The following is a 70,460-nucleotide window of genomic DNA, read 5'->3' as shown; positions in this document are numbered from 1 at the left end:
GGTCACGGGGGGGACAGCCTAGCTGTTATCTTGGGTGTGGTGGAGGAGAGGGGCCCAGCCGGCCTAGGGCCCCGGCTGTGGTATGCAAAGGGTTAAATACATCAAGTGTATCCACGTGGAATCATCATTCAAAACAAGAGACCTGCTGTGACGCTGCTCCTCCACTGAAAGGGTAGTGGATGCACTGAGCAGTCGCCCAGAAGAGGAGGGGGCGGTTACTGGGGTAAAGCAATTTAAATACGCCGGGGAATTCTAACCATGAAAAAAAAACGAGGTCTCTTTAGAGGTTTTGGGGAACCCGGTAAATTGTAACTGTAAGCGCTTCATTTTTTCAAGGCCACCTGATTTGGCGGACGCTGGCGGACCTGCAGTGCGCGGCGTGTGTGCTGGGGACGGGCAGTCTGGCCGGATACTTGTTCATTTACAGGAAAAAGAGCCTATTGCATGAGGAGGAGGGCAGGTGGGTAACAAGGAAGGGTCAACGCCGGTCCCCAAGGGCCACCAACAGGTCAGGTTTTCAGGATATCCCTGCTTCAGCACAGGTGTTGCAGTCTTCCACTGAGCCACTGATTGAGCCACCTGTGGTGAAGCAGGGATGTCCTGAAAACCTGACCTGTTGGTGGCCCTTGAGGACTGGAGTTGGCCACCCCTGGCTTATTGTAGCTCTATAACTGTATTTCACGCCTCATTAGGCCTCGGCCATGTTTAGTGCTTGCTTGCGGAAGCGCGCTCCCGCTCTGCACTGAGCCCCTACAGCCGCAATGAGAGCGGCTTTAGTAGGGGCTCACCTACGCTTCAGCAAGCGCGCGGAAGCGCAGGTCTTAGGGGAATTTTAAATTCCCCTGCTTGCCAGCGCGACAGGCCCAATGAGGGCGAACCGGCTCCGTGACGTCATTGGCCCGCCCCCGGCCAGTGACGCGCCCGCCCCCTGACAGCGCGTGCGGCAAGCAACCGCAAGGCCAGGGAAAGCACCCGCTTTCCCTGCGCCTCATCACGCCAGCAGGGAGCCTGGCCGAGGCCTTATACAGCTCGACAGTCGGATAATTTTACATTTCAAGTTTGTTTCGTTGCGACGGCCACGGGGTTCCACGTTTGGCCACATTATTACTCGCCACTCTGCATGGAGGCTACACATGCTGCATCTTCCCCATGCTGAGAAGGGTTCAAACTTCAGCGCCATTCAAATTAACCCTCGGCGTGCCCCATGACTTAGTGACTACTGTGTTCCCATGGGGTAACCCTCTTCTGTTTCCTACAAAATGGCCACCGCAGTCATGTGACCGAGCGGTGCTGGAGGGGCTGTGGCACTAAGGCACCACGACTCCTCTGGCACTCAAGGGGTTAATTGAGGTATATACTCTTCTCCGGCCCAGGGAAGATGTTTGCCCCAGCACATTAATTTCAGCTCTGGGGACCCCATGATTCTAGAGAGACTTACCAGGGAAGGTCCCCCCGTGTGGCTGAACGTGGTATGTAGTTACACAGGGTTAGGGTTACCAGGGAAGGTCCCCCCCGTGTGGCTGAACGTGGTATGTAGTTACACAGGGTTAGGGTTACCAGGGAAGGTCCCCCCCATGTGGCTGAACGTGGTATGTAGTTACACAGGGTTAGGGTTACCAGAGAAGGTCCCCCCCGTGGGGCTGAACGTGGTATGTAGTTACACAGGGTTAGGGTTACCAGGGAAGTTCCCCCCCGTGGGGCTGAACGTGGTATGTAGTTACACAGGGTTAGGGTTACCAGGGAAGGTCCCCCCCGTGGGGCTGAACGTGGTATGTAGTTACACAGGGTTAGGGTTACCAGGGAAGGTCCCCCCGTGGGGCTGAACGTGGTATGTAGTTACACAGGGTTAGGGTTACCAGGTAAGGTCCCCCCCGTGGGGCTGAACGTGGTATGTAGTTACACAGGGTTAGGGTTACCAGGTAAGGTCCCCCCCGTGGGGCTGAACGTGGTATGTAGTTACACAGGGTTAGGGTTACCAGGAAAAGTCCCCCCCGTGGGGCTGAACGTGGTATGTAGTTACACAAGGTTAGGGTTACCAGGGAAGGTCCCCCCCGTGGGGCTGAACGTGGTATGTAGTTACACAGGGTTAGGGTTACCAGGGAAGGTCCCCCCCGTGGGGCTGAACGTGGTATGTAGTTACACAGGGTTAGGGTTACCAGGGAAGGTCCCCCCCGTGGGGCTGGACGTGGTATGTAGTTACACAGGGTTAGGGTTACCAGGGAAGGTCCCCCCCGTGGGGCTGGACGTGGTATGTAGTTACACAGGGTTAGGGTTACCAGGGAAGGTCCCCCCCCTGTGGCTGAACGTGGTATGTAGTTACACAGGGTTAGGGTTACCAGGGAAGGTCCCCCCCGTGGGGCTGAACGTGGTATGTAGTTACACAAGGTTAGGGTTACCAGGGAAGGTCCCCCCCGTGGGGCTGAACGTGGTATGTAGTTACACAGGGTTAGGGTTACCAGGGAAGGTCCCCCCCGTGGGGCTGAACGTGGTATATAGTTACACAGGGTTAGGGTTACCAGGTAAGGTCCCCCCCGTGGGGCTGAACGTGGTATGTAGTTACACAGGGTTAGGGTTACCAGGTAAGGTCCCCCCCCGTGGGGCTGAACGTGGTATGTAGTTACACAGGGTTAGGGTTACCAGGTAAGTCCCCCCCGTGGGGCTGAACGTGGTATGTAGTTACACAGGGTTAGGGTTACCAGGTAAGGTCCCCCCCGTGGGGCTGAACGTGGTATGTAGTTACACAGGGTTAGGGTTACCAGGGAAGGTCCCCTCCGTGGGGCTGAACGTGGTATGTAGTTACACAGAGTTTGGGTTACCAGGTAAGGTCCCCCCCGTGGGGCTGAACGTGGTATGTAGTTACACAGGGTTAGGGTTACCAGGTAAGGTCCCCCCCGTGGGGCTGAACGTGGTATGTAGTTACACAGGGTTAGGGTTACCAGGGAAGGTCCCCCCCGTGTGGCTGAACGTGGTATGTAGTTACACAGGGTTAGGGTTACCAGGGAAGGTCCCCCCCGTGGGGCTGAACGTGGTATGTAGTTACACAGGGTTAGGGTTACCAGGGAAGGTCCCCCCCGTGGGGCTGAACGTGGTATGTAGTTACACAGGGTTAGGGTTACCAGGGAAGGTCCCCCCCGTGTGGCTGAACGTGGTATGTAGTTACACAAGGTTAGGGTTACCAGGGAAGGTCCCCCCCGTGGGGCTGAACGTGGTATGTAGTTACACAGGGTTAGAGTTACCAGGTAAGGTCCCCCCCGTGGGGCTGAACGTGGTATGTAGTTACACAGGGTTAGTGTTACCAGGGAAGGTCCCTCCCGTGGGGCTGGACGTGGTATGTAGTTACACAGGGTTAGGGTTACCAGGGAAGGTCCCCCCGTGTGGCTGAACGTGGTATGTAGTTACACAGGGTTAGGGTTACCAGGTAAGGTCCCCCCCGTGGGACTGAACGTGGTATGTAGTTACACAGGGTTAGGGTTACCAGGGAAGGTCCCCCCGTGTGGCTGAACGTGCTATGTAGTTACACAGGGTTAGGGTTACCAGGGAAGGTCCCCCCCGTGGGGCTGAACGTGGTATGTAGTTACACAGGGTTAGGGTTACCAGGGAAGGTCCCCCCCGTGGGGCTGAACGTGGTATGTAGTTACACAGGGTTAGGGTTACCAGGTAAGGTCCCCCCCGTGGGGCTGGACGTGGTATGTAGTTACACAGGGTTAGGGTTACCAGGGAAGGTCCCCCCCGTGGGGCTGAACGTGGTATGTAGTTACACAGGGTTAGGGTTACCAGGGAAGGTCCCCCCCGTGGGGCTGAACGTGGTATGTAGTTACACAGGGTTAGGGTTACCAGGGAAGGTCCCCCCCGTGGGGCTGAACGTGGTATGTAGTTACACAGGGTTAGGGTTACCAGGTAAGGTCCCCCCCGTGGGGCTGGACGTGGTATGTAGTTACACAGGGTTAGGGTTACCAGGTAAGGTCCCCCCCCTGTGGCTGAACGTGGTATGTAGTTACACAGGGTTAGGGTTACCAGGGAAGGTCCCCCCCGTGGGGCTGAACGTGGTATGTAGTTACACAAGGTTAGGGTTAGGGTTACCAGGGAAGGTCCCCCCCGTGGGGCTGAACGTGGTATGTAGTTACACAGGGTTAGGGTTACCAGGGAAGGTCCCCCCCGTGGGGCTGAACGTGGTATGTAGTTACACAGGGTTAGGGTTACCAGGGAAGGTCCCCTCCGTGGGGCTGAACGTGGTATGTAGTTACACAGGGTTAGGGTTACCAGGTAAGGTCCCCCCCGTGTGGCTGAACGTGGTATGTAGTTACACAGGGTTAGGGTTACCAGGGAAGGTCCCCCCGTGGGGCTGAACGTGGTATGTAGTTACACAGGGTTAGGGTTACCAGGTAAGGTCCCCCCCGTGGGGCTGAACGTGGTATGTAGTTACACAGGGTTAGGGTTACCAGGTAAGGTCCCCCCCCGTGGGGCTGAACGTGGTATGTAGTTACACAGGGTTAGGGTTACCAGGGAAGGTCCCCTCCGTGGGGCTGAACGTGGTATGTAGTTACACAGGGTTAGGGTTACCAGGTAAGGTCCCCCCCGTGGGGCTGAACGTGGTATGTAGTTACACAGGGTTAGGGTTACCAGGGAAGGTCCCCCCCGAGGGGCTGAACGTGGTATGTAGTTACACAGGGTTTGGGTTACCAGGTAAGGTCCCCCCCGTGGGGCTGAACGTGGTATGTAGTTACACAGGGTTAGGGTTACCAGGTAAGGTCCCCCCCGTGGGACTGAACGTGGTATGTAGTTACACAGGGTTAGGGTTACCAGGGAAGGTCCCCCCGTGGGGCTGAACGTGGTATGTAGTTACACAGGGTTAGGGTTACCAGGGAAGGTCCCCCCCGTGGGGCTGAACGTGGTATGTAGTTACACAGGGTTAGGGTTACCAGGGAAGGTCCCCCCCGTGGGGCTGAACGTGGTATGTAGTTACACAGGGTTAGGGTTACCAGGGAAGGTCCCCCCCCGTGGGGCTGAACGTGGTATGTAGTTACACAGGGTTAGGGTTACCAGGGAAGGTCCCCCCCCGTGGGGCTGAACGTGGTATGTAGTTACACAGGGTTAGGGTTACCAGGGAAGGTCCCTCCCGTGGGGCTGAACGTGGTATGTAGTTACACAGGGTTAGGGTTACCAGGGAAGGTCCCCCCCGTGGGGCTGAACGTGGTATGTAGTTACACAGGGTTAGGGTTACCAGGGAAGGTCCCCCCGTGGGGCTGAACGTGGTATGTAGTTACACAGGGTTAGGGTTACCAGGTAAGGTCCCCCCCGTGGGGCTGAACGTGGTATGTAGTTACACAGGGTTAGGGTTACCAGGTAAGGTCCCCCCCGTGGGGCTGAACGTGGTATGTAGTTACACAGGGTTAGGGTTACCAGGGAAAGTCCCCCCCGTGGGGCTGAACGTGGTATGTAGTTACACAAGGTTAGGGTTACCAGGGAAGGTCCCCCCCGTGGGGCTGAACGTGGTATGTAGTTACACAGGGTTAGGGTTACCAGGGAAGGTCCCCCCCGTGGGGCTGAACGTGGTATGTAGTTACACAGGGTTAGGGTTACCAGGGAAGGTCCCCCCCGTGGGGCTGGACGTGGTATGTAGTTACACAGGGTTAGGGTTACCAGGGAAGGTCCCCCCCGTGGGGCTGGACGTGGTATGTAGTTACACAGGGTTAGGGTTACCAGGGAAGGTCCCCCCCCTGTGGCTGAACGTGGTATGTAGTTACACAGGGTTAGGGTTACCAGGGAAGGTCCCCCCCGTGGGGCTGAACGTGGTATGTAGTTACACAAGGTTAGGGTTACCAGGGAAGGTCCCCCCCGTGGGGCTGAACGTGGTATGTAGTTACACAGGGTTAGGGTTACCAGGGAAGGTCCCCCCCGTGGGGCTGAACGTGGTATATAGTTACACAGGGTTAGGGTTACCAGGTAAGGTCCCCCCCGTGGGGCTGAACGTGGTATGTAGTTACACAGGGTTAGGGTTACCAGGTAAGGTCCCCCCCCGTGGGGCTGAACGTGGTATGTAGTTACACAGGGTTAGGGTTACCAGGTAAGTCCCCCCCGTGGGGCTGAACGTGGTATGTAGTTACACAGGGTTAGGGTTACCAGGTAAGGTCCCCCCCGTGGGGCTGAACGTGGTATGTAGTTACACAGAGTTTGGGTTACCAGGTAAGGTCCCCCCCGTGGGGCTGAACGTGGTATGTAGTTACACAGGGTTAGGGTTACCAGGTAAGGTCCCCCCCGTGGGGCTGAACGTGGTATGTAGTTACACAGGGTTAGGGTTACCAGGGAAGGTCCCCCCCGTGTGGCTGAACGTGGTATGTAGTTACACAGGGTTAGGGTTACCAGGGAAGGTCCCCCCCGTGGGGCTGAACGTGGTATGTAGTTACACAGGGTTAGGGTTACCAGGGAAGGTCCCCCCCGTGGGGCTGAACGTGGTATGTAGTTACACAGGGTTAGGGTTACCAGGGAAGGTCCCCCCCGTGTGGCTGAACGTGGTATGTAGTTACACAAGGTTAGGGTTACCAGGGAAGGTCCCCCCCGTGGGGCTGAACGTGGTATGTAGTTACACAGGGTTAGAGTTACCAGGTAAGGTCCCCCCCGTGGGGCTGAACGTGGTATGTAGTTACACAGGGTTAGTGTTACCAGGGAAGGTCCCTCCCGTGGGGCTGGACGTGGTATGTAGTTACACAGGGTTAGGGTTACCAGGGAAGGTCCCCCCGTGTGGCTGAACGTGGTATGTAGTTACACAGGGTTAGGGTTACCAGGTAAGGTCCCCCCCGTGGGACTGAACGTGGTATGTAGTTACACAGGGTTAGGGTTACCAGGGAAGGTCCCCCCGTGTGGCTGAACGTGCTATGTAGTTACACAGGGTTAGGGTTACCAGGGAAGGTCCCCCCCGTGGGGCTGAACGTGGTATGTAGTTACACAGGGTTAGGGTTACCAGGGAAGGTCCCCCCCGTGGGGCTGAACGTGGTATGTAGTTACACAGGGTTAGGGTTACCAGGTAAGGTCCCCCCCGTGGGGCTGGACGTGGTATGTAGTTACACAGGGTTAGGGTTACCAGGGAAGGTCCCCCCCGTGGGGCTGAACGTGGTATGTAGTTACACAGGGTTAGGGTTACCAGGGAAGGTCCCCCCCGTGGGGCTGAACGTGGTATGTAGTTACACAGGGTTAGGGTTACCAGGGAAGGTCCCCCCCGTGGGGCTGAACGTGGTATGTAGTTACACAGGGTTAGGGTTACCAGGTAAGGTCCCCCCCGTGGGGCTGGACGTGGTATGTAGTTACACAGGGTTAGGGTTACCAGGTAAGGTCCCCCCCCTGTGGCTGAACGTGGTATGTAGTTACACAGGGTTAGGGTTACCAGGGAAGGTCCCCCCCGTGGGGCTGAACGTGGTATGTAGTTACACAAGGTTAGGGTTAGGGTTACCAGGGAAGGTCCCCCCCGTGGGGCTGAACGTGGTATGTAGTTACACAGGGTTAGGGTTACCAGGGAAGGTCCCCCCCGTGGGGCTGAACGTGGTATGTAGTTACACAGGGTTAGGGTTACCAGGGAAGGTCCCCTCCGTGGGGCTGAACGTGGTATGTAGTTACACAGGGTTAGGGTTACCAGGTAAGGTCCCCCCCGTGTGGCTGAACGTGGTATGTAGTTACACAGGGTTAGGGTTACCAGGGAAGGTCCCCCCGTGGGGCTGAACGTGGTATGTAGTTACACAGGGTTAGGGTTACCAGGTAAGGTCCCCCCCGTGGGGCTGAACGTGGTATGTAGTTACACAGGGTTAGGGTTACCAGGTAAGGTCCCCCCCCGTGGGGCTGAACGTGGTATGTAGTTACACAGGGTTAGGGTTACCAGGGAAGGTCCCCTCCGTGGGGCTGAACGTGGTATGTAGTTACACAGGGTTAGGGTTACCAGGTAAGGTCCCCCCCGTGGGGCTGAACGTGGTATGTAGTTACACAGGGTTAGGGTTACCAGGGAAGGTCCCCCCCGAGGGGCTGAACGTGGTATGTAGTTACACAGGGTTAGGGTTACCAGGTAAGGTCCCCCCCGTGGGGCTGAACGTGGTATGTAGTTACACAGGGTTAGGGTTACCAGGGAAGGTCCCCTCCGTGGGGCTGAACGTGGTATGTAGTTACACAGAGTTTGGGTTACCAGGTAAGGTCCCCCCCGTGGGGCTGAACGTGGTATGTAGTTACACAGGGTTAGGGTTACCAGGTAAGGTCCCCCCCGTGGGGCTGAACGTGGTATGTAGTTACACAGGGTTAGGGTTACCAGGGAAGGTCCCCCCCGTGTGGCTGAACGTGGTATGTAGTTACACAGGGTTAGGGTTACCAGGGAAGGTCCCCCCCGTGGGGCTGAACGTGGTATGTAGTTACACAGGGTTTGGGTTACCAGGTAAGGTCCCCCCCGTGGGGCTGAACGTGGTATGTAGTTACACAGGGTTAGGGTTACCAGGTAAGGTCCCCCCCGTGGGACTGAACGTGGTATGTAGTTACACAGGGTTAGGGTTACCAGGGAAGGTCCCCCCGTGGGGCTGAACGTGGTATGTAGTTACACAGGGTTAGGGTTACCAGGGAAGGTCCCCCCCGTGGGGCTGAACGTGGTATGTAGTTACACAGGGTTAGGGTTACCAGGGAAGGTCCCCCCCGTGGGGCTGAACGTGGTATGTAGTTACACAGGGTTAGGGTTACCAGGGAAGGTCCCCCCCCGTGGGGCTGAACGTGGTATGTAGTTACACAGGGTTAGGGTTACCAGGGAAGGTCCCCCCCGTGGGGCTGAACGTGGTATGTAGTTACACAGGGTTAGGGTTACCAGGGAAGGTCCCTCCCGTGGGGCTGAACGTGGTATGTAGTTACACAGGGTTAGGGTTACCAGGGAAGGTCCCCCCCGTGGGGCTGAACGTGGTATGTAGTTACACAGGGTTAGGGTTACCAGGGAAGGTCCCCCCCGTGTGGCTGAACGTGGTATGTAGTTACACAGGGTTAGGGTTACCAGGTAAGGTCCCCCCCGTGTGGCTGAACGTGGTATGTAGTTACACAGGGTTAGGGTTACCAGGGAAGGTCCCCCCCCGTGTGGCTGAACGTGGTATGTAGTTACACAGGGTTAGGGTTACCAGGTAAGGTCCCCCCCGTGGGGCTGAACGTGGTATGTAGTTACACAGGGTTAGGGTTACCAGGTAAGTCCCCCCCGTGGGGCTGAACGTGGTATGTAGTTACACAGGGTTAGGGTTACCAGGGAAGGTCCCCCCCGTGGGGCTGAACGTGGTATGTAGTTACACAGGGTTAGGGTAACCAGGGAAGGTCCCCCCCGTGTGGCTGAACGTGGTATGTAGTTACACAGGGTTAGGGTTACCAGGTAAGGTCCCCCCCGTGGGGCTGAACGTGGTATGTAGTTACACAGGGTTAGGGTTACCAGGTAAGGTCCCCCCCGTGGGGCTGAACGTGCTATGTAGTTACACAGGGTTAGGGTTACCAGGGAAGGTCCCCCCCGTGGGGCTGAACGTGGTATGTAGTTACACAGGGTTAGGGTTACCAGGGAAGGTCCCCCCCGTGGGGCTGAACGTGGTATGCAGTTACACAGGGTTAGGGTTACCAGGGAAACTGCGGAAGTACAAATCATGGAGCTGCCGCCCAGCAGAGGTGGTCGCGGCTAAAACAGGAGGGGAATTTTACAATGATTGGGATAGCCCAGTGAGGTCAAACTCAGTCCTCGGGTGACACCAACGGGTTAGGTTTGTAAGGATAACCCTGCTTCAGCACAGGTGGATTGTACATAACTGCCGGCCTGGGTGATTCCTTGAAGAGGCCGTTGCGTCGCTGTGACAACACACTCTGGGGTGAGGTCCGGAGACTCTGCAGCTCCCTCCCCCGGGCGGACGCTGGATGTCGGCGCCGACAGGAGCGACAGTATTATAGGCGGTCAGGGAGCTACAGCACCGACCCACCTGGGAAGCCCTGATCGCTCAATCAGTGGCTCAGTCATTTTCATTGAACCACCTGTGCTGAAGCGGGGACATCCTTAATAACGGACCTGTCTGTGGCCTCTAGGACCGAGTTTGGGCACCACTGAGACACAAGGATATCCTTAAAATAGAATAAACCAAAGGCCCTAAAAGGGTGCGAGCTCTCCCAGTGGGCCGGAGGCTGGGCAGGCCCGGAAGTCACAGTTATGGGAACATCAGATTGTACCTTTTTGGTCTAAATCTAGGGGTCATCTTCTCCTGTTCCTGCCATTGGGGGGGGGGGGGGGGGGTAGGGAAGACCAAGGATCTTGAATTTCCATGGAACTGTTGGTTTCCACGGAAGTCTCCGTACCGAACGGAACGGCTAATTCCCGCTTTCTCTTCGCAGGGAGCTCTGCGGATTGGGGATAATTGCCGTATGGATGCTTCTTTGTCGCAAATCCGAAAAGTACGTCTTGTATCCCGCTCTCCCCTGGGTCTCTCGCTCCAAAATCCCTTTAACAACAAATGCTGCTTCCTGAATGAAGATAAGGCGGCCGTCTCTTTACCGTCTGCGGGATCTACACCAGGGGGGGCTCGAGACCTCCGAACAGGTCAGGTTTCAGGATATCCCTGCTTCAGCACAGGGGGTGCAGTCTTTTACTGAGCCACCTGTGCTGAAGCTGGGATAGCCTTAAAACCTGACCGGTGGGGCGGGGGGTGAGGACGGGCGTTTGCCGGCCCTGATCTACACCGACTTTGTTTTCATCTCCTGCAATGGTTTTTGGCGTGGGTTGTTTTAATCTGCGGTACTGACCCTGCCTTTAAAGTGGGTTTTTAATCAGTTTCTTGTGACCTTGGGCATGTCCCTTTACCTCGCTGTGCCCCAAGTACAAGAAATGAGCCCTGTACAGTGTAAGAAACGCCATTCTACCCAGAGTCCTTGATGCTAAACAGGACATGATCAAGCGGAATGGGACATTTGTTCCCGGCTATCGTGCCGTGACCAAGTCTCCGCTGACCGACCCTCCGCCGCCGGACACTGAGCCGCCAAGGTAAGTTAATTTAAGGGTTAATTTAGCGGTTAGGGTAGGGTGTTAAAGATAGGGGTTTAGGGTAAGGGGTTTTAGGGCAGGGGTTACGCGTTAGGATTAGGGTTGTTTACGGTACGGTTAGGGACTTACATTGGTGGCACAGTGGCCTGTGGCGTGATGTCTCTGCGGCGAGGTTGGTGGCGAGAGCGCGATCATGTGCCGCTCCCAGCATCAATGTAACTATTAAAGTTCTGGTTCCGTAGCCTGACACCCACATCCCACCCCTCGCATGTATCTGAATATAATACCCGGTTTATTTGCCCTGCAGACAGGCGGTCGGGGCAATCAGACTACCCCTCGCATGTATCTGAATATAATACCTGGTTTATTTGCCCTGCAGACAGGCGGTCGGGGCAATCAGACTATCCGTCGCATGTATCTGAATATAATACCCGGTTTATTTGCCCTGCAGACAGGCGGTCGGGGCAATCAGACTATCCGTCGCTGTTTTCATTTCAATTTTTCCATTTTTAACCTGGCTCTATATTTATATCAACAAGGAAATGAGGTCGGCGTGGCCCCAGCACTGCAAAACGGTCCTATAACCAGGAGGTAAGCGGCTACCTCGTCATAATGCACCAACATATACCGCAGCGCAGTACAATGAGAGGTAACACTGAAACATTGCCCAGGCTGGTGCATTGAGTGAGAGGGGGCTTTTTAATGCCACGGGGACTTTCAATTGGGCATCTTAACACAGCAATCCCCCCTAACTAACCCCGTTTATCTTTTACAGGAACTGCGGGGAGCCCGGAGCGGGACCTCGCTCTTTTTATGCTGTGGGACCTCCCAGCTCCCGAGAACTTGAAGTTGCCAGTATTGCTTCCTTGTGTTAACAGGGGATTTAATTAGCCATGCTATAGGAAGCTGCAACCAATGCCTCCTATTGGGCAGAGATGTGGTGGCCATTTTGTTTCCCCTGGAGGGAGATTTAAACCCGGTTATTCACTGGGAAGTATCTCAAGACCCAAGTGTAACTGGAGCTGAAAATAGTGCGATTCAGCACCGAAGAACCCCCCTAGGTTACTTCCCCTGTAGATCTCGCGCCCACGGCTTTCTGTAGCTTGTACAGCTATGGCGTCCATAGTTACAGAGATGGCAACCGACGTCGCACGCGCCAAATTCAACGTGCAGAAATTCAATGCGCATGTCCATAGAGCGCTCGTGGACGAGACACACGGCGTGATGTCCGGGTCACATGCGCGGTTCACCCAATGAGGGCAAATCGCTCACGTGACATCAGAGGCACGCCCCCAAACATTGAATGGGAGCTGCTTTTGGTCGTGTCTCCTCCTCCAGGCCCCACAGGCCATGGATCATGCGTCAAATTCCCATGATGTCACAATGTGTTTGGCAATACTGCGACCTCACAGCGGAAAGCCTGTTCTATAGCTCAAAGTTCTCAGATCTGATCAAAAATGGTCCGAGTACAAAGATGATTTGTATGGCGGGGGGGGGGGGGGGGGGGGCGCGGGAGGCGTCGGGCGTCTTCACAGGATGTAATTTCTCTTCAGAAGGACTTGGAGAGACTGGAAACGTGGGCAGGTAAATGGCAAATGAGGTTTAATACAGATAAATGTAAGGTTATGCATTTGGGATGCAAGAATAAAAAGGCGACTTACAAATTAAATGGAGATATATTGGGGGAATCCTTGATGGAGAAGGATTTAGGAGTGCTTGTAGACAGCAGGCTTAGCAATAGTGCCCAATGTCATGCAGTAGCTGCAAAGGCAAACAAGATCGTACCTTGTATTAAGTGGGCAATGGATGGAAGGGAAGTAAACATAATTATGCCCCTTTACAAAGCACTAGTAAGACCACACCTTGAATATGGAGTACAATTTTGGGCACCAATCCTAAGAAAAGACATTATGGAACTAGAGAGAGTGCAGAGAAGAGCCACCAAATTAATAAAGGGGATGGACAATCTAACTTATGAGGAGAGGCTAGCTAAATTAGACTTATTTACATTAGAAAAGAGGCGTCTAAGAGGGGATATGATAACTATATACAAATATATTCAGGGACAATACAAGGAGCTTTCAAAAGAACTATTCATCCCACGGGCAGTACAAAGGACTCGGGGCCATCCCTTAAGGTTGGAGGAAAGGAAATTTCACCAGCAACAAAGGAAAGGGTTCTTTACAGTAAGGGCAGTTAAAATGTGGAATTCATTACCCATGGAGACTAATGGCAGATACAATAGATTTGTTCAAAAAAAGGTTGGACATCTTTTTAGAAAGGAAAGGGATACAGGGATATACCAAAAAAGTAATGGGAAGGATGGTGACCCAGGAAGTAATCTGATTGCCAATTCTTGGAGTCAGGAAGGAATTTATTTTTTCCCTTATGAGATATCATTGGGTGTGTCACTGGGGTTTTTTGTTTGCCTTCCCCTGGATCAATAAGTAAGTATAGATATAGGATAAAGTATCTGTCATCTAAATTTAGCATAGGTTTAACTTGATTAGACGTGTGTCTTTTTTCAACCTCATCTACTATAACTATGAATACAACAGGACAGGGATGGCCAACACCAGTTCTCAAGGGCCACAAACAGGTAAGGTTTTAAGGATAGCCCTGCTGATTGAGCCATCTGTGCTGAAGTAGGGATATCCTTACAACCTGACCTGTTGGTGGCCCTTGAGGACTGGTGTTGGCCAGTCCTGTAATAGGAGTTTCCGCCCGATAGTCACCAGTTTGGTAAATAAGTCCCATCGAGTTTTCGCTCTTTCTAATAACATTTGCCGCTTCAACTTTTTTGTCTTTTTGTAAAGATAATAAATATAAAATATAGAAACGATATTGTGTTACATTTTGTGTATATGCTGCAGTGTAGGTTGTGCCCTGTATAGATGTTGCAGAGCTCAGTCGCCAGGTTAACGCAGAATAACGTACGATAATGCGTTCTCTGTAAACCGCGTTTCCCAGCGCTGCGCCAGGGAATGGCACCGCGCTACATCTGTAAACGTTCAGTACACCTCCCAACAAAACCCCCGGCAAAAGGAAATCTCCAAATGCATCGTGGCTGCTTCAGTTATTTTATTTGGCATACAGTGAACAAGACCCATTTACCGGCTCGGAGAATAATACAAAATATATACAATATAATGATGTATCAGGATTCGTTAAAAATATAAAACTTTTCACGACAACATACATTACGCGTAAAGTGCAGTAAGGACAAAGTACGTAAAAGTGCAGATTTCCAGCGTGAAACACATACCACACCTCCCATTCATGAACATCTGCAATGTCCGTGAAGCGCATTGTACATCTGTAATGAGTATATTACATGCAGGGCCCCCGACAACTCGCCCGGGGGCACAGTTTATGACTTGGGCCCTGGGGTGTTAAGCGGGGAGGATGGGGCATCTGTGTGGACTCCCACCCCCCGATTACATGATGTAAGTCGTGTCCTTCATGGAACTGGTGTAATTCTTTATAATAAGGTTCATTATATAGTTCCTAGAGAAAGCTTAAAGATACAGACACATATCACGTGGACCTGCCACACTAAGCAGGCGGAGGGTTGCATATAGACAGTATGGAGGACATGTAACTACTAAAGCAGCCTTCCCGTCCTAGATTTGATTAAGATCACCTGCATTACTGTTAGCTTTGGGGGACCCCTTGTTCTAGATATTTTCTGGTGTAGTCACGGTTACCTCCATGGGAAACAAGATTGCCGGCAAATCACCGGCTAATAGGAAGCCATGCTGTCAGCTTGCAGCTTCCTATTGGACGATAATTTAAATGCCCGGCAGAAGCAGCACGACCTTCACCGAGGAGTATCTGTACAAAACTAATGGCTAAGGGTATGGGAGACCTACACAGGGAATATAGCATGTATGTTACTATATAAGTAACAGTATATATATATATATCACCGTCACTGTATATGTTACTATATAAATAATAGTATATATACTGCTTTAAGGATATGGGAGACCTACACAGGGAATATACTATGTATGTTACTATATAAGTAACAGTATATATACTGCTTTAAGGGTATGGTTCCCGGTAACAGTACTAAATGGAAGTATATTAAGGCTCTGAGATGCACACACACGTGCAATAACAATATGACAGAGAGAGATATCAGTGTGCATACAGGAAGTGCAACGTGGGACACACATATTAGGAATACAAGTATGTGCACTGAGCTTATGGAAGAGACGCAGACGGGATATGGAAAGAGGTGTTTTAAGGAGAAGGGAGACCTGCGCACACCTTGCATAGCTATACACACCAGTGTATATATTATAGTTATAATAAGGATATTGGAGACATACACAGATAGAGGGTGCTAGCATAATAAGCACATGGTAGGAGGAGTCAGTGTACAGTAACTGTATTTGGAATATCAGTGCCCAGCGAGAACACTTTCACGGATTTCCAGTTAATTTGCCTCTATATCTATATACCAGTGCACACAGGGTTAAACGCTGAGAACGCCTCAAGATCCTGCTACATTGTCCTGAATACGGTGTGGAATAGTGGCTGATGGGCGGATCGGCCTCTGTTTACAGTATGGATTTCTACGGGTGAATGTGTCCATAAAACATGTTTGAATGTCTGCTTCGTACGCCCAGTCATTTCCTTTTAACGTTCAGACTACGTATCTCAAAAATGCCATGAGGCGGCCGACGTTTCGCCCAATGGGAACTTCGTAACCTAGTCTATAGAATCCGGGGAAGGTATTTGGGAGTCGAACAGACAGTAGGTGGAAAGGTAACACTGAGCAGATTGCAGCTTTAACTCTGGAAGTGGTGGAAGGATTGCAGGAAGTGCCACGGGCCACGGGCCTTCTGGGCATCGTGACCATGGCATGTGATCACATGGTTGTGACCCAGCTCCCAATGAAGGGGAAGTCCCTCTCTTCCTAGCAAATCACGTTCACCACGGGACCTCCCCCAGAAAGGAGCAACGGCAGTGATGGTGTCCACTGTCATAAGAGCACTCAAGTGGTTATACACTACTGGGCCATATTTACTAAGAGGTGGCATAACACACCTTATGGACCAGAAGGGGTGTTATAGAGTATCACCGCTAAGGTAGGAAGCATCCACAAAGACGTCTTTGCTATTACATTGATACTATGGGGTCTACTAAACTAACAGCCATTGCTGATCAGTAATAAGAATTCAAACCAATAGCCACGAGGAGGATCTATTTCCTGGCGATGTAGGGGTACAGGTTTTTCAACTTTTTCTTGCTTAAGGAACCCTAGAATTAGATTGTGAAATTCTGGGGAATCCCGATCCTCCCCCCCTCAGTCTCCCCCCCTCTCTCTTACACTCTCCCACTTGCAAGACACATTTAAATATCTTATTTTTTTTTTAAGGGACACCGCCCAATCACTTCAGCTTTCACTATTAAATAAATCCTAGTTATTAACGCCATGGACCAGTGCAGAAGTCTGTGTGTGTGTGCGTGCTTGCCGGGGCCGTGCTTTTGATAGCAGCGCTGCTGTACGGTAGAGAGCTCCGGCACGCGCAGGGAAAACCCCTGCAGTTAACACCGCAGAGAGAGCGCGCACCTCTCTTACCTTGCGGCCTGCGGTGCTGCGCCGGCCCTTAGCTCTCTCCTCCTGTCAGACGGAAGCTGAATGCGAGTTCCGGCACTGACAGGAGGGAGAGGAAGGATCGGTGGCTGTTGCTGAGCTCCTTAGCCGCCGGGTCGCTGCTGTGTAGGGACATGCCGCGCCCTCTTCTCCCCCTGGCGGCTGCGGAATCCGAGGGGAAAATCACTGCATGATTATTTTGGGCATACAGGAGCTACTGGGGGAGAAGTTACATGGTGCAATATTAGGGTGGGAAGATTACTTTTGTAATGATGGCGTTTTTTCGTTGCATCGGTTAGGATAAGGCCTGAAAAGAAATAACCGTCTATTCCCAAAGAGATCATTGTTACAGTTCTATTCATAGGTATAATGCCAGCACAATTAGAACAAGAATATGTTCACATCACAAGGCACAAAGTGTTATCGGAATAAGTCCCGACCCACCGTATAACGCGGGAGAGAATGAACAGGAGGCGAGACGTGGGAATACGCTTAAACGGGCGATCCTTCTTAGCTCACAGAACAGTTTGTAAACAATGTAACCGACGTCCGTAAACACATGTAATCAAGCGAACGTTCAGCAAGATTGTGCCGACCTGATGATATCAGCCGGCAGGGGCCAAACTCGCCAAGACCAACAAAATGACCAGAAGGTCCCCAAACTGTTAGAGTAGACTCGGGGCTCTGGTGGAATCCCCCATGGTAGTCTGTGTGAGTGTCTGTGTGATTGTCTGTGTGTGAGTACAGCAGCAAGATTATGTACATGTATACCTGGGTCAGTTCGGTATGCATCACTAAATATGTGTGTAGCTATGAATATACCCATGTATGTGTATATATGCAGCTGAAAATGCACGAATGTATGTGTGAGTGTGTATGTACGTATGTATGAGTATGTATGTACGTATGTATGTGTGTTTGTATGTACGTGTGTACGTATGTATGAGTATGTATGTATGTACGTATGTGTGTGTATGTGCGTATGTGTGAGTGTGTATGTACGTATGTATGTGCGTATGTATGTATGCACGTATGTGTGTGTGTGTGTATGTATGTACGTGTATACGTACGTATGTATGAGTATGTATGTATGTATGTGTGCATGCTGAACGTTTTTGTGTCAGTTATGGCCCTATAATGGACCTCTACAATCGGTTTCCCACGTGTGCCCATGATACCCGAGTCCAACATTGTTGGAAATTCTTCTGAAATTACCAGAATGTTTTTTTAAAATTATTATTATTGATTTGCGCCCTGAATATCAATCAGGTGTTTCCCGCGACCTCAGACCCTGACAGGCCGGGGGAGGGATATGGGCAAGGTCCGGTTATACATACAAAGTGAGACTAAGTGCCGACGCGTTGTATCGCACTGTGATTCTGCATTAATGGACATCTGCATCACGTCGGATTGCAGTGCGACCCTGCATCGCCGCCTAATCAATTCCGGCGACAGCTAATTATGTAAAAAGGGGCATTAATCACACAAATGTAACCACTTAAAACATGTCACTGCCCGTGCTACGTCTTGGTACTATGAGAGATTGCAACATCTAAGTGTCTTCTGTCTTTACAAGTAGCAGCAGAACACAGTATCACAACATTATCTCAACCCGCGTGAACTTTGTGACTTTGTGTCCCGGTCATTCCCGATAATAGAGAACTCTCGTCTTCACCCGGCCCCGCCCGTTTAAGACCATTCTGTCTTTGTACATGTAAACTGTGGCAAAGGCATTTGTGCCCGGCGGTGACTCGATCACTCCTTCCATAGTTACATGGTGGATCCCGTGTGCGTCTCTGCAGTAACCCCCGCTGTGGTCGTGCCCTGCAATGTAACACACAACACAACTGTGCGATTGGATGAGGTCAAGCATCTCTTTATAGTTCCACGCAAGGCAGTTACTGCGCTTGGCTTCCGGGTGGACAGGAACGTGACCTGCCGTGAGACAAAACCAGATCCAAACATCACATTTACTGCCGTAGGAGTGGCAGGCAGCTCGGTTACCAAATGGGGGCCTATAATCTATTTATGGTTAATTTGGGGATCCGGTGCAGCGGTGTGTTCCATGTGGGCGAGTCACACACTTGTCTGAATGGTTTACACAATATAATACTAAACATAATTTCACAAATGTGTGTTGCGTCAACATCTTCAGTGCTACAAGGTAATGCAAACGTCCAAAAGCTGTGCGTGTCCTGTGCGTCCAGACTACATACGTGTCTCCTGTGCGTCCAGACTACATACGTGTGTGTCCTGTGCGTCCAGACTACATACGTGTCTCCTGTGTGCCCAGACTACGAGTCTCATGTGCGTTCACACTACACATACGTGTGTCTCCTGTGCGTCCAGACTACATACGTGTCTCCTGTGTCCCCAGACTATGAGTCTCATGTGCGTTCACACTACACATACATGTGTCTCCTGTGTCCCCAGACTACGAGTCTCATGTGCGTTCACACTACACAAACGTGTGTCTCCTGTGCGTCCAGACTACATACGTGTCTCCTGTGTGCCCAGACTACGAGTCTCATGTGCGTTCACACTACACATACGTGTGTCTCCTGTGCGTCCAGAATACATACATGTGTCTCCTGTTTGCCCAGACTACATACGTGTCACGTGTCTCCTGTGCGTCGAGACTACATGCGTGTGTCTCCTGTGCATCAAGACTACATACATGTGTTCTGTGTATCCAGACTTCATATGTGTGTGTGTCCTGTGCGTCGACTACATACGTGTCTCCTGTGCGTCCAGACTACATACATACATGTGTCCTATGCGTCCAGACTACATACGTGTGACGCATCATTTGTTGATGAAAAGGATGTTTGACGCGTCCCGCATGTGGAAGACCTCATTGATATCATGTAATTGATTACTGTAATATGTATAGTCGCCGTACTGAAAGTGTAAAAAGAATATGTTGTTTTCCTGTACAATGCAGCGACCCTGCGGGGTTAAGCACATTTGATTTTTTTTGTGTATTTTGGGGTTTTCCCCAAGTCGCACGCCGCGGGCGATTCTCACGCTCTCGCATTTTTTTGGAGATGGAAACATTATTTGTTTAGTACAGGGGGGGTCAAACCTTGGCCTCAAGGGCCATCAACAGGTCAGATATTTGGGATATCCCTGCTTCAACACAGGTGTTGCAGTCTTCGACTGAGCCACCTGTGCTGAAGCAGGGAGATCCCAAATATCTGACCTGTTGGTGGCCCCTCCTGGGTTAGTCCAAGCTCTTTGCACCGCTTAGAACATAGGCCCCTAATTATTTGTAAAGATTTTTTTTTTTTACTTTTAAGGTCTCCATCGTAATGATAATGTGAGGGGGGGGTGAGACCTGGGAGGGAGGGGGGGGTGAGACCTGGGAGGGGGGAGTGAGACCTGGGAGGGGGGAGTGAGACCTGGGAGGGGGGGTGAGACTTGGGAGGGGGGGGTGAAACTTGGGAGGGGGGGGTGAGACCTGGGAGGGGGGGTGAGACCTGGGAGGGGGGGGTGAGACCTGGGAGGGGGGGGTGAGACCTGGGAGGGGGGGGTGAGACTTGGGAGGGGGGGGTGAGACTTGGGACGGGGGGTGAGACTTGGGAGGGGGGGTGAGACCTGGGAGGGGGGGTGAGACCTGGGAGGGGGGGTGAGACCTGGGAGGGGGGGGGTGAGACCTGGGAGGGGGGGTGAGACCTGGGAGGGGGGGTGAGACCTGGGAGGAGGGTGAGACCTGAGAGGGGGTTGATTCCTCTGTGCTCCCTTCGGTCTGTAACTGTGTGTTCCACCAGAGCTTGCACTCTCTCCCTTCGCCCTAATATTATTGGATCTGGACAGGGTGGTAAAGAGAACCAATGACTGACGCATTCCACCATGCAATTTGTAATTATTTTCTACAGAAAAAAAATAAGCCAAATCTTGGCTTTTGTCGTGGTTAAATTAGTTAAAGGAACTCACTTTGATTGTTACATTTTTGTGCAAAAGGTTTTAGTTTTTTTGCCGGCTATGTGAGATTGCACCTGTAATCCGAGCAGGGCCTGTATTTGCTACACAGAATTGGGGTGATCTTCCAGCATCACGATGGACTGTGGATGAGACCGATTAAAAGAACGTGGCAGCACCGTACTTACCAGCCACGACCACTTTTTCATTGTGTTCATCTGAAAATGTAAGGACGCCATTGAGCCAGGACAGCTGATCTCTGCTAAACCCTCCGTTAAACTCCTGTAAGTGCGGCTCACTATAATCTGTGGCGAGGAAGAGAAAACCGGCGCTGTAAAAAGATGTGGCGTGTAAGTAAAACGTTTATTCCGTATCGGTGGGGGTGCTGTAAGGTGCGCAGACCTGCGTTCTAGGGGCCCTTGTGGCGTTCAGGAAACGCCATGCAAGTTTTGCGCATTTTAAAAGGGGGAGATCGTGTTCGCGGCTCCGTAGAAGCCCCCCTACATTTCTGCTTGCGGTGTTGGGCACGCGATTGCTAGCCCGAGCGATCACGTGCGCACGCTCCGACCGCAGATCTCGTGGCCATAAATGGCGCTAAGGAGAGGCAGGGGTGCTCAACTCCAGTCCTCAAGGCCCCCCAACAGGTCAGGTTTTAAGGATATCCCTGCTTCAGCACAGGTGGTGCAGTTGAAGACTGAGCCAACTATGCTGAAGTTGGGACATCCTTAAAACCTGACCGGTTGGAGGGGCTAGAGAACTGAGCTAAGGCATTACAGCAGCCAGGAGACTGGGCTGACTGGGTGGGGCGTGTGGTTCTCACCTGCCCTCCGTTACCATGTTTAGGAAAACGCGAGTCGGTTTCTTGTGCATACCTCTACTGTCGCCCGACTTGTTCTGGAACCTGCTGTCCAGGAACTGCGCGGATTCTTGGCCTTTATGACTAGACGACTCCCTGCCAATGACACTCAGATCGTACGCATCGACCACGACGATGCGGAAGTTAGAGAACGGGCTGAAGTGGTATGCATAATATTCCAACGGGTCGGTGTTTCCTGCACAGAAAGGCTTGGCTCCATCTAGTCTTTCGTCCTCCATCCACTTTGTGTTCAGCTTCGATTTGGTTAAATAATCCCGGTCAAAGTTGTAGAACTCATGGTTCCCCCAGATGTGGTGGAAGGGGGCCTTCATGTCCTCCATCTCTTTTAGGACTACCTGGAGTGATTCATTCGATGTACGTAGTTTTCGGTTGGCGCCATCAATGATATCTCCAAGTTGAAGAATAAACGTAGGCAGAGTACTCTCCCCGTTCCACTCTTTGATGGCACTTCGGAGATGGACACGGCTTTGCCGGTAATATCTCATTGTTAGCCAGCCACTGAGCCCATCAGCTCGATCAGCGAACTGAACATCTGCTATAACCCCAAATGTAAAGTATGGCTGCACATCTCGGGCGGGGGCTTCCCTTTCTTCACTTGTGCTCTCCATCCTACAAAAAAGATTGCGGTGAAATCCAAGTCGCCCCGTCATATTGTATCTAATTCACCAGTCAGCAAGGTTTCTGGACATACTATTAAACATACGGGAGACAGGGGTTTGGAAGATTGTTAGTGTGACTTTTGGAAGGTCTGATTCTCTTTGTTTGTTTGGTTTTTGTTCTGTAAACATTTTGTCGCCATGTTGCATTATAGGGCGTCTCCAGTTTTTTCCCCAGCGTCAAGATTTTTCAATTGATTGTTATTTGTAAATACAGAGCCTAAAAGTACAATGGGGGGGCTCCTATTTAATGAAATCACCGGATATCAAAGAGCATTATGAGAAAAGCTCACGGTCAGACGGCGTCTGTGATAAGTCCCTTTCAGTTCTGCGGGAGGTCGGGCGGGACTAACGACCAAGAAACGGGTTCTAAAGATTCTTACATTTAACGCAACTGTGCGCTCGATCCACAACGTCCAGCCACGTCTATCCTACGTATTAGGACTGTGACTCACTCACGCAGCGCGGGGTCATCCCGTGCAGCGCGGGGTCATCTCACGCAGCCGGGAAACCCTGACAAAGTCCTAAATCCGGATCCATTTGTCATAATAACCCCAGCCCTTCATGTCACAGACCCGGGCTCCGTCACGTACCACACCCCACTTGTCATAACCTCACCCCCACACAACACAATTCCGCATTGTGGGTCCCCAACTCCAGGAGGTGTCTCACGCAAACCTCATGCATGTATGGGCCCCTTCTCCTGCTCCAGAATGGGGGACCCTTGATGGCTCTGAGATTCTCCATGTAATCCCATCCACCTACCCAATCAGTCTTACCCAGGCAGGCAGGAACTAGATTTTGGGCACAGAACATACAAAATCAGTAACATACATTTGTTACCATGATTTAAAGACCACAGGGGGCTGCAGCACCCCTCGTTCCAGCCCCCATGGTCTTACCTGTCTCACAAAGGTTTGAATCCCAAATTAAGATGATGTTTAAAAGGAAACAAACTCTCCCTGCGGCTCTAGAGCTTCGACACGGAAACACCGGTATTGTGTTTCACAACCGCCAAAGTCTGTTCTAACTTCCCGCTGCCAGTTACCCGCCCGCTGCCAGTTACCCGCCCGCTGCCAGATACCCGCCCGCTGCCAGATACCCGCCCGCTGCCAGTTACCCGCCCGCTGCCAGTTACCCGCCCGCTGCCAGTTACCCGCCCGCTGCCAGATACCCGCCCGCTGCCAGTTACCCGCCCGCTGCCAGATACCTGCCCGCTGCCAGTTACCCGCCCGCTGCCAGTTACCCGCCCGCTGCCAGATACCCGCCCGCTGCCAGTTACCCGCCCGCTGCCAGTTACCCGCCCGCTGCCAGTTACCCGCCCGCTGCCAGATACCCGCCCGCTACCAGTTACCCGCCCGCTGCCAGTTACCCGCCCGCTGCCAGATACCCGCCCGCTGCCAGTTACCCGCCCGCTGCCAGTTACCCGCCCGCTGCCAGTTACACGCTGCCAGTTACCCGCCCGCTGCCAGATACCCGCCCGCTGCCAGTTACCCGCCCGCTGCCAGTTACCCGCCCGCTGCCAGATACCCGCTCGCTGCCAGTTACCCGCTGCCAGTTACCCGCCCGCTGCCAGTTACCCGCCCGCTGCCAGTTACCCGCTGCCAGATACCCGCTCGCTGCCAGTTACCCGCTGCCAGTTACCCGCTCGCTGCCAGTTACCCGCTGCCAGTTACCCGCTGCCAGTTACCCGCTGCCAGTTACCCGCCCGCTGCCAGTTACCCGCTGCCAGTTACCCGCCCGCTGCCAGTTACCCGCTGCCAGTTACCCGCCCGCTGCCAGTTACCCGCCCGCTGCCAGTTACCCGCCCGCTGCCAGTTACCCGCCCGCTGCCAGTTACCCGCCCGCTGCCAGATACCCGCCCGCTGCCAGTTACCCGCCCGCTGCCAGTTACCCGCCCGCTGCCAGTTACCCGCCCGCTGCCAGATACCCGCCCGCTGCCAGATACCCGCCCGCTGCCAGTTACCCGCCCGCTGCAGTTACACGCCCGCTGCCAGTTACCCGCCCGCTGCCAGATACCCGCCCGCTGCCAGTTACCCGCCCGCTGCCAGTTACCCGCCCGCTGCCAGTTACCCGGCCGCTGCCAGTTACCCGGCCGCTGCCAGTTACCCGGCCGCTGCCAGATACCCGCCCGCTGCCAGTTACCCGCCCGCTGCCAGTTACCCGCTGCCAGTTACCCGCTGCCAGTTACCCGCTGCCAGTTACCCGCCCGCTGCCAGTTACCCGCCCGCTGCCAGATACCCGCCCGCTGCCAGTTACCCGCCCGCTGCCAGTTACCCGCCCGCTGCCAGTTACCCGCCCGCTGCCAGATACCCGCCCGCTGCCAGTTACCCGCCCGCTGCCAGTTACCCGCTGCCAGTTACCCGCTGCCAGTTACCCGCCCGCTGCCAGTTACCCGCCCGCTGCCAGATACCCGCCCGCTGCCAGATACCCGCCCGCTGCCAGTTACCCGCCCGCTGCCAGTTACCCGCCCGCTGCCAGTTACCCGCCCGCTGCCAGTTACCCGCCCGCTGCCAGTTACCCGCCCGCTGCCAGTTACCCGCCCGCTGCCAGTTACCCGCTGCCAGTTACCCGCTGCCAGTTACCCGCCCGCTGCCAGTTACCCGCCCGCTGCCAGTTACCCGCCCGCTGCCAGTTACCCGCCCGCTGCCAGTTACCCGCTGCCAGATACCCGCCCGCTGCCAGTTACCCGCTGCCAGTTACCCGCTGCCAGTTACCCGCCCGCTGCCAGTTACCCGCCCGCTGCCAGTTACCCGCTGCCAGTTACCCGCTGCCAGTTACCCGCCCGCTGCCAGTTACCCGCCCGCTGCCAGTTACCCGCCCGCTGCCAGTTACCCGCCCGCTGCCAGTTACCCGCTCCCAGTTACCCGCCCGCTCCCAGTTACCCGCTCCCAGATACCCGCCCGCTGCAGTTACACGCCCGCTGCCAGTTACCCGCCCGCTGCAGTTACCCGCCCGCTACCAGTTACCCGCCCGCTGCCAGTTACCCGCCCGCTGCCAGTTACCCGCCCGCTGCCAGTTACCCGCCCGCTGCCAGATACCCGCCCGCTGCCAGTTACCCGCCCGCTGCCAGATACCCGCCCGCTGCCAGTTACCCGCCCGCTACCAGTTACCCGCCCGCTGCCAGATACCCGCCCGCTGCCAGATACCCGCCCGCTGCAGTTACACGCCCGCTGCCAGTTACCCGCCCGCTGCCAGATACCCGCCCGCTGCCAGTTACCCGCCCGCTGCCAGTTACCCTCCCGCTGCCAGTTACCCGCCCGCTGCCAGTTACCCGCCCGCTGCCAGTTACCCGCTGCCAGATACCCGCCCGCTGCCAGTTACCCGCCCGCTGCCAGTTACCCTCCCGCTGCCAGTTACCCGCCCGCTGCCAGTTACCCGCCCGCTGCCAGTTACCCACTCGCAGTTACCCGCCCGCTCCCAGTTACCCGCCCGCTGCCAGTTACCCGCCCGCTGCCAGATACCCGCCCGCTGCCAGATACCCGCCCGCTGCAGTTACCCGCCCGCTGCCAGTTACCCGCCCGCTGCAGTTACCCGCCCGCTGCCAGTTACCCGCTGCCAGTTACCCGCCCGCTGCCAGTTACCCGCCCGCTGCCAGTTACCCGCCCGCTGCCAGTTACCCGCCCGCTGCCAGTTACCCGCCCGCTGCCAGTTACCCGCTCCCAGTTACCCGCCCGCTCCCAGTTACCCGCTCCCAGATACCCGCCCGCTGCAGTTACACGCCCGCTGCCAGTTACCCGCCCGCTGCAGTTACCCGCCCGCTACCAGTTACCCGCCCGCTGCCAGTTACCCGCCCGCTGCCAGTTACCCGCCCGCTGCCAGTTACCCGCCCGCTGCCAGATACCCGCCCGCTGCCAGTTACCCGCCCGCTGCCAGTTACCCGCCCGCTGCCAGTTACCCGCCCGCTGCCAGTTACCCGCCCGCTGCCAGATACCCGCCCGCTGCCAGATACCCGCCCGCTGCAAGTTACCCGCCCGCTGCCAGTTACCCGCCCGCTGCCAGATACCCGCCCGCTGCCAGTTACCCGCCCGCTGCCAGTTACCCGCCCGCTGCCAGTTACCCGCCCGCTGCCAGTTACCCGCCCGCTGCCAGTTACCCGCCCGCTGCCAGTTACCCGCCCGCTGCCAGTTACCCGCCCGCTGCCAGTTACCCGCCCGCTGCCAGTTACCCGCCCGCTGCTAGTTACACGCTGCCAGTTACCCGCCCGCTCCCAGTTACCCGCCCGCTGCCAGTTACCCGCCCGCTGCCAGTTACCCGCTGCCAGTTACCCGCCCGCTGCCAGTTACCCGCCCGCTGCCAGTTACACGCTGCCAGATACCCGCCCGCTGCCAGTTACCCGCTGCCAGATACCCGCCCGCTGCCAGTTACCCGCCCGCTGCCAGTTACCCGCTGCCAGTTACCTGCCCGCTGCCAGTTACCCGCCCGCTGCCAGTTACCCGCCCGCTGCCAGTTACCCGCCCGCTGCCAGTTACCCGCCCGCTGCCAGTTACCCGCCCGCTGCCAGTTACCCGCCCGCTGCCAGATACCCGCCCGCTGCCAGTTACCCGCCCGCTGCCAGTTACCCGCCCGCTGCCAGTTACCCGCCCGCTGCCAGTTACCCGCTGCCAGTTACCCGCCCGCTGCCAGTTACCCGCTGCCAGTTACCCGCCCGCTGCCAGATACCCGCCCGCTGTCAGTTACCCGCCCGCTGCCAGTTACCCGCCAGCTGCCAGTTACCCGCCCGCTGCCAGTTACCCGCCCGCTGCCAGTTACCCGCCCGCTGCCAGTTACCCGCCCGCTGCCAGTTACCCGCCCGCTGCCAGTTACCCGCTGCCAGTTACCCGCCCGCTGCCAGTTACCCGCCCGCTGCCAGTTACACGCTGCCAGTTACCCGCCCGCTGCCAGTTACCCGCTGCCAGTTACCCGCCCGCTGCCAGATACCCGCCCGCTGCCAGTTACCCGCCCGCTGCCAGTTACCTGCCCGCTGCCAGTTACCCGCCCGCTGCCAGTTACCCGCCCGCTGCCAGTTACCCGCTGCCAGAAACCCGCCCGCTGCCAGTTACCCGCCCGCTGCCAGTTACCCGCCCGCTGCCAGTTACCCGCCCGCTGCCAGTTACCCGCCCGCTGCCAGTTACCCGCCCGCTGCCAGTTACCCGCCCGCTGCCAGTTACCCGCCCGCTGCCAGTTACCCGCCCGCTGCCAGTTACCCGCCCGCTGCCAGATACCCGCCCGCTGCCAGTTACCCGCTGCCAGTTACCCGCTCGCTGCCAGTTACCCGCTGCCAGTTACCCGCCCGCTGCCAGTTACCCGCTCGCTGCCAGTTACCCGCCCGCTGCCAGTTACCCGCCTGCTGCCAGTTACCCGCCCGCTGCCAGTTACCCGCTGCCAGATACCCGCCCGCTGCCAGTTACCCGCCCGCTGCCAGTTACCCGCTGCCAGTTACCCGCTCGCTGCCAGTTACCCGCCCGCTGCCAGTTACCCGCCCGCTGCCAGTTACCCGCCCGCTGCCAGTTACCCGCCCGCTGCGTTACCCGCCCGCTGCCAGATACCCGCCCGCTGCCAGATACCCGCCCGCTGCCAGTTACCCGCCCGCTGCCAGTTACCCGCTGCCAGTTACCCGCTCGCTGCCAGTTACCCGCCCGCTGCCAGTTACCCGCCCGCTGCCAGTTACCCGCCCGCTGCCAGTTACCCGCTGCCAGTTACCCGCCCGCTGCCAGTTACCCGCTCGCTGCCAGTTACCCGCCCGCTGCCAGTTACCCGCCCGCTGCCAGTTACCCGCCCGCTGCCAGTTACCCGCTGCCAGATACCCGCCCGCTGCCAGATACCCGCCCGCTGCCAGTTACCCGCCCGCTGCCAGTTACCCGCTGCCAGTTACCCGCCCGCTGCCAGTTACCCGCCCGCTGCCAGATACCCGCCCGCTGCCAGTTACCCGCCCGCTGCCAGTTACCCGCCCGCTGCCAGTTACCCGCCCGCTGCCAGTTACCCGCTGCCAGATACCCGCCCGCTGCCAGTTACCCGCTGCCAGTTACCCGCCCGCTGCCAGTTACCCGCCCGCTGCCAGTTACCCGCTGCCAGTTACCCGCCCGCTGCCAGTTACACGCTCCCAGTTACCCGCCCGCTGCCAGTTACCCGCCCGCTGCCAGTTACCCGCTCCCAGTTACCCGCCCGCTGCCAGTTACCCGCTGCCAGATACCCGCCCGCTGCCAGATACCCGCCCGCTGCCAGTTACCCGCCCGCTGCCAGATACCCGCCCGCTGCCAGTTACCCGCCCGCTGCCAGATACCCGCCCGCTGCCAGTTACCCGCCCGCTGCCAGTTACCCTCCCGCTGCCAGTTACCCTCCCGCTGCCAGTTACACGCCCGCTGCCAGTTACCCGCCCGCTGCCAGATACCCGCCCGCTGCCAGATACCCGCCCGCTGCCAGTTACCCGCCCGCTGCCAGTTACCCGCCCGCTGCCAGTTACCCGCTCCCAGTTACCCGCCCGCTGCCAGTTACCCGCCCGCTGCCAGTTACCCGCCCGCTGCCAGTTACCCGCCCGCTGCCAGTTACCCGCCCGCTCCCAGTTACCCGCCCGCTGCCAGTTACCCGCTGCAGTTACCCGCTCGCTGCCAGTTACCCGCTGCCAGTTACCCGCCCGCTGCCAGTTACCCGCCCGCTGCCAGTTACCCGCCCGCTGCCAGTTACCCGCCCGCTGCCAGTTACCCGCCCGCTGCCAGTTACCCGCCCGCTGCCAGTTACCCGCTGCCAGTTACACGCTGCCAGTTACACGCTGCCAGTTACACGCCCGCTGCCAGTTACACGCTCCCAGTTACCCGCCCCGAGGGGGGCACAGGGGGTGGCAGGGAGTAGGGACAGTGCGTGGCAGGGAGGGGGACACAAGGAGTGGCAGGGAGTAGGGACAGTGCGTGGCAGGGAGGGGGGCACAGGGGGTGGCAGGGAGTAGGGACAGTGTGTGGCAGGGATGGGGGCACAGGGGGTGGGAGGGGGGGGGCACAGGGGGTGGCAGGGAGGGGGGGCACAGGGAGTAGGGACAGTGCATGGCAGGGAGGAGGGCACAGGGGGTGGCAGGGAGGGGGGGCACAGGGGGTGGCAGGGAGTAGGGACAGTGTGTGGCAGGGAGGGGGCACAGGGGGTGGCAGGGAGTAGGGACAGTGTGTGGCAGGGAGGGGGCACAGGGAGTAGGGACAGTGCGTGGCAGGGGGGGGACACAAGGAGTGGCAGGGAGTAGGGACAGTGTGTGGCAGGGAGGGGGGGCACAGGGGATGGCAGGGAGTAGGGACAGTGTGTGGCAGGGAGGGGGGGCACAGGGGGTGGCAGGGAGTAGGGACAGTGTGTGGCAGGGAGGGGGGCACAGGGGGTGGCAGGGAGGGGGGGCACAGGGGGTGGCAGGGATGGGGGCACAGGGAGTAGGGACAGTGTGTGGCAGGGAGGGGGGCACAGGGAGTAGGGACAGTATGTGGCAGGAAGGGGGGCACATGGGGTGGCAGGGAGTAGGGACAGTGTGTGCAGGGAGTGGGGGCACGGGGGGTGGCAGGGAGCAGGGACAGTGTATGGCAGGGAGGGGGGCACAGGGGGTAGGGACAGTGTGTGGCAGGGAGGGGGGCACAGGGCGTGGCAGGGAAGGGGGCACAGGGCGTGGCAGGGACGGGGGCACAGGGCGTGGCAGGGAGGGGGGCACATGGCGTGGCAGGGAAGGGGGCACAGGGGGTGGCAGGGAGTAGGGACAGTGTGTGGCAGGGAGGGGGGCACATGGCGTGGCAGGGAGGGGGGCACAGGGCGTGGCAGGGAGGGGGGCACAGGGCGTGGCAGGGAGGAGGGGCACAGGGCGTGGCAGGGAGGGGGGGCACAGGGCGTGGCAGGGAGGAGGGGCACAGGGCGTGGCAGGGAGGGGGGCACAGGGCGTGGCAGGGAGGGGGGCACAGGGCGTGGCAGGGAGGGGGGGCACAGGGCAGGGGATGACAGTCACATGGGGGGCAGTGCAGGGGGTGACACGTGGACAGTGAGTAGGGACAGTGCAGGGGGTGACACGGGGACAGTGAGTAGGGACAGTGCAGGGAGTGACAGTCACACAGGGGGTGACACAGGGGAACAGTGTAGGGGGAGACAGTACCGGAGGGGTGACAGTGCCGGTGGGGTGACACAGGGAGACAGTACCGGAGGGGTGACAGTGCCGGTGGGGTGACACAGGGGGACAGTTCAGGGGGTGAGACAGTGCCGGGGGGGGGTGACAGTGCCGGGGGGGGTTGACAGTGCCGGGGGGGACAGTCCCTACCTTGCTCCAAGTCCCACACTCTGCTGGGTGTGGCTGCTCTGGGATCCCGCCAGGGGTCGCTGTTCCTTGAGCGCTCGGGGGAGGAGCCGGGGGGGCGCTCTGGCAGCTCCCACGTGATTGCGTGTCACCGTGGAACGCTCTCATGGCGGCAGTGACCGCAGTGCTGTGCGGGCGGCTGGGGGCGCAGTTCCCGGGGAGGCTCTCCCGGGTTTCACACAGCCGGGCCGCGGTAAGGGAGGGGGAGGTAGCATGAGGTATCATTCCCCCCAACAGGGGGCAGGAGAGACGGTCCCCATGACAAGCACAGAGACCCAGAGACAGTCCCCATGACAAGCACAGAGACCCACACCATCGCCATGAGACGGTCACCATTACAAGCACATACACCTAGAGACAGTCCCCATGACAAGAACAGACCCACACCGTCACCATGACAAGCACATACACCTAGAGACCCACACAGTCGCCATGACACAGAGACCGTCGCACTGAGAGACACTCGCACTGAGACAGTCACCCGTTACCCAGAAACAGACACTTAAAGTTAGTTACACAGAGATAGTTACCCAGAGTCAGAGACACTAGAGAAAGACAGTCACCTAAACAAGTGCTGTCATACAGAGACAGACAGCTACACAGAGACGATCATACAGAAACTGTCTCTTAGACAGACACATACACTGACAGGCAGGCAGTCACACTAACATATGTAGTCACTCAGACAGACACATATAGATTGACACTCAGACACTTGTAGGCAGACACGGACACACAAATTGTCCCAGACAGACATTCATACAGAACAGCGTGGCAAAAAAGTGTCACTAAACGGTGGCCAATAGTATAGAATGTCCACGAAGCCCACACATATTTATAGGCTTAACTGAGATCATGCTTCTAAAACATACGGTGTACACGTCAAATGATCATCCATGTCCACAATTAACCGGCGACCCAAAAACCTGACAAAGAGAATATTACGCACCTGAAACCTGCCATTTTTGGTTCGGATTCTGACTAACCATTTAACTGCTAAACACCAACATCACATTTCTTTGCAAAGCCATGCAAGCTATGTTGTCAGTGAAGCAATTAAATAATATCTAACATCAATATCAAACTACTACAGTGTTCACAGTGATAGACCTATTGTTTTCATATGTTTGTAGCACTTAACCTTGAATTAACCTTGCCTTTTCTTGTTTAACCAAAGTTGTATTTCATTTTTGCAGCTCTTGTATACAAATAAAAAAGGCTACATCAACGGGAGAACTACTGACATTGTTTTCCTTCTTCTTAAAAGGCTGTAACTTTCCCAGTTACAAGATGGCAAAACTACATCGGGAAAATTCACCCAATGAGTACACTGCCCCCACCTCCACATGGGCAGAAAGCAAAGTCAGGGCCTTCCAAACCAGGGGTAAGGATACCTGCGTCAGTATCTAACGAGTAATACAAATCTATGTCCTAGTTTGAATATTAATCTGTTAAATTCATGGCACATTAGGCATTACAAGCGATTCAGTTCTAGAGTCCCAATATCTCCAGCGGTCACCCGCTCAACCAAGTGAAAAAAGATGATGCGACTTGTTAACTGCAGACACCCGATACGTCCTGGTATTAAACTCCTCCAACCAATATCACGCGGGCCAATCCGTTGCGACTTCCTATTGGCACATGTGAGATTTTACTTCCCTGGAACGGAAGCCACGGGATCCCTGGAACTGAAATGAACGGGGCTCAGCTCACGTGACCCCCTTCCCAGTTCCCAGCTGGGGGGAAAAATGGGTTACATACAAACGATCAGGGGAACTGTCTCTGGGACTACATCGGGTGTGAGCGTTCTGAGAGTAGTACGGCGAGTGTGAGCGTTCTGTGAGGAGTACGGCTGGTGTGAGGAGTACGGCGGCTGTGAGCGTTCTGTGAGGAGTACGGCGGGTGTGAGGAGTACGGCGGGTGTGAGGAGTACGGCGGGTGTGAGCATTGAATGTGTTTTTGTGCTTTGGAAACCGTTAACTTTTGGCTTTTTCCCTGTAGCCCGTCTCATGGAAATCCTTGGCAATTACTGTCGCCTTTGGGGGAGTTTTAATGGCTGGTATGAAGTACCTTAAAAAGGAAAAAGAAGACAGTACGTATCGCAGTTTCTTTTGTTCCATATAAATAATGGGGTTATCTCCGTTAAACAATGAATAAATGTATTACATTTGAGGGGTTCGGGTCCCCTCTTGTTCCCGCTGCACCATATCTTATCATATTATTAATCCATTTTGGGACATTGAGTGCAGTCTACTCCTCATATCTAAATTAATAAATGTATATATCCTAAAAGATGTCATCACCATTATGTTTAATTTGTCACCCATGGTTTCCTGATGTCCAGAAATATTAATGTTGGTTGTAGGCTGAAACTGTGATAATATTTCCCACGCACAATCCCAGCAATCTCAAGACCCGCACTCACTAATATATACAGTATATATATACACTAATATATACAGTGTGTATATATATATATACAGTATATATACACTAATATATACAGTATATATATATATACACTAAAAATATATACAGTATATATACACTAATATATACAGTATATATATACACTAATATATATACAGTATATATATACTAATATATACAGCGGTGTGAAAAAGGAAGTACAGCCTCTCTGAGTTCCATGCTTTACTTATCAGGAAATAATAACAATCATCTGTTCCTCAGCAGGTCTAAAATGAGGTAAATACAACCTCAGATGTACAACAACACCTGACATATTACACTGTGTGTGTGTGTGTGTGTGTGTGTGTGTGTGTGTGTGTGTGTGTGTGTGTGTGTGTGTGTGTGTGTGTGTGTGTGTGTGTGTGTGTGTGTGTGTGTGTGTCTGACATATTACACTGTGTCATGATTTATTTAACAAAATAAAGCCAAAATGGCTGCCCCCGTTCACGTGGTGTAACGCACACAATAGCATGTTAACTTTTGTTTACAATATTGCTTCCGGTAAATAATGCGCCAGCGTTAACGGAGGTGTCTGTTACATGGGTATTTTGACGTTACAAAATGCCCGAGAATAAGTGCAGTGTAACATTCATATTCACTGGGTACAATACGGGAAAAAGTACCACGTATAGAAAAATATAAAAAGACGAAAACACGGCTGTAAAAATGTCTAATAATAAAAAATTGCGTATGCATACTGTACATACATACTGTACATACATACTGTACATACATACTGTACATACATACTGTACATACATACATAATATACATACTGTACATACATACTGTACATACATACATAATGTACATACATACATACTGTACATACATACTGTACATACATACATACTGTACATACCATACATACTGTACATACATACATGCATACATGCATACACACATACATGCATGCATGCATACACGCATGCATGCATACATGCATACATACATACATGCATACATGCATACATACACACACATACATACATACATATTCCTCTAGAATAATGAAACATATATAACATCGAAAAGGAAAAAAAATAAACGTTAATTTAAACCAAAGGGCACGTAAAACTTTTAAAGTTTTCTTGCAGAAAACAAAGGTTAAACCAATACACCAAAGCAATTCTAAGCTATAGCATTAGTGCAGCGATTACCCGCCATATACACTGCCGCCATATACATTGCCCGCCATATGCATTGCCCGCCATACGCATAGCCCGCTGTATACATAGCCCGCCATATGCATAGCCCGCCATATGCATAGCCCGCCACACGCATAGCCCGCCATACGCATAGCCCCGCATAGCCCGCCGTATACATAGCTCGCCATATCCATAGCCCGCCATATGCATAGCCCGCCATATGCATAGCCCGCCATACGCATAGCCGCCATACGCATAGCCGCCATACGCATAGCCCGCCATACGCATAGCCCGCCATACGCATAGTCCGCCATACGCATAGTCCGCCATACGCATAGTCCGCCATACGCATAGCCCGCCATACGCATAGCCCGCCATACGCCGTATACATAGCCCGCCATATGCATAGCCCGCCATATGCATAGCCCGCCATATGCATAGCCCGCCATACGCATAGCCGCCATACGCATAGCCCGCCATACGCATAGCCCGCCATACGCATAGCCCGCCATACGCATAGCCCGCCATACGCATAGTCCGCCATACGCATAGTCCGCCATACGCATAGTCCGCCATACGCATAGCCCGCCATACGCATAGCCCGCCATACGCATAGCCCGCCATACGCCGTATACATAGCCCGCCATATGCATAGCCCGCCATATGCATAGCCGCCATATGCATAGCCGCCATATGCATAGCCGCCATATGCATAGCCGCCATATGAATAGCCGCCATATGCATAGCCCGCCATATGCATAGCCCGCCATATGCATAGCCCGCCATATGCATAGCCGCCATATGCATAGCCCGCCATATGCATAGCCCGCCATATGCATAGCCCGCCATATGCATAGCCGCCATATGCATAGCCCGCCATATGCATAGCCCGCCATATGCATAGCCGCCATATGCATAGCCCGCCATATGCATAGCCCGCCATATGCATAGCCCGCCATATGCATAGCCGCCATATGCATAGCCCGCCATATGCATAGCCGCCATATGCATAGCCCGCCATATGCATAGCCCGCCATATGCATAGCCCGCCATATGCATAGCCCGCCAAATGCATAGCCCGCCATACGCATAGCCCGCCATACGCATAGCCCGCCATACGCATAGCCCGCCATACGCATAGCCCGCCATACGCATAGCCGCCATACGCATAGCCCGCCATATGCATAGCCCGCCATATGCATAGCCCGCCATATGCATAGCCGCCATATGCATAGCCGCCATATGCATAGCCCGCCATATGCATAGCCGCCATATGCATAGCCCGCCATATGCATAGCCCGCCATACGCATAGCCCGCCATACGCATAGCCGCCATACGCATAGCCGCCATACGCATAGCCGCCATACGCATAGCCGCCATATTTATAAAAATTATATTGAATGATTCTGTGTTTGTTTTTGCCAATAATATATTTGTCAGTTTAATATAAATAAAACAAAATCACAATAAAGGAAATCAAATTGTGTACCATACACACACACACACACACACACACACACTCACACACTCACACACTCACACACTCACACACTCACACACTCTCACACTCTCACACTCTCACACTCTCACACTCTCACACTCTCACACTCTCACACTCTCACACTCTCACACTCACACACTCTCACACACACACAATCAGTCTCTCCACAAAGTTAGAACAAATGCTGTTATTACTGTATGCCATGTTCCTGACGCACTTTATTGCAGAATGTAACCGGCTGACCTTTGTGTTGTAGAGATTGAGCAGGAGAGGAAGCGTTCCCTGGGGAAGCCTTTACTGGGCGGACCCTTCTCTTTGATCGATAACTGCGGCCAGCCCAAAACAGACGCAGATTACCACGGTCAGTGGGTCCTGCTGTACTTCGGCTTCACACACTGTCCGGACATCTGCCCGGAAGAAATGGAAAAGATGGTCCTTGTGGTGGATGAAATTGGTAATGAAAACGTTTGCCTTCTTATCCCTCAAGTGTTGTGTGCTAAGAGATAATGGGGAAGGGCAGGGCTGCAGACCTGTCGGAGATGTGAATGGGCACACACGTGGGATATTTATCTGCTGTGCGGGGGGGGGGGGGGTCTTGCCACTTTTTTACCCACTATAACTTACATAATGTGTGGCTGACATGAATCTTCCAGCTTATTTTCTGCCTGGTTTCTTGTTCTCCGATAGACAAAATACCGACACTCCCTAATCTAACCCCACTGTTTATAACCATCGATCCCGACCGAGACGACAAGGATGCGGTGGCCCGATATGTTAAAGGTATTTGTGACTTGTTTTTATCCTTCACGTATCTCTCCAGCTGCGTAAATAAATGAAACAAGCCGCGTGGTATAAACGGTGTATCCATAGAACCGGGGATCCGACAACCATCTCAAATCCTACACACCCTCCAGGAATAAGGAAACGACCAATATAATTCCCTAACTGCAAATATCTCCCATTTATTCACATGCACAAATCCATATAATGCACTCGGAAATCAACATGACAGGAGATAAAACAATCAGATGCAGAGATGATGAATGGAAACCTTGAGATATATATTATTACACCAGTTAACTCACACAAACCAGTGGTGGATATGCAATAATATACCAGATTGGATACACTACTTTATAGCAGCCGATGCCTCCATGCTGATTTCCGAGTGTATTATTCAGGGTATGCCATTATATGGATTTGTGCATGTGAATAAATGGAGATATTTGCACAGTTAGAGGATTTGGGATGGTTTTCCGATCCCCTAGTCACTTGAGAAAGACCTATTTAGGTCGAAACGTTGTGTGGCACTAATACATTTTCTTGATATCAAATCCGTAGTGCGTTGGATCACTCCTTTTCCCCTGATCCATTCTCTGCCAAGCAGGATCGAGGTTTCCATTCATCTTCTCTGCATCTGATTGTATTATCTCCGTTCTATTAATGTGCCCAGTCCTTCCAAGCCGGCTATTCTATTGTACGGTCCTTCCAAGCCGGCTCCTCTATTGTACGGTCCTTCCAAGCCGGCTCCTCTATTGTACGGTCCTTCCAAGCCGGCTCCTCTATTGTACGGTCCTTCCAAGCCGGCTCCTCTATTGTACTGTCCTTCCAAGCCGGCTCCTCTATTGTACGGTCCTTCCAAGCCGGCTCCTCTATTGTACGGTCCTTCCAAGCCGGCTCCTCTATTGTACGGTCCTTCCAAGCCGGCTCCTCTATTGTACGGTCCTTCCAAGCCGGCTCCTCTATTGTACGGTCCTTCCAAGCCGGCTCCTCTATTGTACGGTCCTTCCAAGCCGGCTCCTCTATTGTACGGTCCTTCCAAGCCGGCTCCTCTATTGTACGGTCCTTCCAAGCCGGCTCCTCTATTGTACGGTCCTTCCAAGCCGGCTCCTCTATTGTACTGTCCTTCCAAGCCGGCTCCTCTATTGTACGGTCCTTCCAAGCCGGCTCCTCTATTGTACGGTCCTTCCAAGCCGGCTCCTCTATTGTACGGTCCTTCCAAGCCGGCTCCTCTATTGTACGGTCCTTCCAAGCCGGCTCCTCTATTGTACGGTCCTTCCAAGCCGGCTCCTCTATTGTACGGTCCTTCCAAGCCGGCTATTCTATTGTACGGTCCTTCCAAGCCGGCTATTCTATTGTACGGTCCTTCCAAGCCGGCTCCTCTATTGTACGGTCCTTCCAAGCCGGCTCCTCTATTGTACGGTCCTTCCAAGCCGGCTCCTCTATTGTACGGTCCTTCCAAGCCGGCTCCTCTATTGTACGGTCCTTCCAAGCCGGCTCCTCTATTGTACGGTCCTTCCAAGCCGGCTCCTCTATTGTACGGTCCTTCCAAGCCGGCTCCTCTATTGTACGGTCCTTCCAAGCCGGCTCCTCTATTGTACGGTCCTTCCAAGCCGGCTCCTCTATTGTACGGTCCTTCCAAGCCGGCTCCTCTATTGTACGGTCCTTCCAAGCCGGCTCCTCTATTGTACGGTCCTTCCAAGCCGGCTCCTCTATTGTACGGTCCTTCCAAGCCGGCTCCTCTATTGTACGGTCCTTCCAAGCCGGATATTCTATTGTACGGTCCTTCCAAGCCGACTCCTCTATTGTACGGTCCTTCCAAGCCGGCTCCTCTATTGTACGGTCCTTCCAAGCCGGCTCCTCTATTGTACGGTCCTTCCAAGCCGGATATTCTATTGTACGGTCCTTCCAAGCCGGATATTCTATTGTACGGTCCTTCCAAGCCGTCTCCTCTATTGTACGGTCCTTCCAAGCCGGCTCCTCTATTGTACGGTCCTTCCAAGCCGGATATTCTATTGTACGGTCCTTCCAAGCCGGCTCCTCTATTGTACGGTCCTTCCAAGCCGGCTCCTCTATTGTACGGTCCTTCCAAGCCGGCTCCTCTATTGTACGGTCCTTCCAAGCCGGCTCCTCTATTGTACGGTCCTTCCAAGCCGGCTCCTCTATTGTACGGTCCTTCCAAGCCGGCTCCTCTATTGTACGGTCCTTCCAAGCCGGATATTCTATTGTACGGTCCTTCCAAGCCGGATATTCTATTGTACGGTCCTTCCAAGCCGGCTCCTCTATTGTACGGTCCTTCCAAGCCGGCTCCTCTATTGTACGGTCCTTCCAAGCCGGCTCCTCTATTGTACGGTCCTTCCAAGCCGGCTCCTCTATTGTACGGTCCTTCCAAGCCGGCTCCTCTATTGTACGGTCCTTCCAAGCCGGCTCCTCTATTGTACGGTCCTTCCAAGCCGGATATTCTATTGTACGGTCCTTCCAAGCCGGCTCCTCTATTGTACGGTCCTTTCAAGCCGACTCCTCTATTGTACGGTCCTTCCAAGCCGGCTCCTCTATTGTACGGTCCTTCCAAGCCGGCTCCTCTATTGTACGGTCCTTCCAAGCCGGCTCCTCTATTGTACGGTCCTTCCAAGCCGGCTCCTCTATTGTACGGTCCTTCCAAGCCGGCTCCTCTATTGTATGGTCCTTCCAAGCCGGCTCCTCTATTGTACGGTCCTTCCAAGCCGGCTCCTCTATTGTACGGTCCTTCCAAGCCGGCTCCTCTATTGTACGGTCCTTCCAAGCCGGCTCCTCTATTGTACGGTCCTTCCAAGCCGGCTCCTCTATTGTACGGTCCTTCCAAGCCGGCTCCTCTATTGTACGGTCCTTCCAAGCCGGATATTCTATTGTACGGTCCTTCCAAGCCGGATATTCTATTGTACGGTCCTTCCAAGCCGGCTCCTCTATTGTACGGTCCTTCCAAGCCGGCTCCTCTATTGTACGGTCCTTCCAAGCCGGCTCCTCTATTGTACGGTCCTTCCAAGCCGGCTCCTCTATTGTACGGTCCTTCCAAGCCGGCTCCTCTATTGTACGGTCCTTTCAAGCCGGCTCCTCTATTGTACGGTCCTTCCAAGCCGGATATTCTATTGTACGGTCCTTCCAAGCCGGCTCCTCTATTGTACGGTCCTTCCAAGCCGGCTCCTCTATTGTACGGTCCTTCCAAGCCGGCTCCTCTATTGTACGGTCCTTCCAAGCCGGCTCCTCTATTGTACGGTCCTTCCAAGCCGGCTCCTCTATTGTACGGTCCTTCCAAGCCGGCTCCTCTATTGTACGGTCCTTCCAAGCCGGCTCCTCTATTGTACGGTCCTTCCAAGCCGGCTCCTCTATTGTACGGTCCTTCCAAGCCGGCTCCTCTATTGTACGGTCCTTCCAAGCCGGCTCCTCTATTGTACGGTCCTTCCAAGCCGGCTCCTCTATTGTACGGTCCTTCCAAGCCGGCTCCTCTATTGTACGGTCCTTCCAAGCCGACTCCTCTATTGTACGGTCCTTCCAAGCCGGCTCCTCTATTGTACGGTCCTTCCAAGCCGGCTCCTCTATTGTACGGTCCTTCCAAGCCGGCTCCTCTATTGTACGGTCCTTCCAAGCCGGCTCCTCTATTGTACGGTCCTTCCAAGCCGGCTCCTCTATTGTACGGTCCTTCCAAGCCGGCTCCTCTATTGTACGGTCCTTCCAAGCCGGCTCCTCTATTGTACGGTCCTTCCAAGCCGGCTCCTCTATTGTACGGTCCTTCCAAGCCGGATATTCTATTGTACGGTCCTTCCAAGCCGGCTATTCTATTGTACGGTCCTTCCAAGCCGTCTCCTCTATTGTACGGTCCTTCCAAGCCGGCTCCTCTATTGTACGGTCCTTCCAAGCCGGATATTCTATTGTACGGTCCTTCCAAGCCGGCTCCTCTATTGTACGGTCCTTCCAAGCCGGCTCCTCTATTGTACGGTCCTTCCAAGCCGGCTCCTCTATTGTACAGTCTTTCCAAGCCGGCTCCTCTATTGTACGGTCTTTCCAAGCCGGCTACTCTATTGTACGGTCCTTCCAAGCCGGCTCCTCTATTGTACGGTCTTTCCAAGCCGGCTCCTCTATTCTACGGTCCTTCCAAGCCGGCTCCTCTATTCTACGGTCCTTCCAAGCCGGCTCCTCTATTGTATGGTCCTTCCAAGCCGGCTCCTCTATTGTACGGTCCTTCCAAGCCGGCTCCTCTATTGTACGGTCCTTCCAAGCCGGATATTCTATTGTACGGTCCTTCCAAGCCGGCTCCTCTATTGTACGGTCCTTCCAAGCCGGCTCCTCTATTGTACGGTCCTTCCAAGCCGGATATTCTATTGTACGGTCCTTCCAAGCCGGCTCCTCTATTGTACGGTCCTTCCAAGCCGGCTCCTCTATTGTACGGTCCTTCCAAGCCGGCTCCTCTATTGTACGGTCCTTCCAAGCCGGCTCCTCTATTGTACGGTCCTTCCAAGCCGGCTCCTCTATTGTACGGTCCTTCCAAGCCGGCTCCTCTATTGTACGGTCCTTCCAAGCCGGCTCCTCTATTGTACGGTCCTTCCAAGCCGGCTCTTCTATTGTACGGTCCTTCCAAGCCGGCTCCTCTATTGTACGGTCCTTCCAAGCCGGCTCCTCTATTGTACGGTCCTTCCAAGCCGGCTCCTCTATTGTACGGTCCTTCCAAGCCGGCTCCTCTATTGTACGGTCCTTCCAAGCCGACTCCTCTATTGTACGGTCCTTCCAAGCCGGCTCCTCTATTGTACGGTCCTTCCAAGCCGGCTCCTCTATTGTACGGTCCTTCCAAGCCGGCTCCTCTATTGTACGGTCCTTCCAAGCCGGCTCCTCTATTGTACGGTCCTTCCAAGCCGGCTCCTCTATTGTACGGTCCTTCCAAGCCGGCTCCTCTATTGTACGGTCCTTCCAAGCCGACTCCTCTATTACATTGTCATTTCATTTCCATTCTGCACGTAGAGTTTTCCCCGAAGCTGATTGGATTGACTGGTTCAGCTGAACAAATCGAGAAGGTGGCCAAAGCGTACAGGGTTTACTTCAGCTCCGGCCCGAAGGATGAAGATAACGATTACATAGTAAGTCAATGTTTCCATGTGTTTGTACACAAAGGGGGTCAATTCTGTACACTCCAAAACCCCATTAAAGTCAGCCGAACATGTCCCAGTGTTAGCTTTACCATCAGATCTATTAGGCTCGCTTCTCCGTGTTTTTGCTGTCGCAGCGCAAGTTTCAGTAACACGATATTAAAAGCGACATTCACGCAAATCGATTTTATTTATATGCAATATTACGCTAATCCCTAGAGCCCAGTGCAATCTCTAGAGCCCAGTGCAATCTCTTGGGCCCAGTGCAATCTCTAGAGCCCAGTACAATCTCTAGGGCCCAGTGCAATCTCTAGGGCCCAGTGCAATCTCTAGGGCCCAGTGCAATCTCTAGGGCCCAGTGCAATCTCTAGGGCCCAGTGCAATCCCTAGGGCCCAGTGCAATCCCTAGAGCCCAGTGCAATCCCTAGAGCCCAGTGCAATCCCTAGAGCCCAGTGCAATCCCTAGGGCCCAGTGCAATCCCTAGGGCCCAGTGCAATCCCTAGAGCCCAGTGCAATCCCTAGGGCCCAGTGCAATCCCTAGGGCCCAGTGCAATCCCTAGGGCCCAGTGCAATCCCTAGGGCCCAGTGCAATCTCTAGGGCCCAGTGCAATCCCTAGGGCCCAGTGCAATCCCTAGGGCCCAGTGCAATCCCTAGGGCCCAGTGCAATCCCTAGGGCCCAGTGCAATCCCTAGGGCCCAGTGCAATCCCTAGGGCCCAGTGCAATCCCTAGGGCCCAGTGCAATCCCTAGGGCCCAGTGCAATCCCTAGGGCCCAGTGCAATCCCTAGAGCCCAGTGCAATCCCTAGAGCCCAGTGCAATCCCTAGAGCCCAGTGCAATCCCTAGGGCCCAGTGCAATCCCTAGAGACCCGTGCAATCCCTAGGGCCCAGTGCAATCCCTAGAGCCCCGTGCAATCCCTAGAGCCCAGTGCAATCCCTAGGGCCCAGTGCAATCCCTAGGGCCCAGTGCAATCCCTAGGGCCCAGTGCAATCCCTAGAGCCCAGTGCAATCCCTAGAGCCCAGTGCAATCCCTAGAGCCCAGTGCAATCCCTAGAGCCCAGTGCAATCCCTAGGGCCCAGTGCAATCCCTAGGGCCCAGTGCAATCCCTAGGGCCCAGTGCAATCCCTAGAGCCCAGTGCAATCCCTAGAGCCCAGTGCAATCCCTAGAGACCCGTGCAATCCCTAGGGCCCAGTGCAATCCCTAGAGCCCCGTGCAATCTCTAGAGCCCCGTGCAATCCCTAGGGCCCAGTGCAATCCCTAGGGCCCAGTGCAATCCCTAGGGCCCAGTGCAATCCCTAGGGCCCAGTGCAATCCCTAGAGCCCAGTGCAATCCCTAGAGCCCAGTGCAATCCCTAGGGCCCAGTGCAATCCCTAGGGCCCAGTGCAATCCCTAGAGCCCAGTGCAATCCCTAGAGCCCAGTGCAATCCCTAGGGCCCAGTGCAATCCCTAGGGCCCAGTGCAATCCCTAGGGCCCAGTGCAATCCCTAGGGCCCAGTGCAATCCCTAGGGCCCCGTGCAATCCCTAGGGCCCCGTGCAATCCCTAGGGCCCCGTGCAATCCCTAGGGCCCCGTGCAATCCCTAGGGCCCCGTGCAATCCCTAGGGCCCAGTGCAATCCCTAGGGCCCAGTGCAATCCCTAGAGACCAGTGCAATCCCTAGAGCCCAGTGCAATCCCTAGAGCCCAGTGCAATCCCTAGAGCCCAGTGCAATCCCTAGGGCCCAGTGCAATCCCTAGGGCCCCGTGCAATCTCTAGGGCCCAGTGGAATCCCTAGGGCCCAGTGCAATCCCTAGGGCCCAGTGGAATCCCTAGGGCCCCGTGCAATCTCTAGGGCCCAGTGCAATCCCTAGAGCCCAGTGCAATCCCTAGAGCCCAGTGCAATCCCTAGAGCCCAGTGCAATCCCTAGAGCCCAGTGCAATCCCTAGGGCCCAGTGGAATCCCTAGGGCCCAGTGGAATCCCTAGGGCCCCGTGCAATCCCTAGGGCCCAGTGCAATCCCTAGGGCCCCGTGCAATCCCTAGGGCCCCGTGCAATCCCTAGGGCCCCGTGCAATCCGTAGGGCCCAGTGCAATCCCTAGGGCCCAGTGCAATCACGGTAACCTCAGAAAATGGAGATTAACAAAATAATGGTTTTGAAACACTAGAAAAACATTGAAAAAAGCAGAACATGGGGGGGTAAAGATACTAACGGTATGTGGTATGTGGGATAAACGCGGAGATGTTACTTGGGGGTAAAGATACTAACGGTATGTGGTATGTGGGATAAACGCGGAGATGTTACTTGGGGGTAAAGATACTAACGGTATGTGGTATGTGGGATAAACGCGGAGATGTTACTTGGGGTAAAGATACTAACGGTATGTGGTATGTGGGATAAACACGGAGATGTTACTTGGGGGTAAAGATACTAACGGTATGTGGTATGTGGGATAAACGCGGAGATGTTACTTGGGGTAAAGATACTAACGGTATGTGGTATGTGGGATAAACGCGGAGATGTTACTTGGGGGTAAAGATACTAACGGTATGTGGTATGTGGGATAAACGCGGAGATGTTACTTGGGGGTAAAGATACTAACGGTATGTGGTATGTGGGATAAACACGGAGATGTTACTTGGGGGTAAAGATACTAACGGTATGTGGTATGTGGGATAAACGTGGAGATGTTACTTGGGGGTAAAGATACTAACGGTATGTGGGATAAACGCGGAGATGTTACTTGGGGGTAAAGATACTAACGGTATGTGGGATAAACGCGGAGATGTTACTTGGGGGTAAAGATACTAACGGTATGTGGTATGTGGTATGTGGGATAAACGCGGAGATGTTACTTGGGGGTAAAGATACTAACGGTATGTGGTATGTGGGATAAACGCGGAGATGTTACTTGGGGGTAAAGATACTAACGGTATGTGGGATAAACGCGGAGATGTTACTTGGGGGTAAAGATACTAACGGTTTGTGGTATGTGGGATAAACACGGAGATGTTACTTGGGGGTAAAGATACTAACGGTATGTGGTATGTGGGATAAACACGGAGATGTTACTTGGGGGTAAAGATACTAACGGTATGTGGTATGTGGGATAAACGCTGAGATGTTACTTGGGGGTAAAGATACTAACGGTATGTGGTATGTGGGATAAACGCGGAGATGTTACTTGGGGGTAAAGATACTAACGGTATGTGGGATAAACGCGGAGATGTTACTTGGGGTAAAGATACTAACGGTATGTGGGATAAACGCGGAGATGTTACTTGGGGGTAAAGATACTAACGGTATGTGGGATAAACGCGGAGATGTTACTTGGGGGTAAAGATACTAACGGTATGTGGGATAAACGCGGAGATGTTACTTGGGGGGGGGGGGGGGGGGGACGGGGACAGATACTGTTGGTCCTCGGAAAACACGGGTTTAAGAGATTTGGTGAATTTGATTCTAAACGGACGTTTTCAATGTCAGCCCTGACCTGTTTCTCTCCCAGGTGGACCACACGATTATCATGTATCTGATCGGACCGGATGGCGCCTTCGTTGATTATTATGGACAAAACAAGAGGAATACAGAAATTTCAGCGTCGATCGCATCCCACATGAGGAATGTGAAACAGGCGATTTAGATATAATCGTTATATTCATATATCCTATTTTTTAAATAAAACACATTACCAACATCTGATGTAATGAATCCCCGCCACGCCCCTCCGATGGTACCGAGCGTTCTTCAGATCTGACCCGTGCTATTTTCAGCTCCAGGAACTACCCGTTTCCCCGGTCACTTACCTGTGAAGTTACCGGTATTACAGGCTCGTTCTTACATTAGATTCCCACGTCTGTCCGACAGGAAGCTGCGTGGGATGATGTCGCTGGCTTCCTGTCGGCCTGAGACTTTTGTTCCCCCGGTAACGTCACGGTAAGTTTCCGTGGAATCGGGGGTTCTCTGGGACTGGAAATAGTGCGGTTTAGATCTGGGGGGTTCCCAGCTCGGAAAATAAATGGGAGGGGTAAGAAAACCACAGAAGTGGGGTACAGTTTCACTTAAACAATGTTCGTAAGGAAGGGTGACCTAAAGTATTTTTGCATCGTGGCTGTTTAACTGGGAAGTGGCGCACGCACGCGATTAGTGATACGGGAGACCTGGATCTGCGATTGGCTAAGGCCGCGCTTATAGTCCTTGCGTGACGTCGCCGTTGTAGCAGCGATGTTTGCTTATAAGGTTAGGCGGGGACCATGGTGCCGCAGACCGTGCGGAGGTGAAGCAAGGATATCCTGAAAGCCTGACCTGTTGGTGGCTGTTGAGGAGTGGAGTGGAGCCCCCTGCATTAGGTGATGGTAATGTGTAATAATGTGTTTGCAAAGCATTCTGGATAAAGAGCTGGAGAAGCAGCATGTTCACGACTAGTCTGTCTTTACCTTCAAACACTTCTCCTCTATGTACAACATTAAGCAGCAGCGGAATATAACATTATTAAAATAAAAATTTTCATCCCCGATTCCCTAACTCGGGGTACGCAATTTTTTTGTCTGCGCCCACCCATACCTTTTCTCCAGCGGTGTCTGACGCTGCGTTGCCATGGAGACACGTCGCCAGGAGCCGCCAGAGACAAGGTATGGGATATACAGAGGCCCCGAGCGCTCCCCCAGGATTTCATTTAAATGTTGTGGGGAAGAGTGCGGGGCCTGTGTAAGAGCCGCGCCCCACAGTTTGCGCTCCTGTGCCCTAGCTCACGGATTTTGGTTGGCACTCATATATGCATTCAGCATACAGCGTCTGATGTACCTACCGAGAAGGGGGCACCATGTCTGCGGGGAAGTCCAAGGTTGCGTATGCGCAGAACGGGGGTTGCGGGTGCCACGGTTGCGCATGCGCAGAAGGGGAAATTGCCGGTCTGCACATGCGCACATGCCGAAAATCACAGGTTCCGCTTTTTGCCGGTTTTCGCTTTGCGATGGGCCCTTAAAACGGAACCCACCGCATGCCCGGGGCCCTCCTGTATATATATATATATATATATATATATATACATTTACAAAGATCCTTTAAAAAAACAGAAAAACACCTGGTTAAAAACTTGAAACAATATATTGTATATATGGTAAGTTCACTTTAATAAAACCCATATAAATCATATACACCACATTTCGTAGAATGATTGTGTACTGTCCCAAAACCTAATTGCAACCACGGTTGTGCATTTCAGGACAATAAACCACACTGTTTATTCTCCCTGCTCTCTGGCTTGCTGTCCCCAGTGTCACCCACACTCCTACCCACAGTATTATGTATTTTTATTTTTTTGCATTTTCACTCTTGTGTTTTCACTTTTTTTGTTTTAAATTATTTCTGTACATTCATAGTGTGATTGCTATAGTGGCAGCCGACCCTTTCACTTGCAGAGGATCGCAGCGTGGCAGGTTGCCAGCGGAGGAGAGCAGGACCATAGCGCTATAGCAGGGCAGACACCGGGAGGAGGGGCATTTGACATCACAGCGCTGGGGTGTGCTCCTCCACCGTACCTCCAAAGACCCCCCCGTGTGCACACACACCATCACGTGGCTGCCACCTGCGCTATCCTGTTTGGCTGTCTCGCACAGCTTTTTTGCCATCCCGCGCACAGCGTCTGCTGGCCTGCGCACACCAGGTTTCGCCACCCACTGCCTGCGCCCCCCCTAAATAATCTTGCACCCCCCAGTTGCTGCTGCCTTGTAGATTGTATTTAGGGGTGATGGAAACCTCAGACTGTCCACAATCAGAATGGAAGAGGAGGCCTCCTCATGCAATTCCTAAACCAGGATCATGTGAATAGTAACTTCCATATTGCGCTTTTCTCCCAATGGGACACAAAGCGCGTCACAGTTACAGTATAGCGCGCAGTACGCAGGAATGTTACAGACAGTCCCTGCCCCGTAGAGCTTACACTCTATGATTTTGGTGCCTGAGGCACAGGGAGAGAAAGTGACTTCCCAAGGTCACACGGATCTGACTCCGGGAATTGAACCAGGTTCCCCCGGATTCACACTCGGTGTCGTCGTTACCAGAACCCGCGTCTTTTCTCACTGAGCCTCTCCCGGTCCTTCATGTGGGTCCTTTTTGCTGCACTGACAGCAAGTAAAATAAATCTTATTGCGAGCATCGCACGTGGATTGTGTGGCACTCAGCGGGCTTCTTGCAGGCCCATTCTTGGTAGTGTGCACACAATGTGTCCCTGTTCTGGTTTGCCCTTTGAAGTTGGGTCTTTCTTTGGAGTGCTACAGGCTGGGATCTCCTTACCCCAGGGGCAGCTGTTGCATTCTCAAGAGGAAAACCGATTCTCTTTGGCAAGCATTATTCTTTCTATAAAAGGGTCACAAATAGCTGCGGTGTCAAAGTCAGCTTGAAGGAGACATGTCTTTTCTCTGCTACATGAGTCACACCCTTTGCAGCCAGGAAGTGCCACCGAGAGCTGCGGAGGGACAAGTAGGAGAGCGAGCTGGAGAGAGAGACCACAGATAACAGTTACCGGCAGCTGCTAATACTCTCATTTCTGGTCAGAATTGATCATCTCCAGGGATATTGCTAGTTCTGTGACAATGTTTCATTCAAGATCCCACCTTTAATAGCAGACAAAGTGAAGCGTTACAACGTTCTCTATCACACTAACGGACTACTTTGATGTATGTATGTATGTATATATTTATATAGCACCATCCACGTACACAGCGCGTCACAGCAGTAACACACGTGAAATAATAATATAACACGTAATGGGAATAAGCGCCTCTGACATAAAACTAACAGGAAAAGGAGTCCCTGCCCCGAAGAGCTTGCAATCTAAGTGGTATGTAGGGAGAATTTACAGAGACAGTAGGAGGTTGTTATGGTAAGTGTGTCTGCGAGGGGCTACGGTCAGAGCATCGGAGATTAATAGTATCAGCCAACGGAGCGACCCATGTGCTTCGTTACGGAGGTGGGTTTTAAGATGGGCCTTAAAGGTGGAGAGAGAGGGTGCCAGTCGGATATTTAGGGGAAGGACATTCCAGGGGTGTGTGGCAGTGAGTAAGAAAGGCGGGAGAGGGCTTTTGATACAAAAAATATATACCTAGTCATAACTTGGTTTCTCTTTGTAATATGTATGTAGTATACAGAGCGGTCAAGCCTTCCCCACCGTGAGATCAGCCTTCTGTGTGAGGCACCAGCATGAGATGGTCAGGGGAGGGTCGGGGGTCTCCGAGACACAGAACGAGGTGGAGCAGGGAGTATGTGTCCGTAAGGTGGTAAGACTTTACCTGAGTCGCACACGCCAGCGACATGGATCACAGCCAGATGGACTATCCTTCAGCCACCTTCAGGAGCATCCCTGGGTTATGAGTCTCGGCCGTGGCAGGACATGTCCCACTGTTCCCATTGGGGCCTTTCCAGTGGTGGGCCCACTACTGCTATCGCCACAACAGCCACACCGAGTCATTCGATAGAAATTGCTGCTGTAACATCGGACACAAGGACCTGATGCATAAGACGTGAGAGGCAGTGATCCAGAATAGAAATATTAGATAAAAAACAATTTGCCCATTTTTCGGACCTGTTCTGAAACCTCAGACCCGATTTGAACCGTGGCTTTCTGGCATAGTAATGATATCTCTGTGTTTATCCCCAGCAGTCTGGAATTCCCTCACTGATTTATTGTTAGATATGGATCCCATCTCTTGTAATAATGCTACTTAATCACCGGCTGAACAGCTGAGGAGCAGAGTTTTTGTAGATTTATTGAAAAATTGTGAGCGAAAGCAAACTTTGAATTAGACATTGTTTCCACGTGTAATGATAGTGGTAAGTAGGGGGTCTGTGTACCACTGGCCACAGTGCAAAAACTATTAGTGGTTTATTCTATATCCGAAACGATCAACAGCATGTTATATAATAAAAGAACAAGGAATCACAATAGGACACAACGACATAACCAACGCTAATCTCCCCCCAGCACAGGGAAGAGGGGAGAGCCCTCAACACACACGCACTTCATTATCAGGTTGTATGCCACTCAATTACATTAATATCCTCGCAAAACAATGGTCTGATAAACGAAAGCAACAGCACCTAATTATACTTAGATTGTAAGCTCTTCGGGGCAGCGACTCCTTTCCCTATGTTATGTCTGAGGCGCTTCTTCCCTTTGTGTTATTATTATGTGGTGTGTATTACGGCTGTGCACGCGGCGTACATGGATGGCGCTATATAAATAGAGATACATACATGCGTGTGCATACGTACCAGATATTTGAGATAACAGTATGCAAAGTGAAAGCTTGTTAACCCTTTGGGCGCTGGGAGGCAGTGATCACAGGACCACAAGGACCACAAGGTCCTCTCCCATTCCGATCTTCCCCAACAAGCAAAATGGCAATGACATTGGGGAAAGGTCAAAAGGCCACCAAGGTGCCACTTAATGTGACGTTGCCCCAACATTATGGGGCAAATAAAAAGGTTCAGCAAATTGAGAGGTGTGTGTGTGTGTGTGTGTGTGTGTGTGTGTGTGTGTGTGTGTGTGTGTGTGTGTGTGTGTGTGTGTGTGTGTGTGTGTGTGTGTGTGTGTGTGTGTGTGTGTGTGTGTGTGTGTGTGTGTGTGTGTGTGTGTGTGTGTGTGTGTGTGTGTGTGTGTGTGTGTGTGTGTGTGTGTTCGATCCATTGTAACATCGCCGGAAGAGGAGATCAGTGTATCTCGAAAGCTCGCACAAATACAAGCATTTCGTTAGCCACAGAACGGTATTGAGTACTGTATTTGTTTTTGCTTATATATCTCTGTACCGTATATATATATATATATATATATATACACACACACACGTATATATGTATTTGTAGATCCTTCAGACTCCTAGTTGCACCCCAAACTGATAGACACATTGAACACGGGCTGAATCGTAGTAATGCGCTTAACACTGGGAAGAGATATGTAAGATAATAAGTAACATTGTACCTACAGATGTCTGACAGCGTCCCGTTAACTGGGAATTTGGTTTGCTTATCCTAAGCTATTTATTAGGGGAATGAAAATTAACATTTGATGTAATGTGTCAATCTGACAGGTGGAGGTTTGCAGCTGCTCTATTTATCACAGTGATATTTTAATCAGCCGTGATTTAAAGCTGGCTCATCTCTGTATTATAACAGCCAGCATGGCGGATCTATAGTGTCGTTATAAAACCGACTGTCGTGTGGCTTAAAATGGTCGGGAAACAAAGAGAGTCTCCAAGCTCTGGAACCCACAATCACTGTCTGACCCAGCTACCTTCTCTGTGCAGCCAGGAACCCACAATCACTGTCTGACCCAGCTACCTTCTCTGTGCAGCCTGGAACCCACAATCACTGTCTGACCCACCTACCTTCTCTGTGCAGCCTAGAACCCACAATCACTGTCTGACCCAGCTACCTTCTCTGTGCAGCCTGGAACCCACAATCACTGTCTGACCCACCTACCTTCTCTGTGCAGGCTGCAACCCACAATCACTGTGACCTGCCTACCTTCTCTGTGCAGCCTGAAACCCACAATCACTGTCTGACCCAGCTTCCTTCTCTGTGCAGCCTGGAACCCACAATCACTGTCTGACCCACCTACCTTCTCTGTGCAGCCAGGAACCCACAATCACTGTCTGACCCAGCTACCTTCTCTGTGCAGCCTGGAACCCACAATCACTGTCTGACCCAGCTACCTTCTCTGTGCAGCCAGGAACCCACAATCACTGTCTGACCCACCTACCTTCTCTGTGCAGGCTGGAACCCACAATCACTGTGACCTGCCTACCTTCTCTGTGCAGCCTGGAACCCACAATCACTGTCTGACCCACCTACCTTCTCTGTGCAACCTTGGACCCACAATCATTGTGACCCAGCTACCTTCTCTGTGCAGCCTGGAACCCACAATCACTGTGACCCGCCTACCTTCTCTGTGCATCCTGGAACCCACAATCACTGTGACCCGCCTACCTTCTCTGTGCAGCCTGGAACCCACAATCACTGTCTAACCCAGCTACCTTCTCTGTGCAGCCTGGAACCCACAATCACTGTGACCCGCCTACCTTCTCTGTGCAGCCTGGAACCCACAATCACTGTGACCCGCCTACCTTCTCTGTGCAGCCTGGAACCCACAATCACTGTGACCCGCCTACCTTCTCTGTGCAGCCGGGAACCCACAATCACTGTGACCCGCCTACCTTCTCTGTGCAGCCTGGAACCCACAATCACTGTGACCCGCCTACCTTCTCTGTGCAGCCTGGAACCCACAATCACTGTGACCCGCCTACCTTCTCTGTGCAGCCGGGAACCCACAATCACTGTCTGACCCACCTACCTTCTCTGTGCAACCTTGGACCCACAATCACTGTGACCCAGCTACCTTCTCTGTGCAGCCTGGAACCCACAATCACTGTCTGACCCACCTACCTTCTCTGTGCAGCCTGGAACCCACAATCACTGTCTGACCCACCTACCTTCTCTGTGCAGCCTGGAACCCACAATCACTGTCTGACCCACCTACCTTCTGCTTTGCAGCCTGGAACCTCACAGAAATCCCGGCTTCTTACATAATAGACATAGGATGTTGGCAGAGTCTGTAATGAAGGTTTAAGGACCACAGGTGCTAAAGTTTGGTCCTTCTCTTTCTCACCAGGAAAATGGCGTGTATGAGCTCGCACTGTCGCAAGCAAGCAGAGTGTATGAGCTCACACTCTCGCAAGCAAGCGGCGTGTATGAGCTTGCACTCTCGCAAGCAAGCCGAGTGTATGAGCTCACACTCTCGCAAGCAAGCGGCGTGTATGAGCTCGCACTGTCACAAGCAAGCAGAGTGTATGAGCTCGCACTCTCGCAAGCAAGCGGTGTGTATGAGCTCGCACTGTCACAAGCAAGCAGAGTGTATGAGCTCGAACTCTCGCAAGCAAGCCGAGTGTATGAGCTCACACTCTCGCAAGCAAGCGGCGTGTATGAGCTCGCACTGTCACAAGCAAGCCGAGTGTATGAGCTCGCACTCTCCCAAGCAAGCCGAGTGTATGAGCTCGCACTCTCGCAAGCAAGCGGCGTGTATGAGCTCGCACTGTCACAAGCAAGCCGAGTGTATGAGCTCGCACTCTCCCAAGCAAGCCGAGTGTATGAGCTCGCACTCTCGCAAGCAAGCGGCGTGTATGAGCTCGCACTGTCACAAGCAAGCGGCGTGTATGAGCTCGGCCTACGTGTGAGTGGTAGTGTCTGTTAAGGCTAAAGCGAAAGCCGCGGGGAAAAGCAGCATTTATAATAAGCGAAAGGAGAAGATTTTATGTTTAAATGCCGAATACCGCATAAATGATTTTAGATTATTTTATTCAGGACCTCTAGGCACTTAGATCGCATACTCCAATGAGGCAGTCTTAGTCCGGTTTATAATAATAATAACAATATTATGTATAATATGTGTCAGGTAAATCCCTCCTCTCCGTGACCCCAAACGTTAGGCCCAGAACATGACGTAAACATAAATAGCATCATGTTAATCGTAACGCTAAATCCCCTAAAGAGAGAAAGCGTAACCCAGTTATACTCATTATACAGCCGGACGCAGCGGCTGCGACACCCGAAACGTCGGGCTCTCTCTGTACTGATAAAAGAGAAATGTCCCTGTGACTGCATCTCATTTACTACCGAGTACGACCTACTACACGCCTACTCATATTGCAACTGGGACAGGCGCCCAACCGGGCGCCAGAGAAAAGACGCCATCTGGAGCATAAAGACACAGTGAGCCCCACGCGCACTTCTATGTGGAATATCCCGTGTCCACTAAAGGCCGTACAGGTTAACACAGATCATTGGCACCGTTTGCTGGACTTTGCATGTTCACATGAGCTTATTTCTCAGGTATCTCAGGTGGGTTCACAGGTGTCTCCACGTGTTGTATAAAGTCGTGTTTGGGGGAGGTACGGTATATAATTAAATGGTACCCTAATAAAATATGATTCTGATGCTCTCTAGCATATAATTAGCTTTGTGGATATATATTGGTTTATTAAGATGCAAGATGAAAATACTTCCCTTTGGGCCACACCTGTCTCCTAATGGTCTTCATACATCTCGCCTCGTGTGTCCCTATTCAGTCCGTGCAATAAGGAGGGAAGCGCTGCTATTACTCGGGACTGTGTAATCTGCCAGGATTAGCGTTACATTTCTTCTCGAGTACGCTGCTTTTTATAACCTGCATCCGTTTGCTCTTTATCTTTTCACGGACGCCTTTTTATAAAGGCGCATTAAATGGAGCCGGCATGTGGCCTTTGGACCCGGTGGGAGAGACTTAGGAGGCAAATGTCAAGAAAAGTCTTTCAAAGATCTCGACACGATTGCTTTGCGCTATCGTCTTTCAGTTCACACAGTTAGTGGTCGGTGAACGGAAGGTTTGTGCGTTTCTGTATGTACGTTTGTGGCAGAGGTTCTGCGTGATAAAGCCAACACCAGGTGCAGCTGAATGGTGCAGAAATAGGGGAAGTTCTCACTCAATAAGCACTTCATTTGTTACTTGCTTGGCGTTCATACTTCCCCGGCACACACGTGTAACAAGCTTCCAGGGGCTGACACTAAAGGCAAATGACATTATATTGGCTCCAACCAGAGTCTCAGGGCAGAGGGAGGAAGCAGATTCTCTGTGAAGCTCGCAACAGAATCAGAGTGGTTACAAACACACACACAAACACACACATACACATACACACTCCAAGCAAGCTCAGAACCCAAACCCACACACACAAACACACAACCCGAGCAAGCTCAGAACCCAAACTCACCTTCACAAACAGACATGCACACACACAACCCGAGCAAGCTCAGACCCCAAACCCACACACACATACACAAACACACACACAACCACACACACATAAACCGAGCAAGCTCAGAACCCAAACCCCCACACACATACATAAACACACACCGAGCAAGCTCAGAATCCAAACCCATATACAAACACACACACACAACCCGAGCAAGCTCAGAACCCAAACCCCCATACACAAACACACACACACAAACTTACACAAACACACACGAAACACAAACAAGCTCAGAACCCAAACCCACACACGCAAACACACATACACAACCACACAAACAAACACACGCAAGCACACACACAACCCGAGCAAGCTCAGAACCCAAGCACACATACACAAACACACACACACACACCGAGCAAGCTCAGAATCCAAACCCATATACAAACACACACACACAACCCGAGCAAGCTCAGAACCCAAACCCACACAAACACACACAAACATACACACACGCAACACGAACACGCTCAGAACCCAAACCCACCACACATTTGTGCCAAAAGGAGCGCTACTGGAGTTGTGACCTCGTATACAACAAAAGAAAAAAAGCCCCAGTGCTACATCCACTATGCACATTATATAGTTAAATACATATACCGTACACAACTTTGCTTTACTTTACCATACACTCTCCAGAGGAGACGCAACAGGGGGAAGAGGAAGGGTGGGAGACTTGAGAAATTCGTAAAAGATAGCAGATGTGTGGAATGGCATGCCCACACTCATACCCATGTCATGCCCACACTCATACCCATGTCATGCCCACACTCACACATATGGCATGCCCACCTTTCTACACATGGCATGCCCACCTTTCTACACATGGCATGCCCACCTTTCTACACATGGCATGCCCACCTTTCTACACATGGCATGCCCACATTTCTACACATGGCATGCCCACCTTTCTACCCATGGCATGCCCACATTTCTACACATGACATGCCCACCTTTCTACACATGGCATGCCCACATTTCTACACATGGCATGCCCACATTTCTACACATGGCATGCCCACCTTTCTACACATGGCATGCCCACCTTTCTACACATGGCATGCCCACATTTCTACACATGGCATGCCCACCTTTCTACCCATGGCATGCCCACATTTCTACACATGACATGCCCACCTTTCTACACATGGCATGCCCACATTTCTACACATGGCATGCCCACATTTCTACACATGGCATGCCCACCTTTCTACACATGGCATGCCCACATTTCTACCCATGGCATGCCCACCTTTCTACCCATGGCATGCCCACATTTCTACCCATGGCATGCCCACCTTTCTACACATGGCATGCCTACATTTCTACACATGGCATGCCCACATTTCTACCCATGGCATGCCCACATTTCTACCCATGGCATGCCCACATTTCTACCCATGGCATGCCCACATTTCTACCCATGGCATGCCCACATTTCTACACATGGCATGCCCACATTTCTACATATGACATGCCCACATTTCTACCCATGGCATGCCCACATTTCTACCCATGGCATGCCCACATTTCTACCCATGGCATGCCCACATTTCTACACATGGCATGCCCACATTTCTACACATGGCATGCCCACATTTCTACACATGGCATGCCCACATTTCTACACATGGCATGCCCACATTTCTACACATGGCATGCCCACACTCATACCCATGTCATGCCCACACTCACATATGGCTTGCCCACACTCACACATATGGTATGCCCACATTTCTACACATGGCACGCCCACATTTCTACACATGGCATGCCCACACTCACACACATGGCATGCCCACACTCATACCCATGTCATTCCCACACTCACACATATGGCATGCCCAACACTCATACCCATGTCATGCCCACACTCATACCCATGTCATGCCCACTCTCCGACATAATGTCTCTCTACGATATCATCCTGGATGGCTCTCCACCGACTAAAATTAAATATGGCAAAAACAGAGCTCCTCATACTTCCTCCCAAACCTGTCCCTACTACCTCCTTCCACATTACTGTTGGAAGTACGATCATTCACCCAGTAGCCCAAGCACGCTGCCTTGGGGTCACACTCGACTCCTCTCTCACATTCGCCCCTCACATTCAAATCATTTCTAAAACCTGTCGCCTTTTCCTCCGCAATATAACTAAGATACGCCCTTTCCTCTGTTGCTCGGCTGCTAAAACTCTGACTCAGGCCCTCATTCTCTCCCGCCTTGATTATTGTAACCTCCTGCTGTCCGGCCTTCCTGCCTCTCACCTGTCTCCTCTACAATCTATCCTAAACGCTGCTGCCAGAATCACTCTGCTCTTTCCTAAATCTGTCTCCGCGTCTCCCCTGCTGAAATCCCTCTCCTGGCTTCCGAACAAATCCCGCATCTCACACTCCATTCTCCTGCTCACTTTTAAAGCTTTACACTCTTCTGCCCCTCCTTACATCTCAGCCCTAATTTCTCGTTATGCACCAGCCAGACTCTTGCGTCCTGCCCAAGGATGTCTTCTTTCTAACCCCTTTGTATCTAAAGCCCTCTCCCGCCTTAAACCTTTCACAGACTGCCCCGCACCTCTGGAATGCCCTTCCCCCAATACCCGACTAGCCCCCTCTCCCGGGTTAAAGGCGCAGTGTAATTTAGGATGAAAGTTACTAATGGCAGTGATATGTTTCACGGCTTAAGGGTTAGAGCTACAAGGCTCCATTAAATCAGGGCTCATAACGTTACATGATGTTACCCGCAACAGGAACGGACGTTACAGTATGTTCCCTGAGTTACAGTAACAGGGAATTCTCAAAGCTCATTGAGGATACCATGTTAATTCAGCTAATTATGGCCCAGACTTTCAATAAGTAACTTAAAGTCACGTTAAGCCTCACGACGCATCTTTAAAGAACCATAACATCACGTGAAGCCGCGTTCTCTCCCGTGTGGTCCCCCACTTACTCCGTGGCTTGGCTCCCCAACAGACATGGCCGTGTGGCTGTTGTCGGGGGGTGAGAGTATTTCCGTTCTCACGGTTTAATAAATAGGGCTCCTTTCCCTCCTGTTCCAGAAGTGAAGAGAGAGACCCAACAATGCATGAGCTTGTGGGAGCCCATGAGCAGGCAACAATCGGCTCACCGAGGCCCCTTTCTGCATCTCTAGAAAGATCCCGGTGTATACATGGCCAGTTTGAAGCCCCACTTGAAAAACTCCTGGACCATAGAATTCACTCTGTTCAGATGTGATGGTGGATGTCTGCTCATGGCAAGGTCACAATGTTTTCTGATCTTCACATAGCTCAGGCTGCTTGCATTCGTCGCGGGCTTACAGATGCTAAGGAATTGCTTTGCTATTACCATACGAGCATGTCCAATGCAGCATTTTAGAGTGATAATCCCATTCTTAAGACCAGAAGGTCATGACTCACAATTGTACACCTTGCCAAAGTTCTGAAACGGGACAAATAGACGTGGGAGATCATTTCTATATTTACATTTTATGGCAAAAAAAAGTTAGCTAAGGAATGGTCTTATGTTTTAGGGGATGGATCCTATTTCCAAGTATAGAGAGGGGATGAACTAAAGGGATTATTTTGAGTCTTTATAAAAGGACATTAACCATTAGCTAAGGGTTGTTTGAAGTTGTTGGTAAGTATTGAAATAAACCCTACTGTTTTTTATGTTAACCTGCAGTGTACTGTGTGTGTGTATATATATATATATATATATAAATATAATTTAAATTATGGTGTTTGATAAAGATGACAAATATATATATATATATATATATATATATATATATATATATATAACTTTTACTTTTTGCAATAGCTATGTGCTTCCAGAATCATTTCATACTGTACATTGAGTACATTTCTTCTTTCTAACTGTGTCAAAACGACTTTGTTCTGCATGTCAATCATTTATTATTTTCTCTTTGTCAGATTATTACTTCAAAAAACTTCATCTGGTGACGGTCTGCGTAGAAAAGGTAAGACACTGCCAGGGAAGGTTTGTTTGGTAACTGAGGAAATATTGGGCTTTTCATGTATCTCGATACTGTGCCTTTAAACTGATGCTTGGATGGTACCACGTGCAGGCGTTACTAGGAGGGTTATATTAGGAGACACAGAGGATGCATGTTAGGCTAAGTTCCCGCTGGAGGCTGCTGCACGCGCGCCTGGCATCCTGGCGGCGCGTGCACAGCTTAAAACCGCAATCTGCGGTCTGTAGGGTGCGATCGGAGGCGCGGGTGGGAGTTGCAATGCGAAGCGAGCGTGGGTTAACCCCTTCAGGGAACAGCACTGCATGGCAATGGGAAGGGTGTGTCAACCCCTTAATAATAAAAAAATATTCAAATAATCGTTTTGGTTCCTTTCCCTCGCCACCCGAACCACGTGTTCCAAGGCTAATATTTATTTGCTGCCATTAATGATCGCTGTCCTGACGTGCTTTTGTAGAGGAGGAGGCGGGGGTGTCCGGTGATGATTTGACCGGTGGGGCGTGTTGGCGTGGGGAGGGGGTCTGGGAGAGGAGGCGCAGCTGAGCACGCTGAACTGCAAAGAGACCTGTTCTCCTATTGGCTCCCGGCGCACCATGTGACCACGTCGCCGCACGGGAACACCATCTTGTTGTATCCCCTGCTGGCTGACGCACCACAGTGCCTCGTGAGCCGCATGGAAGGAGACACTGGGGCCTATCACTACCGAGGTGAGTGACTGGTGTGCGGTGCGCACGCCGCGCGCGCACCGCCATCACCACCGGGGACCTGGCCTTACTTTGGGGCAACATGCTTCAAGGGCTGGTACAGGTTATCACACCATTGACTTGAATGGGCTTGGTGCATGTGGCTTGCCCTAAAGCAGGGGCGGCAAACTCCAGTCCTCAAGGGCCATAGAATGTAACGAGAGATGTGGAACGTAACGAGAGATGTAGAATGTAACGAGATATAGAATGTAACGAGAGATGTAGAATGTAACGAGAGATGTAGAACGTAACGAGAGATGTAGAAAGTAACGAGAGATGTAGAACGTAACGAGAGATGTAGAACGTAACGAGAGATGTAGAACGTAACGAGAGATGTAGAACGTAACGAGAGATGTAGAACGTAACGAGAGATGTAGAACGTAACGAGAGATGTAGAACGTAACGAGAGATGTAGAACGTAACGAGAGATGTAGACCGTAACGAGAGCGAGAGATATAGAATGTAACGAGAGATGTAGAACGTAACGAGAGATGTAGAACGTAACGAGAGATGTGGAACGTAACGAGAGATGTAGAATGTAACGAGAGATGTAGAATGTAACGAGAGATGTAGAACGTAACGAGAGATGTAGAACGTAACGAGAGATGTAGACCGTAACGAGAGCGAGAGATATAGAATGTAACGAGAGATGTAGAATGTAACGAGAGATGTAGAATGTAACGAGATATAGAATGTAACGAGAGATGTAGAATGTAACGAGAGATGTAGAATGTAACGAGATATGTAGAATGTAACGAGAGATGTAGAATGTAACGAGAGATGTAGAATGTAACGAGAGATGTAGAATGTAACGAGAGATGTAGAATGTAACGAGAGATGTAGAATGTAACGAGAGATGTAGAACGTAACGAGAGATGTAGAATGTAACGAGAGATATAGAATGTAACGAGAGATGTAGAATGTAACTAGAGATGTAGAATGTAACGAGATATAGAATGTAACGAGAGATGTAGAATGTAACGAGAGATGTAGAATGTAACGAGATATAGAATGTAACGAGAGATGTAGAATGTAACGAGAGATGTAGAATGTAACGAGAGATATAGAATGTAACGAGAGATGTAGAATGTAACGAGAGATGTAGAATGTAACGAGAGATGTAGAACGTAACGAGAGATGTAGAACGTAACGAGAGATGCAAACGGCTTAATTTTCAGTCTCCATCAATGTATCAGGGGTTTGTGTCAATGAATGTTGCTCCACTTGTGCCAGCGAGCATTGTGGGAGAGGGTAAGAGTCAGATTAATAATATAAAGTGATGCATCAAAATGCTTCCTTTGAAACTGAACGAGTCACTTATAACGATCCCTGAGGCTTTGGTGACAGTGAACTCAGAGATTGGCCACTTCTTCAGAATTAATCAAGATATTTATTTATTTATTTATTTATAAAAATGTTTTACCAGGAAGTAATACAGTGGGAGTTACCTCTCGTTTTCAAGTATGTCCTGGGCATAGTTAATATGACAAATAATACATGGTTACAAATACAGTTACATAAATGAGCAGGGTATACATTATATACAATACATTGCATGCACAGTTAGAGAAGATGTATATTATAGGCTTATGTAACAGTTACAGACCAGATTAAAATGTGAGACAGCTTTAGTTTTGAAAGAATTTAGGCTGGTGGTGGCTGTGAGAGTCTCCTGTAGGTTGTTCCAGTTTTGGGATGCACGGTAAGAGGAGGAGCGGCCGGATACTTTGCTGAACCTTGGGACCATGAACAGTCTTTTGGAGTCAGATCTCAGATGATAAGTGCTGCATGTGGTAGGGGTGAGGAGCTTGCTCAGATAGGCGGGTAGCTTGCCCAGAAAGTATTTGAAGGCAAGACAGGAAAGGTGAACTTTGCGCCTAGACTCAAGTGATGACCAATCTAGTTCTTTGAGCATTTCGCAGTGATGTATGTATGTATGTATGTATGTCTTTATTTATATAGCGCCATTAATGTACATAGCGCTTCACAGTAGTAATACATGTGGTAATCGAATAAATAACAGATAATATAAATAACAGATCATGGGAATAAGTGCTTTAGACATAAACATAACATTAAGGAAGAGGAGTCCCTGCCCCGAGGAGCTTACAATCTAATTGGTAGGTAGGGAGAACGTACAGAGACAGTAGGAGGGAGTTCTGGTAAGTGCGTCTGCAGGGGGCCAAGCTTTATGTATCATGTGTTCAGAATGTTCACAGTGCTATTCGTATGCTTCTTTAAGCAAGTGTGTCTTAAGGTGAGTCTTAAAGGTGGATAGAGAGGGTGCTAGTCGGGTACTGAGGGGAAGGGCATTCCAGAGGTGTGGGGCAGTCAGTGAAAAAGGTTTAAGGCGGGAGAGGGCTTTAGATAAAAAGGGGGTAGAAAGAAGACATCCTTGAGCAGAACGCAAGAGTCTGGATGGTGCATACCGAGAAATTAGGGATGAGATGTAAGGAGGGACAGAAGAATGTAAAGCTTTAAAAGTGAGAAGAAGAATGGAGTGTGAGATGCGGGATTTGATTGGAAGCCAGGAGAGGGATTTCAGGAGGGGAGACGCTGAGACAGATCTAGGAAAGAGTAGAGTGATTCTGGCAGCAGCATTTAGAATAGATTGTAGGGGAGACAGGTGAGAGGCAGGAAGGCCGGACAGCAGGAGGTTACAGTAATCAAGACGGGAGAGAATGAGGGCCTGAGTCAGAGTTTTAGCAGTCGAGCAACAGAGGAAAGGGCGTATCTTTGTTATATTGCGGAGGAAAAGGCGACAGGTTTTAGAAATGTTTTGAATGTGAGGGGCCAATGTGAGAGAGGAGTCGAGTGTGACCCCTAGGCAGCGTGCTTGGGCTACTACTGGGTGAATGATCGTAGTTCCAACAGTAATGTGGAAGGAGGTAGTAGGGCCAGGTTTGGGAGGAAGTATGAGGAGCTCTGTTTTAGCCATGTTGAGTTTAAGGCGACGGAGGACCATCCAGGATGATATAGCAGAGAGACATTCAGAAACTTTGGTTTGTACAGCAGGTGTAAGGTCGGATGTTGAAAAGTATATTTGTGTGTCGTCAGCATAGAGGTGATATTTAAACCCAAAAGATGTTATTAGGTCACCTAGAGAGAGTGTGTACAGAGAAAAGAGAAGAGGTCCCAGGACAGAGGCCTGGGGTACCCCCACAGAGAGCTCAATAGAGGAGGAGGAGGTGTTAGCAGAAGAGACACTGAAAGTACGATGGGAGAGGTAAGAGGAGATCCAGGATAAAGCTTTGTTCCAATATCTAGAGTATGGAGAATGTGGAGGAGAAGAGGGTGGTCCACGGTGTCAAATGCTGCAGAGAGGTCGAGTAATATGAGCAGAGTGTAATGACCTCTGTCTTTGGCAGCATGGGGGGTCGTCAGTTATTTTAGTGAGGGCTGTTTCCGTGGAGTGAGCAGTGCGGAAGCCAGATTGTAGAGGGTCTAGGAGAGAATAGGTGTTGAGAAAATGGAGCAAGCGAGAGAATACAAGACGTTCAAGGAGTTTAGAGGCAAAAGGCAGTTTAGAGGCAATGTTGTTGTTGCATTGGAGAACGAAACGACAAATTGAATTGTAGAGGGTGTCAAGTTTGCTAAGGTGGGTTTGAGGAGCCGAGCCGTATACTATGTCCCCATAGTCAATAATTGGCATTAGCATCTGCTGTGCGATACGCTTTCTGACCAGGAGACTTAGGGAGGATTTGTTCCTGTAAAGTACCCCTAGTTTGGCATAGGTCTTGGTTGTCAGGGTATCAATGTGCATCCCGAATGTTAAGTGGGAGTCAAACCATAAGCCCAGGTATTTAAAACTAGTGACAGGTGTTAGGGTGGTGTTAGCGTTGGTTCTAATCAGGAGCTCAGTCACTGGAAGCTTTAAGAATTTTGTCTTGGTCCCAAATACCATTGTTACAGTCTTGTCAGTGTTTAAAAACAGTTTGTTTTGGGAAATCCAGTTTTCGAGTCTCAAAAAGTCAGACTGAAGTATGTGTTGAAGGTAGTGTTGATTCCCATTCGACCCTCTGGGAGGCGCACAAGGCGACTCTCAGAGGGACACCTCCCCCCAGAGCTCACTCCTCCTCACCTTTTTAACTTGGGAGGTCTTTCACTTGGCTGCAAGAACAGGACCTACTATGGTTCTTTCCCCTCATACAGAGGTAACGGGAATAGTTCACAGTTTTAGTGTTAGGACCTGCATTATTTTGGTTTACCTTGACGTTGGTATGCAGGCTTACGACGCATTGGCCAAAGGGTTTAACTAAATAACCAAGTTATTATTATTATTGTTGAAGTATTTAAACGTTATACTTATTACCATATATGTTTTGTCATTTGGATGTAGCATTGGGCACCCCTGTCTCTTGTTATATACATTTGCCACACTCAGTAGCACTCTTTTTGGCATAAATATATATTCATGATGTGATGGGTGTAGGAGTTTGAGCTCGCTGGGAATGCGTGTGTTAACCATACCTAAAGTTAGAAATAGAATTTGGTTTGTCTGCCAGATGGAAAAATGAACCCGTTTGGTTAATGGCACTGGCACTTCATTCCTTGGCCGGCCCAGGCAGACCTTCCGGGGGGAACAATGCCACCATCACTGGTTAATAGGAATGAAGTGCGTTCTCTCTTGACGGGCGGGTGGCATTTTGGTTAAAGTTAAGGACTATAGGGGTCTTGAGGTAGAGCGTGAGCACCGGACCCGTGTGGGAGACCCCCCCCCCCCCCCACTGGGCCACAACGGAGTGAGCGACGACACACGAAACATTAAGGAAATAGGATGAACACCCCCTCTGCCCCCCAGGTTACTTTGAAATGCTCATTGGAGCTGAGATTTAAATCGATGTTTATGACTACTTGTTAATAATATTCTCTTGTAACGTTTGTATTGTTTTCTTTCTGTGTGACATTTCCAAGACCAACACAATCTAAGTTACAAAAAAAAAAAAAAAACGCTTCCTTTGGATCAATATAAGGACAAAAGGAGGATGATCTATCTCAGTCGCGTAAATTCAACATAGGTCAAATCTGATGGAAATATGTCTTTTTTGAACTTCATTTACGTAATTCTATGTTACTGTTGCCTAGAACTGGGGCAGTTTTCCTCTCTTTGCAACAAATAAATGCACCAGGTTTGGCAGGAGATTCATACATACAGGCATGATGAAAATGTTTTACTCATGTTTTGGAGCAAATTACACCCTCTTAATCCATAACCCCCCATTTACTTCTGGTTTCCACAAAGGAATTTGTTGGACTCAGTGGTCAACGTGGATTAGAAAGTAGTGGCAATGTGGGAAAGTGCACTAAATGTATCAGTTCTCCTGAACACAATTCTAAACCTGTTAAAGTATCAGGAAAAACCCGTTGATCGTCCCTCCAATAACGCGACTAGAACGTTGAACTCGGTATCTTAGAGGCATTTAAAAAAAAATCTATTTTTTATACATTCCTTTATCTTTGTTCAAACAGACAGGAATTACAAGTTAGCAAATACGTACGAGTGATTCTGTGGTTTAGTAAAATAAAAGGTAGCATTGGTGTTTCTTGTAGTAACTCCACACATTGTGCACGGCTAACTTCTTACGCTCCTTCAGTGCTCAGTTCCATATGTTTGGTTCATATAGTTTAATGTAGCATTGAGACTTCAAAAATCAATATGTATGGAGTGCTGACAGACTAAAAAGTAATATAAATGTCATTGCAGCGGAAAGTGTTGGCAGAGCTACTGAGATCATTGGGGAAGTGAAATGTTCCCCTCGTGTCACCCTGATGCGTTTCACAAATTATGTTACTTCTTCTGCTCAATAAATGATGTTTGTAGAAGTCTGAAAATACAGAAAATGTTGCTCTGTACATGCACCAAACATCCACTTACAGCATCGGAAGGAATACCAGGGGTGGCCAACTCCATTCCTCAAGGGCCACCCACAGGTCAGGTTTTTAAGGATAACCCTGCTTCAGCACAGGAGGCTCAATCAGTGGCACAGCCATTATGATTAAGCCGCCTGTGCTGAAGCAGGGATATCCTAAAAAACAAGGTGGCCCTTGAGAACTGGAGTTGGCCACCCCTGGAATAACTGATGCTTAACAAAGTCTCATTTCATGACCAGTTAGAAGGTATGAAGACCAGGTTGTCCTGAAGAAGGCACTATTTGTGAGCCCAGTGGATGCAATGTTCCATTGACTAACACATGAAACCGTCTTGTTCACAGCTGCAACCATGAGCAGCGATATGGAGATGCAGAACTACGGAGTGGCGGCTGTGTACCTTCGTAAATCCGAGAAGGAGCGGATTGAATCCCAGAACCAGCCCTTCGATGCTAAAACCTATTGCTACGTCACCGACCCCGTTGTTGATTATATCAAGGGTAAGATCAAGAGCTCCGAAGCAGGAAAGACAACCGTGGAAACGGAGGATAACAAGGTAGGCAAGCCAGGGGTTATATAGTGATATATGTACCTCATCACGACCATGTCACAATTAATGCTGATTGTTTTATTCAGGAGTTCCCAAAAAGAGCTTGCTGGGTTTCTGTGTGTTGTCTGTTTTATTCTGTCATATCCTGAAACTAGGGGTCTCCAGACCACAAGGAACATTATTACTAGAATGCCAAATGCCAATGGATTAGCAGAAGACCACTACAATTTGTGGTCTTATTTTTGGCACCGGTCCTGTTACCCTTTCATAGATCCCAGGACAATAAGAACTGAGGACATATAAAAATATACAGTATATATATATACTTTTGAGGGGTTATTGGTGCTGTATTTATGGTTGCATCTCACAGTACCTTTGATGCTTATTTATGTGATATTGTATAGTTTTGGACTGTTGGATTCCCTAAAACAGTTATGGGTTTAACATGATTTCATAGCCAGTGGTACTGCAGAATGAGGGAGGGGGATCCATTGCTTCCTCCAACGTTCTTTCTGTCCAACCTCAGACCGTCACGGTGAAACCTGAGAATGTTTTCCCAATGAATCCACCCAAGTTCGATAAAATTGAGGACATGGCGATGCTGACCCACCTGAATGAGCCGGCCGTTCTGTACAACCTTAAGGACCGCTACAAAGCCTGGATGATCTATGTAAGTGATCCATTCCTTCGGAGTCCTCGCACAGGCAGCCAGCCACTGATAAATCTGCTGCTTCTGGCCTCTTTTTGCTGCTTTGCAACTAAATGCTCCAGTTTCTTGATGGTGGATGCATGGAATAGAATCCCAGCTGAGGTGGCAGGGGCTAACAAGGGAATTCAAACATGCTTGGGATAGACATAACGCTAAAACCTAAATACAAAAGAAAACCCCCAAGGGTCAAATAGGGTTTGAAGAGTTAAAGCAGATAGGAGAATGGACAAACTAGGCGGTCAGGTTCTCTGCCCCTAAAAGCAATGATCATTTTTGTTAATAAATAATAATCATCCTCGTTAAATTGGGACTCACGGAAACTTGTCAAAAGAAATAATAATATTAATACTAATAATATCCCATATAGGGAGGAAATCAATGCAAAACAATTGCACCAGATTTAGCAGACTTTTACCGCTTGTCTACTGCACTCATCGGCTTAAACTCTGCGCCTCCAGCTAATCCGACCAGCTGGTAACTGAATGTGTTATCACAGGAGAGTGTGGATATAAGGACAAATAAATATAAGTAATGCAAATGTTGTGTGATTGTGATTGTCAGGACAGGGCCTATTCTTTAGCCACGAGAACGGCGTTTCCATGTAGAAATGCCCATCCCGCTCGATTTATTAAACAGTCTCTGAATGTGCAATGCGTCTGAAAATGACATTTAAAGTGGCAATTTAGTTCCAGCTGTGAAAACGTGCACTATGCAAATTTCCGATGCAAATTAGGACATTTCGCAAAAAAGACATATTTACATTTAATAAGCTGCGAGAATGCAAAATCCCACAGAAATGTGACCGGGGAGATTTCATCTCCAATGCCGCCTGTCTGTGGGAGGCGAGAAATACATTTTGGGTCAAACAAAACATACAAAGCAGCTATTTTTTGCAGTGATCTTTCAGCATAGATAATTTTTACAAACAGAAACAGAACAGAAAGAAAAATCCTGATATTTATTGTGTCAAATAGCATTCTGTTTTTGGGAATTTTATATGACAAAATTCACAGTTCACAATTCACAATAAATAGGCCACTGTGTAATAGGGTGACCATTTTTCTGCAGTTAAAAAATGAGAAAATTTTCGTGCATGCGTGAAAGGCCCACGCTGACCACGCATGCACGAACAGCCAGAGTCAACCACGCATGCGTGAACAACGCACACCAATCGCACGTGTGACTGACAAGAGCCGGGTCGGCTCTTGTCGGCCACATGTTATCGGCTCTTGCTGGCAGCGCATTCGCTATCAGCGCAAAAAAAAAAACGGAACGTTTTGGGAGTTTTGAAAAAGTAATCGGTACACCAAGCCCAAAAACCAGGACAATCCCGGAAAAACCGGGACATCTGGTCACTTTTTGTTGAAGTTCTTCTATCTGGCATTGACCAAGGCACATCTGTAAAGTGCACCGATTTTCATATTAGAAGGTCTTATATATAGGGCTGCCATGATCCCCCTCCTACAAATGGTCTAAATGGTCCCTGACAAGCTCTGGCACCCCCCGCTCACCAACCCTCCTCCAAGCTCAGCAAATGCCGCTCTATCCTCTGCTTAACAAACAGGTTCCCTGGGGCCCAGGGAGAGACGTCAGTCCCAGCTCCTTGGAACTTGATGGTGGGCCGGCTGATATAAAGATGTAGCCGGCTTCACTGTCCCCTCTGGTGCATTATGGGGGATATTTGTAATATTCCGCACCCCCGAATCCTGTGGAAACTCTGTGATATTCTGCATTATAACGGGATATGCTTTGCCATTTGGGAAACAAATCTGTAAATGACTAATTCTGTGCTGTGAGACATAATTAATCTTTATGTTGTTCTAGACATATTCAGGTCTCTTCTGCGTCACTGTGAACCCCTATAAGTGGTTGCCAGTGTACAACCCCGAAGTAGTTGAGGCCTACAGAGGGAAGAAGCGTCAGGAGGCTCCCCCCCATATCTTCTCCATCTCTGACAACGCCTATCAGTTCATGTTGACTGGTAAGTAAGAATAACACCCATTTCTAGTTTATAGTGTGTTAGCTTTAGTGTAACCCTTCTAACCCAGTCCGGCCCTTTCTCCCAACAAAAACACCACTGGTCAGCACAAATAAAAGATGGCCACATGGTGACCCCGGAGAAGGAATTTCAGATCTCAGTCATTTCCTTTCCTTCTATTTATTACTCTTATCACAAGGCCTGAAGTTCTGGGCGCCATATTGGTCAGAAATGTGGCCTCAATGGCTAGGAGTCATCAAAGTGCGAATTGCCGATATATCTGCCGTACACCTTATTGGCGTGTGTTGCCGGTTCCGTGCCGATACCCAGGTCCTGATTGGATGACTCCTTTGTAGGATATCTTACAGGGTTCTTCAAAGAGGAAATTTGAGTTCACAGAGCTCTCCAAACCTTCACTAATCTTACTTTTGTAGCACAAAATACATAGTGTAATCTTGTAGTAGTTTTTTTCTAATTGTAATTACAGTAGAGGACGTTACAGGCATACCCCGCATTAACATACGCAACGGGACCGGAGCATGTATGTAAAGCGAAAATGTACTTAAAGTGAAGCACTACCTTTTCCCACTTATCGATGCATGTACTGTACTGCAATCGTCCTATACGTGCTTAACTGATGTAAATAACGCATGTGTAACAGGCTCTATAGTCTCCCCGCTTGCGCACAGCTTCGGTACAGGTAGGGAGCCGGTATTGCTGTTCAGGACGTGATGACAGGCGCATGCGTGAGCTGCCGTTTGCCTATTGGGCGATATGTACTTACTCGCGAGTGTACTTAAAGTGAGTGTACTTAAAGCGGGGTATGCCTGTATACTTTCAGGAATGAAAAAAGTTTTTTTTTTTTTAAACATATTTTAATATGTTTGTGTTTAACTCCATATTTCCACAGACCGCGAAAACCAGTCTATTTTGATCACGTACGTATAAAAAAAGACGTGTTTTATTACTGTATTTCGTTAACTAATTTTTCTGCCTAATCCTATTACAGCCAGTATTTTGCAATGACAGTTCTTTCTGTGAAATATAAGGAAAACAACTAAAGTGTTAGCCCTGTGAAATAAATACATTGAAATAACGCTCTAAAAATGGCCTATTCAGTTGTCAGAGTGCTTTTTTTTTGTTTAAATAGTGACATTGTGCCTATTTTTAAGAAATTGTTAAATATTGAGGCAGAAGCTAATTTTCCAAATATTTAGACAACATTAAAAACAGTGTTCTTAAAACAAAATGGCGCAGAGTTTTATTCAAATAGATCTGTTCAAAAATAATAATAATTATAGGGAAACTATAGGTTAGAAAATAAAAAGTAGGGGGTTCACTGGCCTTGTAAATAAAAACTTAATGATACTCAGTCACTACCCCATAGTACCAATACCCATTAACCACTGAGTATATAGTGAGCCAACAAAACATTACAGCAAGCTACGACATTCATATGGAACAATAGGCAGCCATCTTTGATTTGTGATGTCATTTATAGTGTTGCCAATGTTGTCCCATGTCACCTTGATCCTGTACTCCAGTCCTGGCTCTCGCTCCACTGTCCATAGAAATGTGGGAATCCAGTGGCCTCGGAGTTTAGAAAATAAGGAAAATATGGCACTTTGGGCTTATTCTATATCAGCTGAGGTGGCCGATCAGGTTCAATAACAGCCTGCTACAGAATAAGCCCCTTTGTGCAGGACACGGCCTGCGCTGAGATTCCTCACAAAGGATTCTGGGAGTAACACCACCGTTAGGGATGACCAAACAAAAGTCAGGTTAAATCCCTGTGTAAACTACATTGTATAGTGGGCTCTATGTATGGGTGTGAGAGGGAACGCTGCGTTACTGAGCTTTAAAGATGCATGTTAGCACTTAACGATGCATTACTGAGCTTTAAAGATGCATGTTAGCACTTAACGATGCGTTACTGAGCTTTAAAGATGCATGTTAGGTGTTAACGATACGTTAACGCAGGTTAAGGCCTCGCTAAGTCAGTAACGAACCTCGGTGGATCTCGACCTTAGTGCCTTTAATATATCTGGGCCGTAATGTTTCTACACATCGATGCACACACACCGCTACCAAGCACAAGTCGGTGCTCTCAGCTACACCTGTGTACCCGGCTTAGTTATAATACTGGCCTTTTCTCCCCCAGCGGAGAATCCGGTGCCGGGAAGACTGTGAACACCAAACGCGTCATCCAATATTTTGCAACAATCGCAGCTGTTGGTGACTCCAAGAGAAAGGAATCAATCACTGGAATAAAGGTGAAATACGAGCACTCAGAAAGAAGGGGTACCACTGGAAGGGGTACCTCTGGAAGGGGTACCACTGGAAGAGGTACCTCTGGAAGGGGTACCACTGGAAGGGGTACCTCTGGAAGGGGTACCACTGGAAGGGGTACCTCTGGAAGGGGTACCACTG

At 51.2% G+C, this 70,460-nt stretch overlaps 4 protein-coding genes across 13 annotated transcripts in view; 3 read left to right on the top strand and 1 right to left on the bottom strand.

The window, feature by feature from the left end:
* The window catches only part of TMEM220 (transmembrane protein 220), a 15,683-nt gene extending 3,173 nt beyond the window's left edge, over positions 1-12,510 (top strand). The window contains exons 4-7 of one of the 6 annotated variants that reach the window (XM_075579619.1): positions 337-460; positions 10,363-10,422; positions 11,548-11,599; positions 11,784-12,510. In XM_075579619.1, the coding sequence (XP_075435734.1) occupies positions 337-460; positions 10,363-10,422; positions 11,548-11,554 (191 nt within the window). In that variant the 3' untranslated portion in view covers positions 11,555-11,599; positions 11,784-12,510. Of the gene's footprint in view, positions 1-336; positions 461-10,362; positions 11,009-11,315; positions 11,600-11,783 lie in introns of those variants that run through there. The other 5 variants (XM_075579616.1, XR_012789760.1, XR_012789761.1 and 2 more) reach the window with 5 other exon arrangements.
* Positions 12,511-14,069: 1,559 nt separating this feature from the next.
* ADPRM (ADP-ribose/CDP-alcohol diphosphatase, manganese dependent) lies at positions 14,070-30,437 on the bottom strand. Of its 4 annotated transcripts, none has more exons than XM_075579613.1 (4): positions 30,322-30,437; positions 21,410-22,023; positions 20,726-20,842; positions 14,070-18,551 (listed from the first exon to the last, which is right to left on the bottom strand). In XM_075579613.1, exons 2-4 carry the CDS (start codon positions 22,020-22,022, stop codon positions 18,259-18,261), a joined length of 1,023 nt encoding a protein of 340 aa, XP_075435728.1. In that variant the 5' UTR covers position 22,023; positions 30,322-30,437; the 3' UTR covers positions 14,070-18,258. The 4 variants fall into 4 exon arrangements, with proteins under 4 accessions (XP_075435728.1, XP_075435725.1, XP_075435726.1 ...); XM_075579610.1 differs by having other exon boundaries at positions 21,410-22,104; positions 30,322-30,339; XM_075579611.1 differs by lacking the exon at positions 30,322-30,437 and having other exon boundaries at positions 20,726-20,868; positions 21,410-22,397.
* SCO1 (synthesis of cytochrome C oxidase 1) lies at positions 30,393-45,874 on the top strand. Of its 2 annotated transcripts, none has more exons than XM_075579614.1 (7): positions 30,393-30,550; positions 31,625-31,741; positions 32,359-32,449; positions 35,733-35,930; positions 36,164-36,256; positions 41,246-41,361; positions 44,859-45,874. In XM_075579614.1, the coding sequence occupies exons 1-7, from the start codon at positions 30,464-30,466 to the stop codon at positions 44,991-44,993; spliced, it is 837 nt and encodes a 278-aa protein (XP_075435729.1). In that variant the 5' UTR covers positions 30,393-30,463; the 3' UTR covers positions 44,994-45,874. The 2 variants fall into 2 exon arrangements, with proteins under 2 accessions (XP_075435729.1, XP_075435730.1); XM_075579615.1 differs by having other exon boundaries at positions 30,409-30,550; positions 31,554-31,741.
* Positions 45,875-58,060: 12,186 nt separating this feature from the next.
* LOC142472553 (myosin-3-like) overlaps positions 58,061-70,460 on the top strand; it is a 57,449-nt gene continuing 45,049 nt past the window's right edge. Inside the window, exons 1-6 of the mRNA XM_075579607.1 lie at positions 58,061-58,170; positions 65,138-65,349; positions 65,870-66,013; positions 67,877-68,033; positions 68,941-68,968; positions 70,192-70,303. Coding sequence (XP_075435722.1) covers positions 58,092-58,170; positions 65,138-65,349; positions 65,870-66,013; positions 67,877-68,033; positions 68,941-68,968; positions 70,192-70,303 — 732 coding nt within the window. The 5' untranslated portion in view covers positions 58,061-58,091. The remainder of the gene's footprint in view (positions 58,171-65,137; positions 65,350-65,869; positions 66,014-67,876; positions 68,034-68,940; positions 68,969-70,191; positions 70,304-70,460) is intronic.

The sequence above is a fragment of the Ascaphus truei genome, chromosome 22, assembly GCF_040206685.1.
Source record: "Ascaphus truei isolate aAscTru1 chromosome 22, aAscTru1.hap1, whole genome shotgun sequence".
Taxonomy (NCBI): Eukaryota; Metazoa; Chordata; class Amphibia; order Anura; family Ascaphidae; genus Ascaphus; species Ascaphus truei.
This window is presented reverse-complemented; position numbering and strand designations above follow the sequence as displayed.

What these genes read in the sequence shown, in the direction of transcription:
- ADPRM (XM_075579610.1), bottom strand. Translation starts at nt 22,064, where the DNA reads ATGACGGGGCGACTTGGATTTCACCGCAATCTTTTTTGTAGGATGGAG. An exon ending in CAAGTCGGGCGACAGTAGAG is followed by an intron (nt 20,843 to 21,409) that starts GTATGCACAAGA and finishes TCCTCGCCACAG; the next exon opens with ATTATAGTGAGCCGCACTTA. An exon ending in TGAAAAAGTGGTCGTGGCTG is followed by an intron (nt 18,552 to 20,725) that starts GTAAGTACGGTG and finishes GTCTCACGGCAG; the next exon opens with GTCACGTTCCTGTCCACCCG.
- SCO1 (XM_075579614.1), top strand. Translation starts at nt 30,464, where the DNA reads ATGGCGGCAGTGACCGCAGTGCTGTGCGGGCGGCTGGGGGCGCAGTTC. An exon ending in CCTTGTGGTGGATGAAATTG is followed by an intron (nt 35,931 to 36,163) that starts GTAATGAAAACG and finishes GTTCTCCGATAG; the next exon opens with ACAAAATACCGACACTCCCT. An exon ending in GGTGGCCCGATATGTTAAAG is followed by an intron (nt 36,257 to 41,245) that starts GTATTTGTGACT and finishes TTCTGCACGTAG; the next exon opens with AGTTTTCCCCGAAGCTGATT.